General features: G+C 51.2%; 2 protein-coding genes across 3 annotated transcripts in view; one reads left to right on the forward strand and one right to left on the reverse strand.

Moving 5' to 3' along the window:
• The first annotated feature begins 1115 nt into the window (after positions 1-1115).
• NDRG1 (N-myc downstream regulated 1) lies at positions 1116-58112 on the forward strand. Of its 2 annotated transcripts, XM_036830165.1 has the most exons (16): positions 1116-1256; positions 13795-13875; positions 17221-17256; positions 30946-31051; positions 33022-33142; positions 36565-36627; positions 37415-37475; positions 38570-38656; positions 40870-40926; positions 43732-43835; positions 45389-45445; positions 46277-46328; positions 47565-47612; positions 48731-48766; positions 52794-52845; positions 56135-58112. In XM_036830165.1, the coding sequence occupies exons 2-16, from the start codon at positions 13813-13815 to the stop codon at positions 56314-56316; spliced, it is 1125 nt and encodes a 374-aa protein (XP_036686060.1). In that variant the 5' UTR covers positions 1116-1256; positions 13795-13812; the 3' UTR covers positions 56317-58112. The 2 variants fall into 2 exon arrangements, with proteins under 2 accessions (XP_036686060.1, XP_036686061.1); XM_036830166.1 differs by lacking the exon at positions 36565-36627.
• Positions 58113-63464: 5352 nt separating this feature from the next.
• Positions 63465-70381, reverse strand: part of CCN4 (cellular communication network factor 4) — a 15713-nt gene continuing 8796 nt past the window's right edge. The window contains exons 3-4 of the mRNA XM_036830934.1: positions 68948-69145; positions 63465-67216 (exon numbers count right to left, since the gene is read on the reverse strand). Of these exons, the coding sequence (XP_036686829.1) occupies positions 66921-67216; positions 68948-69145 (494 nt within the window). The 3' untranslated portion in view covers positions 63465-66920. The remainder of the gene's footprint in view (positions 67217-68947; positions 69146-70381) is intronic.

The raw sequence follows: 70381 nt of genomic DNA on the forward strand, positions 1-70381 counted from the left end.
GGGCGCAGGTCCCTGCAAACACAAGTCTGGGCAAGGGGCCTGGGGACAACGACAGGATCTTTTCTTCACCCATAAAATGATGCTCTCTCAGTGGAGTGATTCTCACCGGGGCTGCACATTAGAACCATCTGGGAAGCTCTTAAAAGACGTCCGGTCTGCCATCCTTGAGATTCTAATCGAACTGTCCTGGGGTGGAGCCCTGGCACGTACCTGATAAAAAAGAGTTCCGCTGGGCATTCTGACCTGCAGAGCGGCTTGAGAACACGGAGGCAAAAACCAGATAGCAGACAAGGCAGCTAAGCGTGGAAAGGGTGCTCAGTACAAGTTCTGGGATCCAGGAGAGGGAAGAGTGAGAATCCTCCCTTCCAGCCAGGGTCCTGGGGGCGGGGAGAAGGACGCCGGGGCGGGAAAGGGCGGGTGGGCTCAGAACTCGGGAGGCGGATAGGAAGCGGTACGGGGGGCGGGGGCGGGGCGGTGTCCAGGCTGTAGGATGGGCTGAGCAAGACGGACGTGATTAAATGCGAGCGTGCATTTCAGCGGAGAGCTGATGCAACAAGGCAGGGGCGTGGGGTGAGAGTCGCAGGGAGCGGGTCTCCGGGAAGCAAAGGAGGCAGCTAAATGGGGTTCGGGAGCTAAGACCTGGAGGAAGTGGGGAGTCGCCCGTAAGGGATGTCAGGGCGTGGCGCGACGGGACTCGGAAGAAGAAACTCTGAGATGGAGATGGTCACACAGAGACACACGGAAGTCCGCATGCACACGCACGAGCGCGCACAGGCACACGCACCCGCGCACAAACGCATCCCCGGTGCACACACGCCCGCTGCACACGCCGAGGCCCCGGCCTTCCGGACGAAGGAAGGGACAGCAGAGCCTAACGGCCGCCGGGACCGGAGGCCCCTCCCCGCCGCGCCCCTGCTCGGGCTTGCGCAACAGGCGGCGGCTCCGGCGGGCGCCCGCCGCGCGCTGCCCCAGCACGGCCAGGGGCGCCCAAGGGAGCGGGAGGAGCGCCCGCTAGGAGGGAGCGGCGAGGGGTGTGTCCCCGCTGCGAGCTGGACCCGGGAGGGCGGGGGCGGGGCGAGGCGCGGGGGGCGGGGCCGCAGCGCCTATAAAATCGCCCTCCTCCGGGGCATAAACAAACCTCCCCTGGCTCCCAGCTCCGGCTCGGGAGCGCAAGCCTCTCTTCGCCGCTCTCCTCGCTCCCTCTGGGCGCCGCCAGCCTAGCTCCGGCTCTTTTTGCTTTTCTCTCTCAACCTCAGGTAAGCCTGACGCCCTCTTCCCGCCGGGCGGGGAGGGATCGGTCGCCCGTGGGTGCTGCTGCAGCTCCTGGACCGCCCTTTGTGGCCCCGCGGAGCTGCAAGTGCTCGGCTTCCCCGTGGCGCGAGGGCGAGAGCGAGCAGGGACTTTGGGGGCGCGGGCACTGCCGGAGTGAGGGGTTTCGATTCGGCTACAAGAGCAAAAAAAAGGTCCCCGTTCACCTTTCCCCTAGCTGAGGAAGTGGGATCCTGGGGGTCGGGGTCGGGGGTGGAGAGGCTCGGGGCACACCTTGCCCGCGCTCCCGGGGCCCTCCCAGATCACAGCTGGCGCCGCGGGCCGGGGGGCGAGCTGGAGCTGGGAGCAGGAGGAGGGACCAAGAGTGCGTGTGTCGGGGGCGGGGTGGCGTTTGTCCCTGCAGTGGGGTGTCTGGGGAAGGAGGGGTTGAGTGCGCGTGTGTAGAAAGGCGGTGGGCAGGGGTGAGCGGCGATGGGTTTGAGGCGGGAGAAGTGGGCGTGGGTGTGCCCAGAGTCAGGGTGCGTCCAAGGGGCGGGGGCCCATTCAGCCTGGGAGCCGGGGTGGGGCGCGCTTGTGTGTGTGTGTGTGTGTGTGTGTGTGTGTGTGCGGTGGGGTGGGTCCGAGGTGTGTCACAGCGCGTGTGACACGCGCGGGAGCGAGGGTGGCAGGGTGCGCCCCCCGAGGTGGCCCGGGGTGGGCACTGTGGCGTCGCGGAAGAGGTGGCCTGGGCCGGAGGGGTCGCGTGGGCATCTGGCGGCCCTGCGCCGGCCGGGGCTTCGAGTGGCGTCATTTTCGCCTCCGCCCACCCTCCCCCGCTTCGCCTCTCTCCCCTGCCTCCCGGGCCCGCCTCTCCTGCCCCCCAGGAGAAGAGCAGCTGGAGTCGCTCGGACGTTCCTCGGCCATCCGCCGCGGTCTCTGGTTCAGCCGCGGGCAGGGCGTGTGCAAAGCGGTCGGCTCCGGGGCAAACGCGCGGTCACCGCTTGGGCCACGTTAGTGGCTCTTTTCCTTACCCCTCCCCCCCCACCCCAACCCACCAGTCCCACTCGCCCGTCTGTCGCCTCTGCTGTCAGACGTCCCTGTGGGTCCGGGGCAGCACCGATTTGTGGCTTGGAAGGGGGAGGTGCCTGGCAGCTGGTGGGGGAGGGAAATCTGGTGGTGGAGGGCCCGGTTGTCTTGTGCCCGAGACCAACTCTTCTTCGCAGATGTCCTGGGCGCTTCAGTTTGAAGTTTGTTTGGTTCCTTTGAGTTACTGGGAGAGATTAAAGATTCAAAGAGAGTTCAGCCAGTGGCCACGCAGGAGGGCTGTAGCCTCCTCCTAATGGCCATTAGCCACACTTCACCTTCTCCTAAAGAGCAAAGTATCTAAACACAAACCGAGTTCTTACTATGAAAAGTGCAGTTTCAAGGCACACCTTCCAGCACAGCCTCCTCCTGTATAGAAATTCTGGAATCGTTACTGAGTTTCACAAACGTGAACTGAAATAAGCAAGGTACAGAGAGTGTCAGCCCCGGCACCTGCCTTCAAGGGGCTCACCAAGTAGGGGAGAAATGCAGGTGCGGGTGCAGCCCCTAGCCCTCTGTGGCGGTAACTGCTGGAGCGGAGTGGCACAGGGTGGGAGTCAGGGGGGGAGGCGAGGTAGAGGTGGTCCGGAAGTGCTGGGAAACCTCCAAAGGGACAGTGCTCTGGTGTAAGGATCCAAGCCTGGGATGTCCCTTCTTAGCTTTTAGGGACCTTGTCTCTCATTAGAGAGGGAGAAGGAAGGCGTTGCCTGCCTCGCCCCATCACTTGGCACCTGGCCCAGGGCCAGGCCCTTGGGCGGGGATCAAATACAGACGCTGAATGAATTGAATGGCTCCTTCCCTTCTGCCCCACACCCCGATGATCCCACCGGTAACCAGCATCCCAAGGAGGCAGTAGACCTTTTGGTGGTAGCATGTGCCTGGGCTTTCCAAGGAGGCCTTGGAGCATCTCTTGGGGTCTCCTCTGCTGAGAAGCAAATCCAGGATTACTATCCATTGGTTTGATCATTTGGACTGGAATTAAAAACTCACACAAGTTACTGGTCCAACTTCTACCCATTTTACAGATGGAAACTGAGACAGGGAACGACTTACCAAGGATGAGCCGAAACTGGGAATCGGCTCTCCAAGACCCTTTCCAGGGGTCTCCTGGCTGGGATTGAAGGTGGTGAAAGGGGGTCTCAGTCTTCAGAGATTTATTTTCTGCTGTCAGAGGGGCAAAAATAAATTGGATCTTCACTGAGTTTCTGGTGAGGAAGCTTTCCAGACAGAATGTGGGTGATTGATTGATTGATTTTCAGTGTGAATTGTGTGTTCTTGAGAGATTAGCAGACTCAGTCTAGTGAGAAAGGGCTGCAGCCCCGCTAAGCAGTGGTTGATGGGTTTTGGGCTGCCTCCTCCAGCTTGGACCCCAGATCTAAACAGAGCTGGACCCCCCTTTCCCTCCCCTCAGTGCATTGAAATCTGGCTTGAGCTGCCTCAGCAAGGATGGGGAAGAAAGATCGCATTGTGTTTTTCTGATGGCCTGAAGCTGCAGTTCTTCCTTGGGACCCAACTCCAGAGAATCCCATCCAAGGCGTGACTCAGAAGGCCCTGTGCTTCAGAAAGGAAGCCAAGATGATGACTCAGCATCTGAGATTCTAGCAAGGAGGGGGCCTGACTCAGGCGGAGGGGGCCGGGGAGGGACAAGACCTCTCTCTCTTCAGATCAGTGGCTGTATCCTCGCATCCCCTCTCGTCCTTGCAAGAGCTCTGCTTGGGCTGTCTTGGCTCCATTGAATGGATGAGAAAACCAAGGCCGAGAATGTTTAAGGGACTTGCTTGTGGGCCACGTGACTGAAAGTGGGAGAGCCAGACTTAGAACCCAGAGAGTCAGACTTGAAAGCCTTTGTTCTTTTTCATGATAGCATGTTGGGGTGATTGCATAAGGGCTTGAATGAAAAGTACAGAGAGGCAATCAGGAGCTCTGGGCCTCAGTTTCCTCCCCTGAAAAATGAGAATAACAGACACTGTCTCACTAGGATGTGCAAATATTAACTGAGTTAATCCATGGAAGGAACTGAGAACAGTACTCGCCTGTGAGGACACCATGAGGGACTTTGCTGTCAATCAATTCCACAAATGACAAGGCATTTCCTTGGCAATCAGTGGCAGGAACCTTTGTTCTAAACTTACCCAGACCAGTGGGAGCGCCTGCAAATGCTGGACTCATGTTTTGCTTCTTGAGGTTTTTCCAAAAAGCTAGGCTTGGGCTTCCCTGGTGGTGCAGTGGTTAAGAATCCACCTGCCAATGCAGGCGACACGGGTTCAAGCCCTGGTCCGGGAAGATCCCACATTGCCGCGGAGCAGCTAAGCCCGTGTGCCACAACTACTGAGCCTGCGCTCTGGAGCCTGCGAGCCACAACTACTGAGCCCACGTGCCATAAGCACTGAAGCCCGCGCGCCTAGAGCCCGTGCTCCGCAACAAGAGAAGCTGCCGCAATGAGAGGCCCGCGCACCGCAACAAAGAGTGGCCACTGCTCGTTGCAGCTAGAGAAAGCCTGCGCACAGCAACGAAGACCCAACGCAGCCAAAAATAAATAAATAAATAAAATAAATAAATTTATTTAAAAAAAAAAGCTGGGCTTATGCTGAACGCATAAAAATGTAATGGGAACCTTGTCTGAAATGCAGATTTCCAGGCCTAGTAGGTCTGGGATATGCCAGGAATCTGCATTGTTTCAAAGCTCCCTGGGCTGGGCTGGGGGTAGGGTGTACTGAAGGCAGCCAGAGTTGAGGATACCTGCTCCAGAATAATGGGTAGGGGGAGAGAAAAAGAAAAGGGTGGCCACATTTCTCATACTCCAGGGTCTGGGGACACAGTACTCAGTAAGTAGCTCTTATCTGGCTAACGTGACTTGTGATTTCAGGGCATCGCCTGGTTCCGTTGAGATAGGAGACATCCTTGCCACTTCTCAGGTCAGAAAACCGAGGCTTGCGCAGGTCACTTGCTTGTCCAGAATCAAGTGATGGGGTTCTGTTCCACGTGAGCCGCCCTGGACCTTTCCCTGCCCAGATCCTTCTGGACCTGTCTTTAGAACTTGAACTTTGTTTCTTGGATTCATTTCAGGCGGCCCTTCCTGCCTCCCTGATCTCAGTCTGGTTCCAGCCCTGCCCTTCTACTTGCTCTTTCTCTTTATGTTTGGAGACAGAGACAGGCGGGTTGGCCATTTCTGCTGCAGAGCCTGGGGAGGTTAAATTCCCTGGACACTCACTTGGCCCCCTGCTGCGCCAGCCCAGGCTTGTCGGAGGCGGGTGGGCAGGAGGGGTGGGAGGCTCTGATCAGGTGTGCATGGAGCACAGCTCTCCAGGGTGGGCGCCTTGTGAGAAGACCTGGGTAACCCTGGGAATCTGACTTGGCACTGCAGAACAGACCAGATTACAGAATTCGGGTCCACACATAGGTCTCTCTTTGACCCAATCTTTGACTTCATCATTTACTGAAGACCTGCCAACCCCTGCTCACCCGGGCTCCATCTCCAGGCGTTTCCATTCCAGCAGGGCTGTTCCTCCAACAGGTGGTAGGAAATGGGGCTCGTTAGCAGTCTGGGGGCCTTATCTTTTATAGATTTTTTTTCCTCCTTAAACCTGTGGAAACCTCTGTACATATAAATTTTACGCCCATGTGCAGCGCTGCTTAAAGAGGTGGATGGGGACCAGGGTTCCATCCTGTTCCCCCATCTTGACCCCCGACTCCACCCTGTTGGCTTTGAGAAGGTTCTGGGCAGCCCTCTCTGAATGTGGGTGTGAAAGGCATTCTTAAGAGGCAGGTAATTCTGAGGACTCTCTTAGCTGGGAGCCCTCACCTCCTTTCCCCTCTCCTTATTAATCATTGAACTTGTCTCTTTTCTCCAGAAAGCCCTCCCTGGCCTTCCCCTCCAGGCAGGCAGGCTGGGTTAGGTACCCTTCTTGGATCATTCTGGGCTGTCTCCTTATTCACCCTTTTCCCCATAGACCTGAGAGCCTGGCACTTAGTAGGCACTCAATTAATGTTGGTCCAAAGGAAACCTCCACTTATTAAGGAAATAACTTGGGCCCTCTTGTGTAGGAAAGGTCGGAAGGCCATCCAGAGGGTAGAAGCAGCAAGACCAGTCAGGGAAGGATCCCGTCAGCGTGGCACTCATCCCATCTCGGGGACAAAGGGTTCTGTAGGAAGAAACTACATCCACATCCAATGCGAACACTGGCTCCGTCTGTGTGCTTTCCACAAATTATCTCACAGACCATCCAGTGCTGCCCATGCGTGTCCCACAGATTCTCAGAAAAATCCTCTAACCCACCCAGCATCCTCCTTTGGACTTCCGTTATTCTGCTCGTCCCTGCAGACGGTCTGATCTTCTCTCTGCCAAACACGTAGCTGGGCTGCCAAAACTCCGCTGAGACCTACAGGAAGATCCTGGGTGGTGTTGCAGGGAAGGGGGTGGGCGAGGACCAAGAGCTGGCCCCTCCCTCTTCCTGCTATTGTGTCCCAGACACACTCCCTGACCTTTTTGCTAGTTCTGTGCTCTGGCCGAACACAGACAAGTTCCGTTTCAGCTCTAGCCTGGTACCCGGGGAATGGATGCAGCTGGGGTGTGTCTTCTCTTTAGTGATTCCTTTTTCATTCTTTCAATATCAGACAGTTCGTTGAATGCTGCTGAGGTTCAACCCCCATGCAAAGCACCAGGGGCCTCGAGGAATTCTGATTGTCTGATCTTCTTTTCCACAATTGTGTTGTCACTGTTTTATTGACTTTCGAAAGTCCTATTTTTGACTTCCCTTCCCCTCAACTGGGGAACTTTCTTGAAGGTCCAGTGAGTCCAGCCATGTTTTTTACTAGGTTTATTACTTAAGAAAAACATTGAGAGTTAAGGCCACCAAGTTCCTCACCCTCCCCAGAGCCTTGGATTTCGAAAGGTCCAGAAAACATCAAGAGAACCCACGAACTGCCTGGTAGCTTGGCATCAAAATCTCTTTGGCAAAGAAAGGACCAAAGAACGCATTCACAGCAAGGCAGAGAGAGGCAAGGCATACCCCAAGGCTACTTTCCTTGAGGTTAATGCAGACGGGGGACTGTTCTCTGGAAATTTCTGGGGATCCCTGTATTCGGGGAAGATGTTGTGGCGACAGCAGCACCCATTGATCCCCCTGCCCCCCTTTTAAATTCTGTTCTATAAAGAGCCCAGTGTGCTGGAATAAACACCGCTTTCATGTGGCTTGGAAACCAGGCGTGTTCTGGAGCAGACAAAATCTGGACCACTGGCTGACCATCACAATCGATGCAAACTTATCAACAGTCGCTCCTGGGCCCTCTCTCTCTGCTTCACTGAAGGACTCCAGGAGGCTGTGGTCTGCCCGCCCCTGCCCTGCACACCTGCACCCACGTCGAAGGATGGAGTCTAGGCCTTAAGGGAGTCACATGGGCCTTGGCGTTTGAGCCTCAGGTGACCCATCTGTAAGCTGGGATGATCAGATCCACATTCTCCCAGGGACCTCCTTGAGGAACAGATAGAACAATGCAGTGAACCCTTTTTCAAAGTATTGGGTTTGCCATGTCAGGAAGGCACTCTGGGAAAAAGCTAAACACAGAAGTCCTTCTGGGTATTGTGAAGGGAGAATAGAAAAGTCTAAGACGTGGACTGGCCCTCTCGTGGTGGCTCAGGGGGGCTGAGAACCTACAGGAAGATCCCGGGTGGCATTGCAGGGAAGGGGGCCTCTCGTGGTGGCTCAGGAGGGCTGAGAACCTACAGGAAGATCCCGGGTGGCATTGCAGGGAAGGGGGCCTCTCGTGGTGGCTCAGGGGGGCTGAGAACATACAGGAAGATCCCAGTGGCATTGCAGGGAAGGGGGGCTCTCGTGGTGGCTCTGGGGGGCTGCCCACGGTAGAGGGAGAAACACATGACTCCCCCAGCTGATCCACACAGGAGAAGCCTCCTGGGCACACATATAGCCCATCCTCAGCACATCCTTACCCCGGGGCTGGGTGCACGGTATGTGTGTCTATTTAGAGCAAGCTGGTGTCATGGTCAACTGTCCCCTTTAAGGTTGCTTTAAGCTGTGCTATCTTTTTTTTTTTTTTTAAAGTTACTTGCCTTTTATTTATTTATTTATTTATTTATTTATTTATGGTTGTGTTGGGTCTTAGTTTCTGTGCGAGGGCTTTCTCTAGTTGCGGCGAGCGGGGGCCACTCTTCATCACGGTGCGCGGGCCTCTCACTGTCGCGGCCTCTCTTGTTGCGAAGCATAGGCTCCAGACGCGCAGGCTCAGTAGTTGTGGCTCACCGGCCCAGTTGCTCCGTGGCATGTGGGATCTTCCCAGACCAGGGCTCGAACCCGTGTCCCCTGCATTGGCAGGCAGATTCTCAACCACTGGGCCACCAGGGAAGCCCGCTGTGCTATCTTGATGCTTGGTGACTTGGGGTACATTTCATAATCTCTCTGTGCCTCCGTTTCCCTGTCAGATTGTTCACGATAAGGTCCACCTTCTAGGGTTGCTGGAAAGCTCAAAGGAGGGACAGAGTTTGGAGCCCAGGAGGTGCCATAGAAGTTCCTGTTGCTGTGATCCTGCTGTGTTTGTGCAGGGTTTTGGCCACTCTTGCTGAGATGGGTGCATCTTGGGGCTCCCAGAGCACATCCTGGATGTTTGCTGGACACCCCCGCCCTGCCTCGGGGGAGTTCTAGGGGCCCCGCAGAACTTGCAGATAGGTCCCCCTGTGTGGCTTGCTAGAAGAGTGCCAGATCTGGAGGGAGACTCCAGTTTTACAGACAGGGAGGGGTCGAGGCCGGGAGGAGAGGTTCTTCCAGGTTCCCAGGGCAGATGGATCCAGGCAGAGCCAAGCTGCATGGGGCCCTGGTAGGACCCCAGGGTGCACGGCCCTTTTGTCTGCGTGCAGCACCCTCCGGCCTAGGCTCCCATCCATCCTGAGTTTTGGGGACCATGTGCTGTCCATAGAACACACGCCACATATTTTGTAGAAGGGAAGCCAAGGCCCAGGGAGGGGATGAATGACTTGGGGAAAGTCATGTGGCAGGGTTCCCATGCCCCGACTCCTAAGCAGTGTTCCTGCTGCACTACCAGGGTTTTTGAGAATCCCAGGCTCTGTGTCCCCTCGCTCTCCCGGTGACTGGTTAACAGCTCTCACGTGACCTCATTGCCTGAGATGCCTCTGCCCGCTGCCTTCCCAGTCCCCGAGGTCACCTACTTCCCTCCTCTGGACAGATCTCAGTCTTGGCTTCCCTGGAACCCATGAAGTCCAGCTAATTGCTGACTGACTCCTGGGTCTGTTGAACTGGAAAGGTATTTGCCCGCCCCCCTTGGGCCTTTGTTACTCATTGACCCGCGTGATGGTGCATTGGGTCTGATTGCTGGAAACCGATGTGGCACCTGCTGAAGCTCTTCTCTGTGTCCCCTGCTTGCTGGGCCACTCGGGGACTAAGAATGTAAAAAAACATAGACTATGTCCCCGCAGATGTCCGCGGCCTCTGAGGCAACCAGAAAAGTGCACTGATTAACTAAGCAGCTATTTGCCAGATTCTGTGTGCCATAGTTTCATTTAAGCCCCGCTGCGTCTCGCTGGGAACAGGAGTTGTTATGCCCATTTCATGGATGAGCAGACTGAGGCTCAGAGGTTAGATCACAGAGCCAATCAATGGTGATGCCCAGGTCTGACCCTCAAGTCTCCCCGCCTAGCTCCTGGCTACCTTTCACTTCTGCGATGTTGGTTTTCTCAGAATTCCTTCTGGGCAAGTAGGTGGGAAAGGAAAATGTGGTATAAACCAGTCGGGCAGCTGGCGTTGTGACCTGGAGCCCTGTTTTGGGCACGGCGTGGGGTTCTAGCAGAAGGAGGCCTGTCCCAACCTCATTTCCTGTCTGGAGCGGCTTCCTTCTGTGCTGAGACACAGCTGGCAGGTACGGCCCCATCCCCATGCTACAGGCTGGAGCAGAGGGCCGGGGCTCGGACTCCTGGGCTCCCACCCCTGTGCCCCGTGCGGCCTGGCCCTGGCACCCCCGTCCATTGCATCATTGCCTCAGCCCTTTTCAGTCCGACACTCTGCGCTGGGACTTTTCAGGAGGCCGTGGAGAAGGGGAGAGACGGGCATCCAGCGCTCGGCCTCAAGTGCAGGGAGAGAGCTTGCTGAGCCAAGTGGGGCCTCAGGTCGGCTGCGGGGAGGGACCCTGGGTGTGACCCTCCGAGTGGCCCCTGGAGGGGGCGGGGGCACCAGCCAGAGCACCCAAATCAGGTCACCTCCCATCGGTCCCTGACTTGCCACATAGTAGACTTGTCAACGGAGCTATCAGGGGTCCTCTTTGCTCAGTGCCTGTCGCATGAGAACCTACCGTACGGGAAAGCCGCCTCCGAGTAAATCGCCGTACAGTCCACGCTTCTTGGAACTCAGATGGTCTTTGAGGGCTAGTCTTGCCAGGGGGGCGGTGGCAGATGATGGGAAGGGGGAGCACGAGGGGCTGCTGGGAGATATCCCTGGCTTCACCCAAAGCATGTCAGCTTTCTTCTTAGAAACAATCAATTTTTATGTACTGAACTTCCTTATAAGGTTTCCTTTAGGCAAACAGCTTCTGAACCAAAAGTTGGCGAAGTTTTTGGATTGAGGCAACAGAGACAGGGTAAGGGCTGGCCTCAAGTGGCCTACGTCGGCAGAGCTGGGTGCCAAGCAGGCTGTCTTCTTGCTCCTCCAGTAGCTCAGGGAGGGCGGTGGGGGGCATGGGGAGGGGGAAGGTTCAAGGTGCACCTCCTGCAGCACATTTGGGCAGCCTTGGTTATTGCGGGCAGTGACCTAGATGGAGGTCCTGGCCAGCTCTTCCTGTCGGGACAATTGCAGTTACGGTTATCAGCTATAGGCTGCCCCGGGCCTGCAGGCACGCCCCTGCCCCGGACAAGGAGAACTGGAGCGTCCCTCTGCTTTATCTGGTCTCCCTGCAGACTTCAGGGTCCTGGGGACCTCACTAGCTGCTTCTTGGTCTAGGCCAGGGTGTCTCAGCCTCTTCCCTACTGGGACCAGATAATTCTGCTGCGGGAGCGTCTTGTGCGCTGTGGGATGATTAGCAGCTGCCCTGGCCTCCACCCACTAGATGCCAGTAGCGTTGCCCAGTCATGACGGTCAAGAATGTCTCCAGGCAGCGCCAAATGGGGGGGGGGGGAAGAATCACCCTCGTTTAGACAAACACCGGGATAGCTCTCTGTGGGCTCCGCCCTGAGCCCCCCCAAGGCCCTGAGCACATGGGGGGTGGGGCTCCGGGAGGCCCCCTCACCCAGCCCTCCCAAAGCAGCGATTCTCAGATGCTGATGTTTAAGGGATTCGTGCCAGTTTTCAACCCACTGTCTCTTGGGGTCTGGGAAGCTGGGTTGTCGGAAGGAAAAGAAGGTGTGGAGTAAAGAGATTTCTCTGGGAGCATGTTTGGGAAGCCAGGAAGGCTGGACTTGAACTCTTTCTTGTTCTGAAAGAGGGTGAGGGGGCAGTTGGAGGCCAACACTCTAGTGGAATCATGGCATCTGGCAGCCAAGGAGACCTGAGCACACCGGGCTGAACTGCAGCCTGAGATGAGCCCTTATAAATGTAGACCTGTTTTCAAAGCGGTTCACTCCTGTGGTCTAGTGATCACGTAAGTGTGGATTTACGTACAAACATTGCTCTGAAGCTGCACAAAAGCCGTTCATCTATCTATTCAACAAGCGAGTTGAGGCCCGACTTTGCACCTGGCCGTGATGCTAGGAGCTACAGGTAGGGAAGGGAATGGGCCGGCAAGGCTTCCTGTCCTAAGGAGCCCGCACATGGGGCTGAAGGAGGCCTGCCCGGGCCCGCCCAGGGGGTAGCGGGAGACCCCGACTTCATCCCTGGCTTCTGAAGGAGCCCCCGTGAAATGTAAAGTCCTTTCCCTCTGAGCACGAAGGGTGGCGTTGCCAGAGCCCCGGGCTTCTGGAAGTCTCCCTGGGCTGTGTAGGCGAGGTGTCCCACGGCCAGGGTCTCGGGACCACGAACACGCTGAGTTAGCAAGGCCGACAGACCTTGGCTTTTCATACCTCCTGCTTCCAAGCTGGCAGCTGCCCAGCAATGTTCACAAATATAAAACCGACTTTGTTTTCAGAATGTTCTGGAGCCTGGACTCCAAAGGCTGCATAAAGGCATTCTTGTGGGGCTGGTTATCTACTGGGGAAAATCGTGCCGGGGCCCCAGACCCAAGCGTCCCTGGGGATCTGCCCACGGAATGCCACGTACCGGCGGCGCAGGGCTGGGTGCCGGGCGGCCCCGGCTCTGTCGCCCGCTGACCTCTGAGAGGTGTGTCACAAAGAGGGCTCTTCTGGGTTCGGGGAGCTGGATCTTCAGGAGCCCCGGGCTGGAAGTTCAGAGACTTGCATTCTCTCTCTGGCCGCTAACATCTGTGGGGAGCTTGGGGCGAGGTCCCCATGCTGGAAAGGAGCGGCGTGAGGGCCGAGGTCAGGCGGCTTTTCACCAAGTACCCGATTCGGAAGGTCTGGGTCTGTGACCTGAGGGTCCCTGGCCCCTCCTGTCACTTACTCTTCACCCCGTCTCGTCGGTCTCTGCCTGCAGCACGGAACCCTCATTCTGGGCTCTTTGTGCCTCACCCCGGTACTGGTGGGCGCTTCGTTCTCCCAGTTTGACTATTCATCCGTAACAAGAAACGTTTATGCCACCGGATCCTTGACTAGGCACCCAGGTGTGTGCTCAGTAACTGTCACCACCCAAGCCTCGCTCCCCAGGGGGTCGATTATGGTGGCATTTCCACCGGCCGAACTCTGCTCAGCTTAGCTCTTTTAGTTCTTCTGCACTTGCCTGGGTGTCAGAGCCAAGGAGGACTCTTCTGCCCCACCCCGATCTCTGCCCCCATCCCTGCCCTCCCCACCCCTGCTCTCCCACCTCCGCTCTGGCTCGTGAAGTGCTTTTTGTCTCCAAAGTCCTTTTTCTTTCAAAATCCTCCTGAGTGTTCAGTGTCAGACCCCTTGGCTTGAGGTGTTCCCTGCCCCCTGCCCCGCAGCAAGGAGCAGAGTGCCCTGCACAGGGGTGGACGCGGGGGCATCTGCGTGGCCGCCCCTCTGTCGGGGCCCCTCTAGTTTGAGGAGGAAGCTAGTGCCACGCCTGCCTGTGGCGGCCCTCCGCGGCCTTCTGTCCCCTTTTGGTCGTCAAGCTGGGGCTGCCTGACTTCGGGCTCGGCCATGTGGGTCTCCTTCTAAAATGCAGGGAGAAACGTCCTCGGTGTGGTGGGTGGTCCTGGGCTGGGTGTGAGGGCCTGGTTTTGAGTGTAGACGCGTCCGTAAGCCTCAGTTTCCCATCCTAGGAAATCTACTCCCCTGGGTCCCCAGGGGCGAGACTGGGATGGGATGGGGCGGTGGGGAGGAGGTAGGAGCTGCTGGGCTGTGCAAGAGAAGGCTTGCTCCCTGGCCTCAGATTTGCTCCTTTCCGAAAACATCTGTCAGCAGGAAGCGCTAACCTCCTACTCTCTGTCCCTTTGTAGGCAGGTGACAGCAGGGTCATGTCTCGGGAGCTGCAGGACGTGGACCTCGCTGAGGTGAAGCCTTTGGTGGAGAAAGGGGAGGTGAGTGGAGATGCCTCTGCCTAACCCCATCCCGTGCCCACTCGTACACGGGCATACGTGTGTGCACGCTAGGAACACACATGCATGTACACTGCCACGTGTGTATACATGCACACACGCGCACGTGTCCACTGCTTCCTGGTTTCCACAGGTCATCTTGTCCCGGAATGCAAAGGGACAAGCAGTACCAGTCCAAGTCCCAGCTTGGCTCCCGAGTGCTAAGGCACTGTGGCCAGGCCTCTCGCCCGCCGCTGGCTTTTCTGCCCTCGCCTCACTGATCTCATCTGTGAAGTAAAGACATCGAACCAGAGTTCCTCTAAGCACCTCCACCTCTGGCATCCTGTGATTCTAGAACCTGCAGCATGAAGCCCATTGTCCATCGACTCTGTCTGCCCCATAGTTTAGAGGTTAAGGACACATACACTGGGACCAGACTATCTGGGTTCAGATCCTGCCTGGGACACCCTGCAGCTTTGCGACCACTGGCAAATCCTTCAACCTCTTTGTGCTCCAGGCCCCCAACTTTAAAAAACAGTGACACTAGGACTTATGTCATGGGGCCAGGGTGAGGATAGAGTGGGTTAATTCATGTGGAGCCGTTAGCAACCTGTCCGCCCTGAAGGGGACCTGCTTTGCTCATGAGCTCTTGCTGCTACAACTATTACCATCTTTTTGGCCAAACCTTTCAGGTCTACAAGCCCTCCCTGTTGGAAACAGAAGCCCCTGCCCTACAGCCCAGCCTGGTACGATCCATCCTGGACCGGCTGTGGATGGATGTGAAAAGCCTTTTCATTTACATAGTTGACACTGTATTTTTAAACTATATGTTCATGTCCCAGTTCTCACGGAGCCTCATAACTGCCGGTGATGAGACAGCTTTTTTAAAATGTAAAGCTCAGGTTCAAAAGTACAGTTACTCTAAGGTCAATTAAATGCTTTTGAAAGTAATAATTAGCATGCATGAGCCACGTCCTGTGTGCCTGTCTCTGGGCCAGTCATACTTCGTGGATTTTCTCCTGCTAAACGGAAGGATAAGGCTGTGGTTGATTAGAGACTAGGTTCATTGATTGTTCCCATTTTACAGAAGAGGAAACTGAGTCTCCAGGAGGTTAATTTGTCCTCTTCGGTCGGTCACATGGTTACAAAATATGGGGCATGGGGCCAAGCTCAGGCCAGCTGCCCCTGGAATGGGCTTATTTAATGCCTTTCTGACTCTGCTAGTGGCTGCTCTGTTTTAGGTCCATTATTTCATGGACTTTTCATTATGAAGGTGGGAGGCAACTTTCTATTTCCCATTATATAGATAAAGAAACTGGTCTTGTTGGGAAGGGAATTGCCCAAGTTCATTTGGATAGGTGACACAGCTAGCATTAGAAGCCAGGCCAGGCGAAGCTGCAGAATGCTTGAGATCATTCCCATGCTACGGGTCTGTAAACATCTGCTATAAAGGGCCAGATGGTAATATCTTAGGCTTTCAGGACCACATGGTCTCTGTTGTAACTACTCAGTTTTACAGTTACGGCATGAAAGCAGCCCTAGACAATATGTAAGCAAATGGGCTTGCTGTGTTCCAATAAAACTTTATTTACAAAAAAAAAAAGGTGGAGGAATGGGGAGGGCCATAGTTTGCCAACTATAATACTATTCACTATTCATGCTCCAAATCCATTTCCTCTTCTGTCTGAATCTTTGACACAGTATTGAAAAGCAAACAAACATACAAAAAAAAAAAACCCCTAGGTGATACAAATACATATCAACATATTCTTATCCCTTTTGAAAAACCATATGAAATAGTATACCATGCTTTGCTTTATTTATTTAACCACCTATGTTGGAGACCTTTCCAACATCAGTCCATAGAGCACTTGCTTCTGTCTTTCCAGTGTCACAGTGTTCCACCACGTTTATTTGACCAGTGCCCTGTATGTGGACACTTGGGTCCACGTTACCATTACCAACAGGGCTGCAGGATGTTCATACACTCGTTGGATCTTACATGTATATCACTTCATACACATGCAGGTGCAGCTCTAAGGTAAACTCCCCAAGTGGCATCGCTGAGTGCAAGGGTAAATGCATTTTTAAACACAGCGTTTATATATTTTAGGCAGCATAGTGCTACCCTTGGAAAATTTTACTTCTCAAACAAACATCTAAAAGATTATCAACACCAGGTTACATGTCAGTCTGTCTCTAAGTAGATATGGACCCTTTCTTTCAAGGTTTAGATCGAAGTAAACCTTCCAATTCCTTAGATTGACTCAGCAAAGCGTTTTTAATTAGGTTTGCTATTGGGAAGTTCTTCCTGATGTCTGTCCTCAATCTGGATGACCTCTGCACTCTTGTTAACATATTGAAGGTTAGTGTTGTTCAGAATAGCTTTTCTACTCCCTCCTAGCAACACACACACACACACACACACACACACACACGAAGTATTTTTGGCCACATTTGCTTCCACCTGAATTTATCAAACTCCCTAATGTTCTTAACCCCAGCCCCAGGGGGTGTGAAGCTATTTTAATCTCCCTCAGCAGGCGGCTGTTACAATCTTATCTTCCAACCCCTGGCTGTCCCAAGGGGTCCTCCTTCCCCTTCCGTCACCTCTTTTGCCTTTTGCTCTGCTGGGCTGTTTTCTTTCATGGTGGGTAGTGGTGGGTCTAGCTGGGCCTCCGCTTTCAGGGGGTGTTTGTTTGAACTCCATCTCTGAGCTGAGAGGAAAGCATGCCAGCAACATCTCTTGGAAACTTTGGCCCAGGGTGGCTCCAGCTCCAACTCTGAGCTGTACTTTCACTGCTACCCAGGGGACAAGGGCCCCTTTCCTGTCTTCCTGGGCTTGGCCTGCCAGTGTCAGCTCTGGTGAAAGATGGAATTTGGGCTGGACACTCAGAATTGTTGGATCGAAGGAAATGCTCTCTTCTCCTCTTCCACCCATGAGAGACTGGATTTTAATCTAGATGATGGGCTGTCGTGGAAGAAATTTAAAGGCAGGAACATGGCCAGGTTTGAGCTTTAAAAGTGTAGCACATAGGTGGAGACAGAGAGATCAGTTAATAGGCAATTACAGTCCTGTATCTCTCAAGCTTGTGGTCAGCTTAGACCTTCAGATCTTTTTTCATTAAGGCTGTAGTCAAAAAGGAATCCATCTACTGTGTCTACTTTTCTGCTGGACTGCTATTCTTTGAGATGAAAAGTCTCTCTCTGTAAGGCATTAGAGAGGCCCCACAGAGGACATAGGGTAGATATAACAGACTCAGGGCATGGAAAGGTCCGTGTGTTCTGACATTATTTCTCTGCCCCGGGAAACTGATGAAACTGACCATCTCTCTTGTCTTTCCACAGACCATCACTGGCCTCCTGCAAGAGTTTGATGTTCAGGCAAGTAGAAGACGTGGCTTCCCTTCCCCCTTTCCTACTCTGTCTTCTCTTTTTTCCTCTTTCTCCCATTGGTTAGATCAGTGTTCAGATGTTAGGGGTAAGGGGAGAGAAGGAAGTGGCCTCAGCTGATTCCCCACACTCAGCTTCTCTCCCCGGATAGAAGCGCGTTTGAGTTCTGGCCAAGGGAGTAGGAGCCAGTTACGCCCTGTGAAAGCAGGACAGATATCCAGCCCCCTTCAACCCTGCAGAGCTGGGCAGAGCTGTGGGGCATGTGTGGAGGAAATGGCAAGACACTGAGTGGGCTTGGGACCCTGTGATGGAAGGGAATGGAGGAAGCAGAGGCTTGATGTTCTGGGCTCTGCCTGGGAAAGTGAAACCAGCCTTCTCTGTGGTTTTCTGGCTCCATCTCTGCTCCAGGTTGACATGAGAGCAAGGTGGGAGGCGCATCTAAAGGTTTGTCCAAGAACAAGTTTTGGGGCGAGTGGGTTGGCCTCTTATGGCCCAGGGGTGGGTCAGAACCTCAGGAATTGTAAATCCTGGACTCCTTATCCCAAAGCTGCACGGGCCCCATTCTGTGCCGGGTCCTGGGGGTGGAGCCAGAAGCCTGAGCACATCCGGGTCTTGTGCGCTTCCCGGAGAAGACAGGACCAAAGACAGACAGATGCAGGCCGTTGCGCTCACCTGGAACTCTGCCTGCACATCACACAGGTGCCCCGGCTTCCGGCCCATTCTGAGCCCTGCGTCTCCATCGTACCTTTCACCCCCTTCCTCCCCAAGCTCACTCATCCTCCTGAATCTCGTGTTTCCACGATCGGCCCACCATCCGCCAGAGGCTGGGAATCTTGGCGTTGTCTTTGGAAGGAAGGGGAAAGAGGGAGAGGGGTTGGAAACGTTGGCTGGTGTGAAATCAGGGAGGTGAACGTGCGAAGAGCACACTCAAGGTGTGTGGGCCTTGGTGCACTTATGCGTCATCCTGGCTATACCTGGAGACCACCCTGACCCGCGCCCGTGGAACCCATGGGGTGTGTCCGAGGTGTTGGTTTCCGTCCGGCTGTTTGTTCCCTGAGGCCAACACATCCTACTGTGTAACATTGACTTGTTCAGAGCACACTTATTACACCACCACTGTGCACCAGGCCCTGGGCATCCAGACGTGTGGCACCTGAACTCTGCAGGGGACACCCCACTGAACCCCAGCAGCGCTATGCAATCGGGATTGCTGTCTCCATTCTTAAAGCTGGGGAAACAGGCTCAGAGGTTAAGCGTGCCTGGCCCTCAGTTGCACGGCTCGCACAGTGCCCTGTGTGATTTGACCATGAAACCTGCTTTTACAGCCTCCTAGCACCGTCTGTGTCAGGGCCAAGAGCAGGCAGCCTGAGCAAAGGTTAGCAGCCTTCACGTGCCATGTACTTAAGAGCGGTGCTGGCTTGGCTTGAAGGCGACTCCGTGAGCGGGCAGGGATGCCGCCCGCCCGAGGGAGGTCCTTCCAGCCTGGGGCCCTCTCGCCTCCGTCGCTGTCAGTGGGCGTCTGGGGCAGGCTGCAGGGACAGCTTGGGCTGGGACAGGTCACTTCCACCCCAGGGGTTTGTGATTAAAAGCAGCTGAGCCTGGAGATGCCCTCTCACCCCCCGGGAGCAGCTCTCTGACTCATCAGCCCTGGGTTTATGGCGTCACTCCTGTCCCAGCCTCTCGGTGCATCTGCAGTGGATGAACTCAGATCAGGGCTGCCATCTCCCCATTTTATGAATGAAGAAACTGAGCCACCCAGACGGTGAAACTTGCCACAGTCAGGCCACAGCTGAGATGTCATGGCATCTTGAACAAAAGCATCTTTTTTTCCCTCGTTTTTGAGTCAGGCCAACCGGATTTAATTCTAGCTGACCCTTTCAAGGTGTGTGCCCTTGAACAAGTTACTCAACTCTTCTGAGCCTCCCTTACCCTCCATCTGTAAAATTATTAAAACAGTAAGAATGACTGATTTTGAGCCCTTACTATGTGCCAGGCACTGTTCTAAGCATGCCGCCTTTAATTTAATTTAATTTAATTTAATTAAGTGCGCTCATTTACTCTTTGCAAGAGCCCTGGGTGTGGTTTCTGGTATCATCTTATTACAGATGAGTGGTGCCTCCAGGTCATGCAGCCAGGGAGGTCCCCCCAGACTTCAGGGCGCCCTCCCTGTCTCTCCCGGCTGTAACTCAGACACCAGTGCTGTTCACAGTGGCGCTTACTGCTCAGAAAGCAGAGGCCACACTCTCTGCAAGAATGCAGGTTATAGGCATGGATGGACATGTGGAAGTGACTCTTAGACTCTGGGGTCTGGGAACCCCCTGAGCCACCAGCTCCCCCCTGCACATGTCCCCGGGGGTGGGAAGAAACGTGGTCAGACCTCCAGGCACACTTTCTCCTCTGGGGTCACTGCTGGTGGGCGGTCAGCGGGGTGATCTTGACTGAGTCTGCAGAGCTGGAAGCCAGGCCACCCGGTGGGCTCAGCCCACCTTTGTGCAGAGGAACAGAGAGGGACCTGGGATGGGTAGGACGGCTCCCTGGGTCTAAGACTGAGCCAGGAGTGGGGGTTATGAGTAGCTCAGGCCCCAGGACAATGGCTCAGCCCCACCCATCAACGGACCGTGTCCGGTTCGTTTGTCCGACTGTGACTCAGACTGTCAGCTCCCTGCACCTTCTAGGCCATCAAAGAATGGGGGGACCCGAACCCATCACTTCACTGGCTGCATGGGCACCCAGAACACAGACCTTGGTCTTCAAGGAGCGCTTGGTCTCATGGGACATGGCCTCTGGTTCTACTCTTTGCTATACTTGTTTAAGAAGAAGAGAGTCAGGGTTCGGAAGTCGCTTGCCTGCGGTCCCCTGCAGTGACAGGAAGGTAGCACCAGACCCCGGGCCTTCCCTCTTCCAGCCCTGAGAGCTTCCCGTTCCGCCCGCGCCCGATGAGGCTGGTTTAACGGTGCTTCCTGCGAGCCAGGCCCTGTGCTAAGGGCTTCCCAGCCAATATCTCATTTAACTCCTCAACAACAGCATAAGCAGAGGTACCGTTATCTTCATCGTTCAGATGGGGAAACTGAGGCCGGAGGCTGGGACTGGACATCCCACCCAGGTCTGTGTGAGCGGGAAGGAAGCCCGTGCTCTCACTGTGCCGTTCACGGGCCGAGGTCTCTGCCTCTCCTGTCCCCGGGCCAGAGCTCCGCCCGCTGGTCTCTTGTCTCACAGGACACTGGGCACATGGGGGTGCTCCGGGAAAGTGGGAGGTGAATAGGTTGTCTCCAGGGGTCCCAGGTTTGGCTCACCCAACCCCACAGTTTACAGCTGGGGAAACTGAAGGGCAGAGAAAGAGGGGAATCGTTTGTCCAGGGTTGTGAGGTGCGGGGAGCTGAGGGTGACGGCATCTGATCCTCTGTCTGACCGTTTCCCACCCTCGTGAGAACAGGGAGAGACGAGCGACAGGGCAGTAGAGCTGCAAAGATGCAGCAGCTGTGGCAGGGGCGGCCCTGGCTGTGTGATGGGCTCTGGGGGCTGTGAAGCTTGAGTGGCAGCCCCAGGGCCTGGCTGATCATTCGGGGCTGGGCTGGGCGGGGCTCCGGGCAGGGAGACTAACGTACTTTCTCTGTCACTGAAATGTCAGCTCTTGGTCCTCCCGCCACCGAAGCAGCTGTCACCTCTGTGGTTTTGTCTTCCCACAGCAGCCTTGTGATGTCCCTCCTCCCCAGGGTCAAGGCCACAGATTCACCCAGACTCGAGAGCCGGCTTTGCCCTTTCTTGGCTATTTGACCCAGAGCAAGATGCTTCACCTCCCTTCAGCCTCAGTTTCCTCATCTGTGAAATGGGGAAAGTCGCTCCAGCCTTGTGTAGAGAGGACAGTGACGGAGGGGAGCCCTGATGTGATGTTTCCCAATCAGTATTTGTCCAATAACACACCCGGTCTACCAACTGTGTCATGAAGTTTTTCCAATTTTTTTTTGTGTGTGTGTGGTGAAACACATACAACATAAAATTTACCATCCTAACCATTTTTAAGTGTCCACACTTCAGTGGCATGAAGTACATTCATAATATAGTGCAACCATTACTTCCATCCATCTCAGAACTCTTTCTTTTTTAAAAAAAATTTTAAAATTAATTTTGTTATTGAAGTATAGTTGATTTACAAAATTGCATTAATTTCTGCTGCACAGCAAAGAGACTCAGTTATACAAGTTTATACACTCCTTTATTATATTCTTCTCCATTATGGTTTATCCCGGGATACTGAAGAGAGTTCCCTGTGCTGTACAGTAGGACCTTGTTGTTTATCCATTCTACATGTAATAGTTTGCATCTACTAACCCCAAACTCCCAGTCCCTCCCTCCCCCACCCCCTTCCCCTTGGCAACCTCCAGAACTCTTTCCATCTTGCAAAACTGTAACTCTGTCCCCATGAAACACTAATTCCCCATTCCCCTCCCCCCAGCCTCTGGCAACCACCATTCTACTTTCCGTTTGTAAGAATTTAATGACTCTAAGTGGCTCACGTAAGTGGCATCACACAGTGTTCGTCCTTTTGTGATTGGCTTATTTCACCTAATGTCATGTGAGATAAGTTTCATCCACGCTGTAGCCTGTGTCAGAATGTCTTTCCTTTTTAAGGCTGAATAGTACTCCTCTATATGTCTAGACCGAGTTTTAATTATCCTTTCGTCCACCAGTGGACACTTGGGTTGCTTCCGCCCTTCTGCTGCTGTGACTAGTGCTGCTGTGATCACAGGTGTGCAACATCTGTCCAAGACCCTGCTTTCAGTCCTTTTGGGTACGTACCCAGAAGCGGAGTTGTTGGGTCCTGTGGTTATTGTAGATTTCTAAAATTTTGGTCATTCAAGAAACCTGGAAAACGTAGTTTAGCTCTTCTCTGTGAAGGTAATTCCTCGCTTTTGTGTCACTCTTGACAGTTTGCCAAGCACTGTTATGCGCTCCCTTCTCCGGGCACGGGTAGTAGGAAGAGCAGGGAACAGGGGTTTGGGCCCTGCGCAGGCGAACTTGAGGTTGGCCAAGGCTGGGGTGGGCGGGCTACCACATCAGCAGAGCGGCAACCTGAAGACCACAGAGGTTAGGCTCGGCGAGGGGCTGGGGAGGCAGGATACGACTCATCAACATCGTGCCCCAGCCTGGGCTGAGCCCTCCCAGTGAATCCCAGAGCTGTCCTGGGAGGTGGATGCATTTTCCCAATTGTGCATTCCTTTGTTCCTTGAACCAGTGCCTGCTCTGTGCCTGGCATTGTCTTAGGTGCTGGGGATACTGGAGTGAGCCTGACGGTCAGTGAGCCCTCTTTCCAGGGGCTTCAGTTCTAAACGAATAGCTCAGCACCATTCCCAGTGTGTTGCCCGGTTTCGCTTTCCTACTGCTCACAACGAACTCTGTCTTCAGCTGACAGATGGAGAGCCTGAGCGCAGAGAGTTTCAGTCGCTTGCCTGAGGTCACGGGGTGGGAGGTGGGTAGGGCTGGGATTGCACCCAGCCTCCTGACTCCCTAGAAGGGGGAGGCAACGCACATGAAGCATTCAGCAAAATGACAACCCCAGCCACTGTCGGGGCTTGGAAGACGATGGTGCAGGTTGATGAGATGGGGCAGGTCTTCGGTTAAGGGGTCGGGAAAGGCTTTTGGAGGAGGTGACATTGGACTGAGACCTGAGTGATTTGTGAAGTCATATGACAGGAGAAGATTAGGGACCGATCACCCATGCAGAGGCATTGGCACATGCAGAGGTCCCTCTGGCTTGGATTCTGAGTCCTCCAAGGGCGAAATGAATTCTTCCTGTAAGCTGTTAATAGGATCCATCTTACAATTGAATCACAATATTTGGGCTGCATCCGAGTGCCGAGTGACACTTTGTCAAGGTTGTTTCCAAAAAGATCTTTGGATAAAACTATATTCATTTGGATTTGGCTATTAGATCTGGTTGACTCATGATATCTATGAAGGTTTCCTCCAGATTTCCAGCAGTCTCTCAAATCGTGGGCGTGGGTCGCTGAAGTACGTCCTTCAGAAGACGCAGTGCACCGTGATGGTTGATGTTCTCTGGGCCACAGGGCCGGGAGCAGAGACTGACAGCACCTTGGTCAAGGGTGGCTGCAGAGCGTACCAGCCCAGGGACCCGCCCACACACCCTGACCTTGGATTCACGCGGGAGCTCCTGCAAAATGACGGTCTCCTGCCTGCTGTGTGCTTCAGCTTCTCTGATCAGCCAGGCGAGGGCCCAGGCCTTCCCAGGGGCTTTTGTTGAATCTTTTGGGACTTTGTACGCTCATGCCTGCTTGACAGATGAGGAAACTGAGGCTTTCGCCTGGCCAGCGACAGGGGCCCCATCGAACCCAACTCTGCCCCAGATCAGCTCTCTCAACCACGATATGTACTGCAGTGCTAGATTCTAGGTCACCTTTGCAATTTCTATCAGAAAAGATCTGGCCAGGTAGATAATCTGAACAGTGCTATGGTGGGTTTATATTCAAGCCCTTGGGGGGGAGCTGCTGTAAGGACCCGAGAACTGACATGCCTCAACGGCAGCCCACTTTCATCTGTTCATTTAGTTGGTCCTTACGGCTCATGGAATCAGGGCCCTGTCTGGGCAGCGCTTTGGGAGTTGAGTTTAAGGAGGCTGAGCTGCCTCACTGTGTGTGTCCAAAAGCAGCCAATGTTATTTTTCGAGGAGTATTTGGTGCTTCAGCATTTTGACTAAATCGGGCAGACTCGTTTCCTTTCCCAAAGTGGTCAAGAATTTTTTTTTTTTTTTTTTTTTGTTGCATGAATCAAAATACACACTGTTAGCCCAGAGCTCCTCAGTGAGAAGCAGCTCCAGAGCTGCTGTCTTAGGAGACAGCTTAGCTGCCAGAGCAGATGGCATCTCGGCCTTATCTCTTCCGGCCTGACGTCACCTTAGGATGGGCAGCTCTCGAGACCCTACTTTGTCCCCTCTTGGAGAGGCTCTGGGGCCCTCAGAGCATGGAGCTGGGTGGGCGGCTGGCCTGAGGTGCTGGGGCTGCAGGAAGGAAGTGGTTTGATCTGACTCTGCAGAGAAGGTTCTGGCATCAGACTAGGCAGTTGTGTTTGCAAATCTGATGAGTGGGGAAAGTGGGAGTATTTTGGGTTCTGGTTTATTTTCTTTGGCTAGAGTTCTAGAATCCAAGACTATCAGAGCTGGCAGATTCTTTATTATCCAGCCCTACCCCTTCTGCTCCAGGTGGGGAGGCTTTGTGGAAGGCCACCGAGGGGAGGGAAGAGGTGGGAAGGGAGCAAATGGGTACTTGCTTGCCCACCCATTGTCTCAGGGCTTCCCTGCCAAGGTGGGAAATGATACTCTCCTTAGCAGATGAGAGACCAGTTTGGGGATGTTAAGAAACTCATCAAAGGGTACTATTGAGAAAGCCCTAAATTTGGTCCATCTGACTGTTAGATACATACTAACCGTGGGAGTCGTAAGAGCTGACGTATCTTGAGCGTTAGCTGTGTGTCAGAAACTGTGCTGCCCTCTCTTCCTGCATCATCTCATTTAATCCTCAAAACAACCCTTTAAAAGAGGTTTTGTTGCCAACCGTGCTGAAGAGACGAGGGTTTAAGGGACTTGCCCATTGTCACACGATGATGAGATAGATGGCAACACTTGACTCAGTGTGGAGCCAAAGGCTATATAACTGGGGGGGGGGGGTAGGGCAGCGTGGGGACAGCAGAGTTGAGTCCACTGCTTGTCACTCCCTGCTCAGGGGCTGGGTAACTTCCTTTGGCCCCAAATCTCCTCTCCTGGTGCTATTTCTAATTCCTTCCACCTGGATCTTTAGTTATTTGGATGGTTTGATTTGATTCGGTTTCCATGGGAATCTGTGTTTGTGTGCTCACCAGGGATCTCCGGGCAATGAGCTGATGTTACCCACAGGGCCTCCGGGTGGAGGGGATAGAGGGGCCGGAGCAGGAGGGGCAGTGGGCTGGAGGGTCTCCTGGGGTCTGGCTCCTGCTCTGGAGCTCCCAGTCTGGTGGAACTGGGCCAGAGGCGTACGTCTGATTCCCATTGTGTGGGTGCTGATTTTTTTTTTCCCATCTCTTGGAAGCAGATCAGCTCACAGGGAAAATGGAAATGGTGACCTTTTACGAATTTCTTTCTTTGCACACGATTGCTTCTTGTTTTCCTGCCCCCTGACTGAAGGTGGGCAGACCTCGGGGGCTTGGAAATCCTCAACCCACCATTTCCCATCCCCGCCTGCCCCCAGCCTCACTTCTGAGAAAGCCGTGGGGACTTAGAGCAAACTCCGAGTGACAGATGGCAGTGGCACGCATCTGGGTCAGTGCCAAGGGAGGCTTTGCCTCTTCTGCCCTCCTCTGTGGGCTTCCTGGGAATGCCCTCCTGGTGGAGGGGACGGAGCACTTCGCCCGACAGCATCCCCGTGATGGGGCTCCGATGGGCTTCCCAGGTCGGTCCAGCCCAGGCCATCAGGCTGACCTAGTGTAGACGCCCATCTCCTGGTGTTGCAAAATAGATACAGTGGACAGAAGCGGGTTCAGATCTGCTTTCCCTCTGCTAGCCCTGCGTTCTTGGCTAGTCACCTGACTTCCTAGGGGCTTAGTCTTCTACTCTGTAAAAATGGCGGTAGTAGCACTGTCCCCAGGGTGTCACGATTGTGCCACAAACACAGCATCAGACTCAGCATACAGGCCTCCTTTGCCTCCCTCCGCTCCGTGGATGGCCCTGCTTCCACTCTTCCTCTTTTCCCTAATCCAAGAGAGACTTTCCTCCTGATTCTTTCTTGCTTGGAGAATCGCCGTCCTCACGTGGGTTCCAGCTTCCCGCTGTAATCCCAGGCTGGCACCCTTTCCCCCGCTACAGATCATTTCCTGACTATAACTTTTCTGTTTCTCGATGTGATGACAACATTAAAGAAAGCTGAGAAACGGAGGGAGCTTGACCTCTTTGAGATCTTCTTCTCTTCTAGGTGTCCCAGTGGGCCAGGTATCAGGACTCAGAGGCCCAAGGGCCTGTCCGGAATCTTAACTCTGTTACCTGCAGCTGTGTACCTTTGGGTGCTAGGCTTCAGCCCTGGAGGCTGGCTTTTGCCATCTGTGAAATGGCTGTCCTGAGAGCACGGGGGCCAGACCTGGCCTTATGGTGTTTGTCCGGTAAGGGGATGGCTGCCCTTCTATGCAAATACGATCGTGCTCCTTCCACACACGTACCCTCCCCTGTCAGTCTTCATAATGCATGTGCTCCTTACTGAATGGTCAGGACAAGATCAGTGGCTCAGCCAGGCCTCCCCTCCCCCACTGCGGGCACAGGCGATGGACCAGGAAGATACGGGGAGGGGTTATTTCACATAAAGCTGGTGGTGGGGCAAGCCCCTGGCATTTTCTCTGGAGCCTGTGTTCTCATGATTTGCCTTGCTTGCCTCAGCAAGCCTTGACTTAATGCTACGTCTGATGAGCCTAAATCAGCTTTCTTTGCCTGCTGTTCCAAAGGGTGTCCTCCGCCCTCAGGCTGTGCCTTGACCAAGGCTTGCTAGACTGAAGGGAGGGGCGGCCCAGCGCGCCAGCTGACTTAGAGCCCGGGTAAGTGTGTCATCCTCTTAGAGTCCAAAGCGTTCAGCATCTCCCTAGGGCCTGCTGGGCAGGCGGATTATGGAGGGAGGTGCAGCAGCTGGTCTCAGAGCTCTTCTAGATCATCCAACCAGTGGACTTAAACCCTGGGGACTGGTCCCTGTGGCTTCACAGTAATCATCTCTGGGGTGGGCATCTGGAACAGCCAGCATGGAGGGAAACGCTGCAATTTCCAAAACACTTTCCGGTCCCTTCTAAAAGTCTTGGGAGCACCTCCACAAGCAGAAGGGTTTGTTACTGACCTCAGTTTACAGCTGAGGGAAGGAATTCTCAGAGAAGTCTGGTAACTTGGCCAAGGTCCCATGGTGGGTGTATCGTTAGAATTAATATCACCCAACAAACAGTGCCCTAAACAAGGAAATGGTTGATATTTTCGCTGACCCAGAAGGCCTAGTACAGCAGGCTGTGAATGTCACCCAGTCTCAGACTCCTTTCAGCTTGCTGCTCTGCCACCTTGAGCATGTAGCTTTTGTCCTCATGCTTGTAAGATGGCTGCTGAATCCCTGGGCATCTCACCCATGTTCCAGGTAGTAAGCAGGTGGAAGGGTGAAAAAGAAAAATTAAAAGGCCAAGTCTGAGTCTTTAAAAGAATTCTCCTCAAAGCTGCAGCAAATTCTGCTGACATCTCATTGGCCCGAACTGAATCTTCTGACCATCCTTGGCTACAAGGGAGACGAGGAAGGAGAGAATTTCATCAGGCACATTGCTGGGAATTTTGTCATAAAGAAGAGGACAACGAATGTCTGGGAGGCCCACCGACATAGTCTGCCGTAGCTCACAAAGCTCCCAAGCCAGAATTGGCAGCCGAAGAGCTGAAATCTTTGAGGACTACTTAGTGGTAGGTTCTGTTTTCACCACCTGCCAGCTTACAGGCAGTGCAGACAGTAGGCGATATCGGTGCCGTTTCACAACTTACCAGCTTACAGGTGGTGTAGACTGCGTAAATCTCTACGCACCTTCTCCAGGGCAGAGCAAGCCTTTCTCCCTGGGAATCTGCAGTCAGGTTGGGGAGATGGATAAGAAACAGATATGTGCCATTGTGGTAGATGCTACAAGGAAGAGGACAGGAGCCATGTGTCCTGTGTACAGTGGGTGGCAGGAAGGGCCACCCCGAGGAAGTGACATTTGTGCCGAGGCTGTTCCAAGTCGGACACACCTGCTGTACATTCCTGCAGTTTGGGGGCAGATGTGCATTTGGGGAGGGTGGGAGGAGCAGATGTTATTTCTCTGTTCTGTGTACCAGTGTATCGCAGCACCTGCCCCGTGGATTACTGGGTTTTGGAGACGCTGGGGAGATAAAAAGCAATCTACAGTCACATCCATGGGGACCTGACTTCCTGCGTCCCTCTTTAGAGGGTCACCGTGCACGTTGCCTATTAAAGGTTTTCTTTCTTCACGGGGCACCTGGCACAGAGTGTTAAAACGGAGACAGCAAAGAGCACAGGCTTTGGACTTGGACGGTCTCGGGTTCAGATCCTGCTGCACTGTTCCAGCTGTGTGACCTCGAGCTAATTCCCCTCAGTCTCCTCATTTGTGAAATGTGGGCAGTTGTTACTCAGTGGAGCTGTTGTGTGGATTCAATGGGAGAGCGGATGTAAAATCCTCAGAGCAGGGCCAGATGCAATGATTATTGCCGTCATACTGCCCTCCCCTTTGCACCCTGAGAGAGTGGCTTTCTAGACTCTTCCAGAGGAGGTGAGAGGAAAATCCAGGCAGCCTGGCCTTCTCTTTCTTGCATGCCCCTGGCTGGATCAGACCCCTGTGAGCCCAGACTTTTGAGATCTGGCTCTGAACTTGGAAGAGCCCAGGATGGCGGTCTGGATGGTGGAGGGGTTCTGTGAGTGTTTCCAGCCACTGTTCTAGCCAGACGGGGGACCCCTGAGGAGCCCTGAGACAGAGCTTTCCCCTCTCAGGACAGGGAGTGGACCATGCAGTTCTGGGTCCCTCGGTGCCCTCTCTTTGGGAGAACGTGGGGGACACGGGTGGGTTCCTCCCTCCAGGACACTGGGTGATTCATCCCCACGGAGACAGAAGGGCAGAATGTTCCTTTGGGACTGCAGAGGACAAAGGGACGTGTCTGTGAGAGTTTTAATTCCTCCATGCAATCTCAGACCCAGCCTTCTTGGTTTGGGCCAGCGGAGAGAGAGCCCCAGGGTCGGCTGAGAACCTTGTGCGTGTGCGCGGGTGACTTAAGGAGTGGGTCTCAGGCACGGGGAAGGTCACTCTTGCCTTCCCTCCTCCTCCCCGTGTGGGCAGGTGGACACAGAACTCAGGAGGGCTGATGGGGGCCAACACCTGCATGAGGGCCCAGCAGACGTGGGTTGTAATCCTGGTTCACACTACAAGCTGTGTGCTCTTGGGGGTGGTCACCTCGATTTCTTCATCTGGAAAATGGGTTCTCTCAGCTCACCTGGCTCTTGGTGGGCACTTAACGAATGTTATCCCTGCCTCTCGGCGACCTTGCCACACCTGTACACCTACACCAGGCCACTTCCAGCTTCTGAGGCTGGGTTCTTTATCCTTCCAAATAAGGATAACCACAGCTGATGGCTCTTCTGCAGCACAGGCTGAAGTCTGCAGTGGTGTGAGGCCGCGGGCCACGGTCACAGCACTTCCGTGGTGCCTCGTGGGGGTGAAGCGTTAGTGCTCCGTGGGGCTCGTGCCAATCCTGGGAGACTTCACACCCGTCCTGGGAATTCTGTGGGGAGAGCTTGCCGAAAGGGGCAGAGTGGAGCCTGAACCCAAAATAGGTCAATGGACTCCCTAGAGAAGCTATGTTCACCATGATCATGCGAGTGTCAGGTCTTTATCCAGCAGATCCTGAGCTGTGCCAGGGCCTGAGGATGTCACAGTAAACAGGACAGAGGCAGTCTCTTCCTTCTTGGACAAATTTAGCTCTGGTCCCACAGCTTTATAATTTTAAGGCCTTCAAAGAGATCGATCAGCATCTGTTACCCATTCACACCCCTGGGGGCTGCTAGACACATCCTGGGTGCCAGCCAGGGCTGGACGTCCCACACCTTGCCACCAAGGTGGTGCTCAGGCACCTCATTAACCCCTCTGCCCCCGCGTCCCGAGCAGCCCCATCTCGCCGGGGACTGTATTCCTCACCAGGCTTATCTCCTCTGCTGAGGAACCCGGGGAGGTCAGCTCCCTCCCGTCTTACGGATGGGGCTCTGGGGGCTCAGAGGGCTTGGGGAAGGCAGAGCTTGGATTTGAACCCTGATGCCCCAGGCCGGTGGGGACATTGCCCAGCCTGGCCTATTTTTAGAGGGCGCCTTGTGGGTCAGCTGAGGAGACAATGGAGAATGCGGTCCCCACAATGTACCATTGTTCCCACGGTGGCTTCAGGGCCAGGGCTCAGCCCAGCAGATGATCTGTGGTCCCCCCTGGGGGCTGGACCATTGCCCCACCGTCTGCGGATTTTTCCAGCGTTTGTATAGGCAGGAGTGAACAGGCACTCAGAGGAAGAGAGAGAGGGCTGGGGAGATGGGAGCTCTGTGTTCAGGGCACTCATTTTGTTGGGGGGTATAAGGCAGGTGGCCCAGGGGGACCCCTGTACTGGGGATGGGCCTGGGCACTAAGCACTCACCCTTCCCCCTGAGGTTCCATTATTCTTCCCATGTCACAGAAGCACAACGGCCGCCTGGGAGATGCTTCAGGGGTCTTCAAAGCGGATGCCTGGAAGCCCCAGCATCTCTCAGCCTGGGATGGAGAAGGGAGAGGGTTTTTGTTCAAAGCGCAGATACTGAGTTTTCCCGCTCTCAAGGTGGAACCTGAAAATTGGGGTGTATTTATTTTTGAGCCAATTTCTTCAGATTGGCAACCATTGACCTCAACGGATGGCGGGGTGCTTCCTTGGTCCCCCTTCCCCTTTCGTCTCTGCTTCTCGGAGCGGCTTCTCTGGCCAGAGAGAGCTGCCCCCCGAAGCCCAGTGCTCCCACGACCAAATTAGGAGCTTTCCTCCAACCGCAGTGAGACGCGCGCTGGGTGTCTGCAGGCTGTAATTCCAGCCACACCGTGACTGCGGGTCCCACGTGACAGGCCCGTCTGTCTTTCTCTCCCCAGGAGCAGGACATCGAGACTTTGCATGGCTCCATTCACGTCACACTGTGTGGGACCCCCAAGGGGAACCGACCCGTCATCCTCACCTACCACGACATTGGCATGAACCGTAAGTTCCGAGGAGCCGCGTGTCCTGGGCGAGCCGGTTCCTGCCGGGGTTGGAGGAGAGGAGAGCTAGGAAGGGCGGGTGGCTGGGAGTCCGCCTCATCCTCTTTTGCCGGGACTTCCTGGAGCTGTTCTGGGGAGAACTCTTGCCACAGACTGGACGAGCCTGGAATGCACTGCCTGGGGGCTGGGAAATGCTGGGGACTCAGGAGTCCTCCACCATCAGGCTGTGTGACAGTGACTGCCTTTAATGAAGGCCTACAGTGGTTTTTAGTGTTTTCACAGGATTGTGCAACCTTCAGCACAATCCATTTTAGAACATTTTTATTATTCTGAAAAGAAGTTCTGTCCTCTTATCTATCACCCCCCAATCTCCCATACCCCCCAGCCCCGGGCCACCACTAGTCTACTTTCTGTCTCTAAGATCTGCCCATTCTGGACATCTTTTATCAATGGAATCACACAACGTGTGGTCTTTCGTGACTGGCTTCTTTCGTAATGTTTTCAAGGTACGTCCGCATTGTGCCATATATCAGTACTTTATTCTCTTTTGCCGAATGATATTCCATTGTACGGATACACCGCATTTTATTTGTCTATCCTCGTTTAATGGGCATTTGGATTTCCCACCTCTCAACTATTCTGAATACTGCTGCTATGGATGTTTAGATTGCGAATTCTTAAGATTACCAGGAAGTGTTCCCAAATGTGGGTTTTTCACAGATGGGACTGGAATAAGATCTACTTAGCATTACAATTACACAGAACAGAAATGCTTCTGTGATGACTCAGAAGGCGCTTATGGCCCTTCCTGGTCCAGTGCGTATTGCAAGCTGGATGCTTGCTTGATTTTTGATTAACAGATGGACTGAATGACATTGTTTTTCCAACAGCTTATTAATACTTCGAGGCTGCGAATGATGTCAGTCACTGAAAACCATTTTTCTCCTTCACTCTCACTTCTCTTTTCTCTCTCTTTTCCCCCCATATGCCCCCTTGTAACCATTATGTACCAGATCCGATGCTAGGTACTTTGATATATACCACCTTATTCCACTGACTCTGATGAGGACATGGGATTGCATTTGGTGGTGTTACTCCTCCATTGTTAGAGTACAGTAAGTGCTGTAACAAAAGACCCAAGGCCTCTGTGGCTTAACATGATATATGTTTAGTTCTCACTCATGTAACAACTCAGTGGACATTTTGTGGGACACCTTCCATGTGGTGATTCAGGGACCCAGGCTCTTTCTAGCTGTGACTCCACCATCCCCTGGAGCCTCCGAGGCTTCTGTTGGCTCCTCCACACCTGGCAGTGATGAAAGAAAGAGGAGAGAAACCTAGAGGATTGGGTGGCAGGTGTTATGAGGAAATGGGGAGCCTCACATGCTATTGGCTAGAATCTGATCACGTGACTGCCTCTGTTTGCAAGGCAGGCTGGGAAATGTAGTCCAGAAGTGTGTCCTGGAAGAAAAAGGAAGTGTTTTGGCGACCAGCTGGCCATCTTTGCCTCAGCAATTAGGAGGCTCATCCAAGCCCACATAAGAGTGGTCCCCCTTGTTTGAAAATCCTGTGTGCCCTGGCCAGTATCCCTGAGGTGAGGGTCTAGGAGACCTAGAGAGAAAGAGAGTGTCAGTGGGGCAACCCCACCTCATACGAGGACCATCACGGCCACGACTGTTGGGGAAGAAGCAGGAGCTGGAATGGGATCCCCTCCCAGCGCTGCCTGGAAGTTTATGTCATCCACCAGCATAGGCAGGAGAGTTTACTGACCGTCTCCACTTCCACACCCACTCCCTTGCCCCGTGACTTATTCTTGCCTTTTATCACCAGAGGAAAGTGGGAAAGAAAATGTAGCCATTCTTTCTTGAAAGTTCCTTCCCCCTGCTGTGTAGGCATGAAACCAACAGAATGAATACAGACTTTATTCTCTCCTAACTTCTTCCTCTTCTCTCTCCCCTGCCTGTTCTCCAGACAAAACCTGCTATAACCCCCTCTTCAACTCCGAGGACATGCAGGAGATCACCCAGCACTTTGCTGTCTGCCACGTGGACGCCCCCGGCCAGCAGGACAGTGCTGCATCCTTCCCCACGGGGTAAGAGGAGGGAGCCTCGGGCCCCAGGACAGGGAAAGGAGAGCCATGCAGGGTGGGAACAGGTGGTGGGAGGAGGCATTAGTCAGGCTTTTAATGTTTCTTTTTTAATTGTGATAAAATATATATAACCTAAATTTTACCGTTTTTAACCATTTGTAAGTGTGTGGTTCACTGACATTAAGTACATTCACATTGTGGCGCAGCCATCACCACCATTATCTCCAGGACCTTTTAATTAGCCTAAACTGAACCCCCATAACCATCAATCAATAGCTCCCCGACCCTCACCCTGCAGACACCCTGTCCCCACCCCACACAGCAGCCCAGCTAGGCTGGCTTTTTATAGGGGTACATGGCCCAGACGGGACTGAAGTGGAAGAGGGTCTTGACAATATGAAATAGTTAGGAGAAAGATCTAGAAAGTTGGGAAGAAAAATAGAGACCATAATTGGAAATGATATTGATGAAGTACGTCCTGTGGGCCAGACTTAATCATCTTTATTTACAAATGTCATTTGTATTTAATCCTTACATGGCTGGTGCTGGTAGCTCCGTTCTCTAGATGGAAAAACGGAGGCGTGGAGGGGTTAACTGCCTTGCTCAAGCTCGCACAGCTGGTTTAATTGGGGTGGGGGGGGGGTGTCGGGTTTGAGCCCAGTCTGCTGGCTCTAAGACTCAAACTCCCTTTGGAACATCAGGCTGCCTTGATCCCGGGTGTCTACACTGCCTGCTCCTCCCCGGTGCGTGGCTGATGTGGGCTTTCAGCTCTCGTTGCGAGGCTGGGGGCAGGCTTACCGAGTGCACTGGACAGTCAGGCTCACATGGGGGAGGCAGACCTCTCGGAGGCCCCTCACCGTGCTGTGACTCAGCCAAGGTGCGACCAGGTTCTTGGGTTTAAAGTCTGCCAAAGAGGCCTTCTTGGAATCACAAAGAGATCTTTTTTGTTAGTGTTCTGAATCATCCTTAATCACTAACCTTTATCAGAGAGGAAGGCAAGGAATGCCCAGACATCTGTTAAAAGAGTCAAAAGCCTCTTAATACAGCAGCAGAGTAAGCGTCTGTCAGTATATCCATCTTTGCTTGGACAAATTGTTTGAAAGACTTGGGGTAACCCAGTGACTCTCAGCTCCCCACGGGGAGATTTTAAAAATATTCTGAAACCTGAGCCCCACTCTCAGGAATTTTTGTTCAGTTGACCCGGAGGCCAAGGCGCAGGGTATGTGTTCCCCTAAGTTACCAGGCGATTCCAGCGTGTGGCTGGTGGGACCCACTGCCTGAGTGGGGTCTGGCGTGGTCAGGGGTCTCCTAGGCCCTCCAGGGTGCACCCCCCTCATCCTGAGGCTGAGACGGCAAAGCAGGGATAGGGGCCCCTGGCCGGGTCACTCCCGGCTCTGGAGTCAGCTTTCTACACATGGGGCCTCGTGAGTAGAATCCTGTTGCCTGCTGGCTGTGTACCCACCCCCCAAGAGCAGTGAGGAAAGAAGCTGTGGAGTTAGGTGTCTCCCCAACTCTCTCCGTTTGGGGGCTGCTAGCTCCAAACCGAGCCGTGGCCATTTCAGAAAGACAGCGGGTTCATTGATGTGTAGCCCCACCAACCGGGATCTTCCTGGCTCTTTCCCTTTTGCACATGCTGGTCCCCCTGCCTAGAATGTTCCCTACACTCTTCAGTCCTCAAGCTCTCCCCAACCCGTGTCCCCTTCAATGGCACTTCTTCCAAGAAGCCCTCCCTGACCACTTGGTCAGAACAGATCTCGCTGTTTCAGCCTCCTGCTCTCAGCACCTTCCCCTCCCCGGTGGTCACCACTGTCATGAGTTATGCATATTGGTTTCTGCTGACTCACCCCCCGGCTCCTGCACGGGACCGTGTCTGCTTTGCTCACGTGGGTTCCCGTTGCCTCGCCAGGAGCCTGGCATGAGAAAGGCCCAACAACTCCTCTGTTGAAGGGACTCCTTCCTGCCTGCTCTGATTCCTGAGCCCCGAAGTCGGCATTGTGGAATGCCTTCTAGTGGGTGACCCCCAGCACCTAGACCGAGTGGGTCTTGTGAGGCATCTTGACGGCTCCCCCAGGGACCTGCCTCCAGGACCATGGGACATTCGGAGGAGCTGGCTCCTAACACAGCGTGCCGTGTGGACTCACTTTCCATAAAACGGGCCAGACTCCCTGATGACAGCCAAGACCATGGAGAAAAGGACAAATCTTTGAGTTCCTTCCAGGAAGATGGGAAAGAAAATGTGTGGAAACTCTGGCTAGGGTTGTAGGCACCTGGCCGGGCAAAGGCTCTAGGGATTCTTTCTGGAAATTCAACGGAGGTGAACATACACTTGCTTCTGGGGAGGCAGAGGGAACAGCATGTGCAAAGGCCAAGAGGAGAGCCAGTCTAGAAATGGTAGATAATCTGGAAGGAGAACCTGCTGGCCGAGAAGAAGGAGCCAGCCTGGGAGGTGGCTTCGTGTGGTGCCAGAGGTTGGCCTCTGGTGTCCCCATTGGAAAGGTGGGCACAGTGGGAACAAGAGACCCTTTCCAGGCCCTGCTAAGGAGTTGATGATGGGAAACTGTTGTTTCCTGCATCCAGCAAAGGGGAAACCCTCGCCTTAATGTACAGACCCAGGCAGCCTACAGGCTCCCTGATCACCCAATGAGAGTCCTCACCGCCGTCACCCTCCTCGGTACCTGCTGTCCTGGGCCAGTTTTGAACAGAGAGGAGCTCCCCCAGCCCTCTGTTAACAGGAGGAGTGGTCCCGGAAGATGTGTGAGTCGAGGCATCCCTGTGCCTTAAAATCGCCCTGGGTGTCCATTTCCCGAAGCCACTGTGTCCAGCCAATCAGGGGTGGCTTGCCTTCTCTGCCTTGTCTCCCAGGCTTCTTCTCAAGCATCTCTTGGGGAGAGGAGAGGAGAGGGAGGGGCTTCCCCAAGGTCAGGAGGGCTTCACGGGAGGGCTGCCAGGAGACCTCCTTTGGGAAGGTAAGTGAGTACATGGGCCTTGAAATCCTGAGAGCTCCAAATCCCTGCTTGTCTGTGAAGCCAAGTCACTTATCTCTTAGCCTTCATGATATTTACAATCCTTATATGAGGGAACTCATAGCAACCTCATAGACTAGTTGTAAAGATTAAATGAGCTTACAATGCTCATCAAAAGTTTGTTGTAGGACCTGGAACATAGGAAGCGGTGTGTAAAGGGTCACTTTACAAAGTAAAAGGTGGGGGAAATAGGATGGAGAGCATCCTTGCGCAGAGGAGCAGGCTGTGTACATGGTGGGGTGCTTGGAGTGGAGGCCGCGGGAGGGGACTAGACTGGGGAGTGTGGGCGTACAGGGCGGTTTGTTGCACGGTCCCTGCCTATCAAGTGTGTTTTCGTTTGCACTGTTCATTTTCGCTGGGGTCCCGGCTCTTGTTAACTGCCTCTGCATGGTCTCTCCCAAGGTACATGTACCCCTCCATGGACCAGCTGGCAGAAATGCTGCCCGGAGTCCTTCACCAGTTTGGGTAAGAGTGAGGGATCCACTCCCCCACCAGCTTGCAGAGAAGGGTGATCTCTACCTTCTGCCTCTCCTGGCGTCTTGATCTGGCCCCAGCACTGAAATCTAGGTTAATGCTTAAAGATCAGGGAAGAAATCAGCTTGTTGTACTCTGCAGACACTGTTTTTCATGCAGTCTCTTTACTCCCATCTGCCTCTTGCAAGTCGGGCTCTTCTCCTTGAGTCAATCCATCACCCGATGACAGCCACCCCACCCATCCTTTCCTCGCCTCTCTTCTTTTATTGCTTTCTCTTTCCCATAGAACATTCTGGAATAGGGTTGCCTGAACCCTTAACATCTCCCTCCAGGCCTTTATTTCTTCAGGGCTCAAGGAAACTTCTTAGTGGAGCCTTTTGTACGATGATAACACCTCCAAGTTCTTGCCCAATTCATTTTCATTCCAAGTTTTAGAATCCAAAATAAAGCTGAAGAGCGGGAAGAAGCAGTTTGGTAAATAGGCCTTCCCGTAAATGACAGCGGGGCTGTCAGAGCCTGGCCGCGGTCGGGAGAGGAGTGAGGGAAAGGCATGAGTCTTTCCAAGGTCAAGGTCTTCTGTCCAGACATAAAGCATGATGCATTGCAGGTCCTGCAGGGCACGTATGGCAGCGTGGTCCCACTTTGTCTAGCCTGCCAGCCGCCCTCAGCAATGCCCACGACACACCCTTGGGGAGATGAGAGGGGCGGGGAAGGTTTTCAAGGGGCGCTTCCCATCGCTCACTCCTTCTGGGACGTGAATGTTTATTTCTCCTTCCAGACTGAAAAGCATCATTGGCATGGGAACCGGAGCGGGCGCCTACATCCTCACTCGATTTGCTGTGAGTTCTTTCATTAAAAAAAAAAAAAAAAACTCTCTCTCTTTCTATATGCACAATATATATGTTTTAAATAAAATTAATTCAAGAGTAAGGAAGAAAATTAGAAAAGCACCAAAAAAAACTCCCCAAAAGGAAAAAGAAATGAGCCATAATTCCATTTCCCAAAGGAGAACCACAGTGCACTTCGGGGTGTGTGGTCCAGAGTTACGTATGCACGTGGGGTGTGCGGGTGTGCAGTCACGTACACACCAGCAGCTCTTTCCCTTCACTGAAATGCCGCACGAGACATGTTCCTTGATCATCATCTTCGCTCGCTTCGCAGTGATTGTGGCCAGGTCCTCATGTCGCTGAGTACTCTGCTCTGCTACTTCTTTGTGATAGCTGCACGGTTTTTGTAGTCAGGGAACTCTTGGACCCTGACTAATTCTAAACTAATCAGAGATATCTGTGTTAACATGACAGATGTCACTTATGTTACTAGGGGTCCAGGTCAGGTGCTGCTGGGTCCTTTGTATCCTTACCAAACAGTTGTTTCAAAATGCAGTGATGCTCATTTTATTCAACCATATGTCATCTGATGGCCTGTTATTTGCTGGACTTTGCTAGAGGTTAGGCATGCTGGCACAAATACAAAATGGTCTGGCTGTCTAGGCTCTGAGCAGATAAAATTAAGTCTCAACTGTGTCTTAGCTCTCTATCTCCATATCTCTGAGAAGTAATAGAATTCTTACTGATTACTGAAGAGCTGATTAGCTTGTCTGATTTATGAGGTCCATGGTATGATGTACCCATTTCACAGCTAGGGAAGCTGAGGGGCAGCAGGGTGAAGTGACTTGTCCCACGTAGGTCTGCCAAGCACACGTGCTCCTACTTCTCCTATGGTTTCCTCTTTCCCTTCTCTCAGGAACCCCATTTAGTGTCTACTAGGCTGGAACCTCAGTTTTGGAAGGGGGGCAGTGTCGAGAGCAGCAGCCTGCTCTGGGGGTCCACACGGGTCCTCTTCTGGTACTTTTCTCAGCCTTTGGTTTGACTTTAAAGTTCACAGTCTCTCAGATGGCTAGGTTGTCTCTCTCACTTCGTGTCTCCGATTGCAGCTGAACAACCCCGAGATGGTGGAGGGCCTCGTCCTCATCAACGTGAACCCTTGTGCGGAAGGCTGGATGGACTGGGCCGCCTCTAAGGTGAGGCTGGGGGCCTGGGTCGGGCAGGGGGTGTCCCAGTCTGCAGAGGGGCAGGTGTGCCTGACTCTGCCTGGAGCACAAAATGCAAGAGACCTCTCCTAGCCCCACCCCTTCACCACCCCCAGCAAAGAAAGCAGCTTTCCTCCGCTTGGCTTTGAATAGTGAACATGACCTCAGCCATGTGCCATTCAGATTTCAATAGGACCCTGCTGTCCGAGCCAGCGATACCAGTGGGACATGGGTCCCGAGCCAGCTTTTATAAGGACAACCTGGGTTAAGAAGTGTTCGCTGGGGACTTAGCATATGTTGGGCTTAGATCAAGATGCTGAGAATAAAAAGATGAACAAGACAAATGCCTGTCACCCCAGTCACCTACATATTATTAATGAAAAAGAAATACATATCTGGTACTGATTCTATGCCACTTAACTTTACAATAATAATAATTAGCTAACAAGTGTTGAATGTTTATCAGGTTCTCTTTATTAGCTAACAAGCGTTGAATGTTTATCAAGTTCTCTTTCTACTCTCCATGGCTATATCTGCATGACCTCATTCCATCCTCAGTCACTCCAGGAGTTGGAATTGTTATAACCATTTTACAGAGGAGGAAACTGAGGGTCGCAGGGGTTAGGAAGCTGTCTAGGGCCGCACAGAGCCAGGCAGTGGGAGAACTGGGGCCGAACAAGATCCCTTGGACTCTGTGGTCCTTGGAATCACCTCTGAGCAGGGCTCACCGCCGGCCCCATCGCTCCATCAGCAGGTGTCAAATGCCCGCCGAGACCCAAGCACCGCAGGTCTGGGAATGCAGAGCTAGCAGGACACATCCCTGCCTGGGGAAAGGGCCCGAGCTGCCTCAGGAAGCTGTGCCCTGGCTGGGTTCCTTGTTTATCTTTTAAAAAGATTATTGTTTTTTTTTCATAAAGGCCCCAGTATTTGCCAAGGAGAGGGGGAAACCATTCCAACTCTAACAGGACAAAGACTTTCAAGCCGGGGTGATCCTGGCCTCTCATTTTGAAAATGTGTTTTTGCCAAGTTTGGGATGGCTGTTGGGGACAGGGGGTTTGAAGGTTTGAAGGAGTCCCCCCTCCCCCTACTTCCCACCCCATCCTGGCCACTGTGATATTTCATTTCTTCCTGGAACATTCCACCAGGATGAGGGGGCCCTTTCCTCCCACCGGCGTGATATTCAGGAGCGGAACAAATTCCCTGTTTTTTATTTTGTTTTCCAGCAAAGGGAATGGCACTGCAGTCGGCCAGTTTGGCTTCTTGGTAGCTGTTCTGAGCCAGACATGGGGGCTGGGAAGTTGACCACTGGCTAGAGTGGAGCCCGAGGGCTGTTTGGGGGGTTTTAGTATTTGCACCATATCCTTCCTTTCCAGCCCCAGCCCTGGAAGAGGAAGACCTCTTCTTCTAGGAAGACCTAGTGTGTGTCAGGCACTGGGGTCTGATCCTGTGACATGTGTAGTTGCCATGTGTAACCCTCACCTTGGCCTTGTGACTCTGAAGCTCCTGGCATCCTGGTTACAGATGAGAGGTCTGAGGTCCAGTGGCTCTGCTACCCTCCCAGGGCCACACAGCTAGGAGGTGGCAGACGGGTCAGCCTAGGTCCCCCAGGTCTAGAGCTTCTCGCCCCTGTGGGTTCCTGCCTGACACTGAAGTTGGTCCACACACATTTATGGAGCTTCTGCTGTATGCCTAGCATTTATGGAGCTCCTGCTGTATACCTAGCATTGTCGGTGGGAGCAGGTAGAGAAGAGAAGGTCAGTATATTTAGAGAGAGGAAACTGGCTTAAGAGGGAAAATCTAGAGGATGATACAGAAAGGATAGTTTGAGGTAAGCAGATCCTGGCGTGTAGACTGGGAGCTCAGTGTGTGTTTAGAAATCATGGACAGGCCCCCTTTACTGAGGACTTGGTGAGCTGAGGCCCGACAAAAGCTGGGAGAACGTGGGGTCTTTGTTCAGACGCATTTTCCCCGCATCTCCTGTGCCCCGGGCTCTGAGAGTAAGGAATTGATGACCCTGCCTTCCAGGGCCCCAGGTCCAGTAAGTCACTGGAGACAGGTAACCGCCTTCCCATCCAGGGGGCGTCCTCAGACCTGAGTGCCAGGGAGCCCACACTGCGGCTCCGCCCCCAGGGCAGTGGGATTGGCCTGACCTTGTCCGACTACTGTGAACGCCGGCTTTCTAATCCCTGTTTCTGTCCTCCCAGATCTCCGGATGGACCCAAGCCCTTCCAGACATGGTGATGTCTCACCTCTTTGGGAAGGTGAGCAGCGTGGCCCGGCGTTGTGTTGTTCAGTCGCGTGCTGCCAGGCATGTAGAGCGCAGAGACGGCCCAGGCACAGCAAGGGGCCGCTCCGCCTGACCCTCCTGAAATAGCCCATTGTTACTCATTCACGATCGTCACGCCATTCCTTCTCTCTTGCTCTCCCTTTAACAGAAGTCTCTTTTTAACAGCTTTGTTGAAGTACAATACACTGCACATATTGAAATTTGACAAATTCGACAAATTTTGACATTCTGAAAACCATCACTGAAGCCATCACAGATGACTAACAAAATACCATAACCCCCAGAACTTCCCCTGTGATGCTTGGTAATCCTTCTCTCCCTCCTCCTCAGGTAACCTCTGATCTGCTTTGGGTCACTGTAGATTCATTTGCATTTCCTAGATTTTTATGTAAACAGTTTCAGTACGTGCTCTTTTATTTTTAAATCTGGCTTCTTTCACTCACCGTTAAATTATTTTGCGATCCATCCATGTCATTGGGCGAATCAAGAGTTCGTCCCTTTTTAGTGCTGAGTGGTGTTCTGTGGTATGGGTGTACCAGAGGTTGCTTCCGCATTCACCTGTTGATTGACATTTGGGTTCTTTCCAGTTCTGGGCTGTAACAAAGCCTACAGCAAACACACCCATGGAATTTGCTGTGTGTCAGCCTTGGTCCTAAGGACTCTATGACCCATATGAGAAGGACCTTTTGTTCCTAGTTATGGATCTATTTTTTTCCCCAGTTTTACATGAGGAAACTGAGACCAGAGAGGTTGAGTGAGCTGTGTGAGGTCTCACAGCCAGAGAGAGGGGCTGGGATTGGAGCCTATGAGTCTGGCTCCAGTGTGGGTCCCGTAACCATCTGTGCCTCTGCTGGTACCTGGCTCTCAGACGGGTTGTGGTGCACTTATCCCCGCTGAGCATGGGCTGAGCCAAGCCCCTGGCAGCATGCGAGTGGTGTGTGGTTCTACCCTGTCACCCGGCCAGCGTGGCCCCTGACTCTGGCTTTGTACCTCCTGCTGGGCTGGAGGATGTACTGCTCTGATGCAGGGGTCTGACGTGGCCGTCAAGTTGCCCAGCTTGAGGTGACTTGCTCTGCTCACTGTGTGTGGCCCACACACCACTGTTTGCTCCTTAGCTGAAGAGTGTGACCGTCTGGCGTGTGACCATATGACACCCAGGGAAGCAGAGGTTTTGCTGGGTTGCTGAAGTGTGCACTGTTTGGTCCTTGTGTTAGTTTCCTGTGGCTGCTCTAACAAAGTACCACAAACTGGGTGGCTTAAAACAACCGAAATATATCCCCTCTCAGTTCTGGGGGCCAGAAGTCTGAAACCGGGTGTTGGCCGGGCCATACTCCTCCAGTGGTACTAGGGGAGGATCCTTCCTTGCTTCTCCCGGCTTCTGGTAGCCTCAGCCTTCCTCGGCTTGTGGTTTCTCACTCCAGTCTATGCCTCCATCTTTGCACGGCTTTCTCTGTGTCTGTTTCAAATCTCCCTCTGCCTTTCTCTTACAAGGACACTTGTCACTGGATTTAGAACCTACTGGCATAAGGCAGGATGACCTCATCTCTGGATCCTTAACTTAAATTACGTCTGCAAAGACCTTTTTTCCAAATAACATTCGCAGAGTCCAGGAATTTGATGTGAAACATGTCCTTGGGGCCACCTTGTAGCCCACTAGAGTCCTCTTTCCCTTTTCATGCTTCCTTTCACGGTTTGCAATACATTTTCTCCACCCTGAGTGTATAATCTGAATCTGATAGTAATATGGGAAAGATCAGAGCCAGCATCTGTATTTTCTTGGAAGAGGGATGTCAAGCATAGAGTGAGAACTTTGCCTGACTGTACCCCAAATTACCTGGGGTATCTGTTGGCACCCCCGAGTTGCTGCAGTTGTGTTTCAATCTGTAACCCCAGCACAATTCCTCGGACTATTTTTTTCCTGACGTTCTTTGGGGTAAAGCTGGTCTCTTTGTTGCTTCAGTGACCGTGGACTGTCTTGATGCAGCTCGGGGAGACACTGGGCCCCCTTTTCTCCCTCTCGCTCCTGATCTGGTCGTTGTCAATCACATCAGGCCCTTTCGTGAAACCTGTAGCATCCGCTGTTGCACAAATGAGAAACAGAGCAAGCTCATAACTTGTTTGTTTGTCCCAAATCACATTCCAAAAGGGACCAGGGAGAGGGAAGGCTGAGGCTAGCCTTCTGCAGGGGTCTGGTTGGCCCTCCTGGGAATCAAGATTGCCCTTCATTCCGGCAACTTCCTGTTGCATGAGTTGGTTTTGTTTTGCAATCATGAAAAACTTCTTTTCACCTCTCCCCATTAAAAAGAAAATAATAGTAATTGCTAACAGTCGCCTCGATGTTTACTGTTTACAGTGAGCTTTCCAGAGTGGCCAACCTCTGATAAATCCTACAATTTGATGAAGTGGGTAATGTCATCCCCACTCTTTTTTTTTAAAAGGGAGCTGAGGCTCAGGGAGGTGAAGCACTCGCCCAATTAAGGGGCAGTGACGGAGCCAAGAGGACTGACCTCAGATCAAAACTCCTGAAGTCTGAGCCCAGAAGGGCGTGCTTGCCCCTCCAGCTTTGCGTTCCCTCTGCTGCCAGCTGATGTTCAGACATCAGTCTGCATCTGGGTGCGGCTTCCGCTTTCCTGAAGGTTCCCTCAGGCTCCATAGCAGGCTCATGGAATAGGCATTGCTGCCTTCACTACGTAGCTGAATAACCTGAAGACTGGTGAGGGTAGTGACCGGCCCGTGGCCGCAGTTCCCACGAACGACATTCTCCCCTCTGTCGATGCAGGAGGAAATGCAGAATAACGTGGAGGTCGTCCACACCTGCCGCCAGCACATCGTGAACGACATGAACCCCGGCAACCTGCACCTGTTCATCAACGTCTACAACAGGTACCAGGATGCTGCTGGGCCACACGATGGCCACTTGTCAGGCTCCTTTTGTAGATCTGGAACAAACATGGGGCAAGAGAGGAGGGATTATAAAATTAATATAAGATGCAGCCCCTGAGCAAATAGATGAACAGAACAAGCGTGCCCAGTAAGGGCCCCTGGGAAGTCAGGTGCCTCCTGGAGTTTTGAGTGCTTTGCAAGGAGCTGAACTTCTACTCTAGACCACCAGGGGCGCACGCAGGAGTGGGAACAGTCATATCACAAAGGGTTTGCGTCCACACCTGTGCCAGCACTGACCCTAAGGAAGGTCCAGATGTGGGGAGAGCTGAGAGAGAGGGCGGCAGAGCACTGGGGGAGGACGGGAAGAATCCAGGGAGGCTGCTGGGAGGCGAAGGAGTCACTCCAAGGATAAGGACACCTGAGCATGGCCTTTGGCGAGGGCGCAGCCCTCTTAAGGATACCTGAGTGCTGATCTGGGGCTCAGGTAAGGGAGGGGACAGCTCAGGGCCACTCGGAGCAGCCAGGGGTTCTGGAATCTCCAGGGAACTCAGCCTGTCGCTCCCACAGAGGGGGCAGGAATAAGCCTCCTGGGCTCTGTGTCGCTCACATGTTAATAACTTGACTTCATGAAGGGCATTCGTGTCCCTTTCCTCTTACCCTCCACCCGGCCTCTCAGTGCAGGGGGGACTGGTAATGGCTCCGGCGTGTAACCAAAGACACGGAGGCTGAGTGCTCATTTATTCAGCAAGCGCTAAGTGAGGACTGGAGTGGGCAGGCTTTCGGCTGGGCAGTGGGCACCCAGAGGAGACGAGCAACAACCCCTCGCAGCCCCACATGCTGCAGGGACAAACTGGTGCCTCTGAAAAACCCTATGACGAGGGTGCTCTCACCGTCATTTCCTGCTGAGGAAGCGAAGGCACAGAGACGTTCGGCCTCCTGCCCAAGGTCACACAGCTAGGAAGCAGAGGCGCGTGATTTGAATGCAGCCGGGCTGGCTCCGGGCTGTGAGCTGGGAAAGGGTGTCTCATGGTGGGAGCTGCCAGGCAGGGAGAGGCTGGTGTCCGTCTGCAGGGGAGAGTAATGGAGCCACACTGGGTACAGTGGGAGACCATGGGAGGGTTTAAAATGAGGGAGTGAAAGGATCAGGTCTGAGTTCTAAAGAGTTGGTTTGGTTACTATGTAGAGGACTCAGAGTTGGGGGTGAGAGTGAGAGTGAGGCTAAGAGAACAGGCTGGACACCGTTTGGGAGGTAGAGGCTCCTACTAGGGGAGAACGGGGAGCAGGGACCCTCTGTAGAGGAGGATGCGATTTGTACATAAAAGGAAAAAAGCACATGGGGGACAATGAGGGGGGGTCCATGAGTCCCGCTGTCTCTGAAGCCACTTCCATGGACCCAGAGAGGCTGGGGTGGGACCTCACACAGCTTGGGATGTAGGTGGCTGTTTTCCAGAGCGGCCAGTGCAGGAGCTCCTGGGATTGGCTTGGTGGGAGGGGCTTCCTCCAGGGGAGGGTCTGCTGATGTAAAGGTATGTTTGTTTGTTGTTTGTCTGTAGCCGGCGGGACCTGGAGATTGAACGGCCGATGCCCGGAACCCACACGGTCACCCTGCAGTGAGTTGCCCTTCTCTCCTGCACCGTCTCTTTAGCTGTGCTCACCGTTGCCGGCAGCGCCTTAGTTCTGAGTTTGGCAGGACTGCCCCCCTTGTGCTAGGACAGCCCAGTCAGCGAGAACTGCGTGGATTCTGCCCAGGGATTGGGCACGGCCCAGCCTCACTCGCCTTCTCCTTGTGCAGGAATTTGGTTTGTAGGGTGTCCCCGAGCGCTCGGGGGGGAGCCTTGGATCTCAAACAAGGAATGCTAATAACCACAACTGGACAGAATTTATGAAGCACCTACTCTGTGCCCAATACTGTGTGAGGCTTTGCTTCACAGAGCCTGGAGATGACTAAGACATAGGACCCACCCTGAAGTGCCCTATAAAGCTAGAAGGAAAAGACAGTTGTGGGTACAGCCACCTGGATTCCAGCAGTAACAACCATGTCTTTTTATAGTTCCTTAAGTGAACCATATTGTTTGACACCTGAACTTGGCACATGCCATTTTCTTCGTCAGGCATGTCGTTTTCATCTCTGTTTTTGATTGCTGGCAAAGTCCTACTCATCCTTCCTTGAGGAGAGGGTGCTTGAAAATAAAACATCAGGGCATAGAAATTCTCTGGCTGAAATTCATACTAAGGTGTAAATGACTACTAACCCGTTTTTTCCTAAGAATAAAGCAGAGGATAGATAATGAAGGTAGTAAAAAGAGCCAAAGGTACTGGGGAAAACAAAGTAGATTTTTTTTTTTTTTTTTTAGAATTCTGGCCCCAGCCTGGCAGGGCTGGGAGCATGAGAATCTTTCAGTGAACCTTATGTTAACTCCCCCTTGTCTCCCTGCCCCCAGGTGTCCTGCTTTGTTGGTGGTTGGGGACAGTTCTCCTGCTGTGGACGCTGTGGTATGTAGAAATCAACCACTGGTTTCTGTGCTTAACTCAACGGTCCGATTCTGGTTACCTTGGTGTGAAGTCTCCCTGCCCACCCACCCTCTTCCCCTCCTCTGCTCCCATCAGGGCAAGTGACATCTTCTAGATGCCATATTGGCCTTTGGTCAGAGGGCCCAGCCACCATCCTCCTTCCCTGGTGACTGCCAGCCCTAGTTGCTTGGCAGTGGGGCCTCTGTCTCCTCTCCCAGGCCCCCTCACCTGCCGATCTGCCTCCCACTGGCTTGTTTATATGGGCGTGTTTCCGCTTGGCTTCCTGGCCAGGAGACTGTCTGCGCGTTTGGGAATCAGGTGGAGCTTTCAGACCTGGTTGGAGCCTGACCATCTGGTGGGGCAGACAGGCATCTGTGGAGCGGGGCTTAGGAAAGGTTTTCTGGCTCATTTCACCCCTTAATTCCCACCTGTGATGTGGTGGAGGCAAAACAGGACTCCATGTTTCCAACACCCCCATAGCCGAGGACACGGGAGACTTGGGGGCTAGTGGGCGGAGTCCTAGAGTAGCGACATGCCTTGTGCAGTAGGCTAGAGCAGGGTCAGCAAATGTTCATTTAGTAAAGACCTGGGGTATCCAAAGGAACCATGAATTTCTTGCAATCTAGTCCACTGGACATAATCATAAGATGCATCAATAAAGATATATTGTTTACATTAAGGGAGGTGATAATTCTACCGTAGGCATTTTGAACATCACAGGTTACGGGTGGGTATTTTGCCCACTTCTGGATGCACTTTTAAGAGGGTCATTGACAAATTGAAGAAAGAAACCATCTTGGTGGATATGATTTCATTTGAAGAATGGGTGTCGGGACTGGGGATGTTGAATCTAAAGAATTACTGGCAGCAGCTGGTTAAACAAGGCCATTCACTTAGCAGCTGTTTCTGGAGCACCTTCTACATTTTAGCTAATCTTCACAACAGCCCTTTGAAAAAGATATTATCCCCATTTTATTGATGAGGAAACTGAGGCTCAAAGAAGTTAAATAACTTGTCCAAGGTCACACAGCTAGTGATGGTAGGGCTGGAATTTAAAGCCACCTCTGTTGAATCCCAAAGCCCACATTCTTTCTTCCCTGACAGTAGGAATACTGGAGCTCCTGATGATGGTGGCAGAGTGGCAGGGTGGGGGGGAAAATTTATGACTTTGGCTCCAGGTTGACAATTTGCAAATTTCTTCTCCCTCTTCTTGTCTAGGTGGAGTGCAACTCGAAACTGGACCCAACGAAGACCACTCTTCTCAAGGTACAGGGAAAATGATGGAGGGTTACATTTGTTCTTTCTCAGAAATCCCTAAGTTTCCTGCAGAATTGAGTTGTGCCTGATTATGGCAAAGCTGGTGGTCAGAAATCACAGAAATGGTGAATTAATGTGTCTGTTCACAAACATCTATTGGGCGCTGGCTGGTAACCCAAGGCTGCAAAGATGAGGGGATCCCTCTCCGGCACCCCAGGAGTTTACGGGCTGCCGGCCATGGTGCTCTGAAGAGGGATGGATAGGAATTGTGTGGGCGGGGCCTGATTCTGGACAGACTGTCCCCACTGCACCACCCTGCCCTGCTGAATGGGCCCCTGGAGTTCTGTCGCTGCGTTCCCATTGGGCTGAAGGCTGCCCCAAGTTAGCTGACCTTGAGGCTAGCCCTTGGGATTTAGTCTTGAGACTCTGGGCTATAGGCTGGCCACAGCCCCACTCACTCTCACCAAGACCTTCCAGTCCTATTTCCCTATCCTCACCTCGCTGCCCAAGTGCTTCAGAGCCCTGGGCTTTGGATAAATATTCACACGTGCCTGGAATGGCTTTACGCAGTGATGGCTTTGGGTTTGGTGATTTACTAGCAACTCTGGAAATTATAGCATTTACCAAGGGTGGCCAACCAGGAGCCCCATCAGGCCTGAAGCCTTGAATCTTGCAGTTTCCTTCTGAGGGGTCTTTAAAGAGATTGTGTGTCCAGGGCCTCGTGCAGTGAATTCTTTCTGGTCAGACAGACCCTGGCCAGAACTTTGCAAGTTCCTCGAGTTCTCTGTGGCCCAGTTTCTGCCTCTAAAGTAGGACAGTCGTCCCTTCCAGGGTTTTTGGGGAGCAGAGTGAAATCATCTACAGGGCCTAGCACAGCGCCTGGCCTGTTGTAAGCTGCAAGTAATGGTTGCTAAGAAGGCAGAATTTAATGCCGAGACGGATAGTAACCAAAGCAGGCGTGCCAGGTGAGGTGGGTGTTTCCCCACCTGTAACATGTCCAGGCCGCCCTCAGCCAGGCAGCCCCGGGGCAGCGCAGCGGGCAGAGTGGATGCCCGTTTGGAGCTGGTCCACAGAGCCGGCATCCCCTCCACGAGGCCTTTGGCACTAACCCGCTTTCTTTCTCCCAGATGGCGGATTGTGGCGGCCTCCCACAGATCTCCCAGGTGAGTTACACCTGTCCCCACTCCCCAGGTGGAGGGCGTGTGCCTCTGTGACCTGTTACCCCCCTTTCCTCACTGCCTGCTGGCCGCCCACCTTGCTATTACCTCTGATGACACATTTGGACCTGTTACTGTTTCTAAAAGGCGCTTGCACGTCAGGACTTACTTGGTCCTCCCCCAGAAGCCCCTGTGGAGTAGTTGATGCTGGCGTTCACAGGGGTGAAGGGATTTGTCGAGTGGACACAGCTTGGCAGTCGTGCACCAGAATCTAGGTATGCCTGACCCCAAAGACCACAGGCTTCCGCTGGAGCCACAGGCTCCTGGAGCCCAGGGCCAAAGCAGGGAGCGCAGAGAGGAGATGGACCAAAGGGTGTGTTTCTGTGTTTGTGTCTGTGTGTGTCTGTGTGTGTGCATGCACATGTGTATATGTGTGTATGTATATGTATACATGTATGCATATGTGTGTATGTGAGTATGTATATGTATACACGTTTGCATGTGCGTGTATGTGAGTATGTATATGTATACATGTATGCATATGTGTGTGAGTATGTATATGTATACATGTATGCATATGTGTGTATGTATATGTATACATGTATGCATGTGCGTGTTTGTGAGTATGTATATGTATACATGTATGCATGTGCGTGTATGTGTGTATGTATATGTATACATGTATGCATGTGTGTGTATGTGAGTATGTATATGTATACATGTATGCATATGTGTGTATGTGTGTATGTATATGTATACATGTATGCATGTGCGTGTATGTGAGTATGTATATGTATACATGTATGCATATGTGTGCATGTGAGTATGTATATGTATACATGTATGCATGTGTGTGCATGTGAGTATGTATATGTATACATGTATGCATATGTGTGTGTGAGTATGTATATGTATAATGTATGCATATGTGTATGTGAGTATGTATATGTATACATGTATGCATATGTGTGTGAGTATGTATATGTATACATGTATGCATATGTGTGTATGTATATGTATACATGTATGTGTTTGTGAGTATGTATATGTATACATGTATGCATGTGCGTGTATGTGTGTATGTATATGTATACATGTATGCATGTGTGTGTATGTGAGTATGTATATGTATACATGTATGCATATGTGTGTATGTGTGTATGTATATGTATACATGTATGCATGTGCGTGTATGTGAGTATGTATATGTATACATGTATGCATATGTGTGTATGTGTGTATGTATATGTATAGATGTGTGCATGTGTGTGCATGTGTGTATGTATATGTATACATGTATGCATGTGCATGTATGTGTGTATGTATATGTATACATGTATGCACGTGTGTGTTTGTGAGCATGTATATGTATACATGTATGCATATGTGTGCATGTGAGTGTGTATATGTATACATGTATGCATGTGCGTGTATGTGAGTATGTATACATGTATGCATATGTGTGCATGTGTGTATGTATATGTATTCATGTATGCATATGTGTGTATGTGTGTATGTATATGTATACATGTATGCACGTGTGTGTTTGTGAGCATGTATATGTATACATGTATGCATATGTGTGTATGTGAGCATGTATATGTATACATGTATGCATATGTGTGTGAGTATGTATATGTATACATGTATGCATATGTGTGTATGTGTGTATGTATATGTATGCATGTATGCATATGTGTGCATGTGAGTGTGTATATGTATACATGTATGCATATGTGTGTATGTATATGTATACATGTATGCATATGTGTGTATGCACATATAAACATATCAATCATTGTAGTGCGCTTGCTGCACGATAACTGTCCCCTCCAAGTCTCCACCCATAAATACCACCCCCCAACCTAACAAGTGAATGAATTTTTTATCTCTTCTTATAATTTTCTATCATTACAGTTTTGTACTCTATCTTACAATGAAATATTTTGCGCATTTTGGGTTGTCTTTTCCACCAAACTGTGCCCTGCCCCTCTTTCTCCCTCCAGTCCTGAAAGGGACTTCAGAGCTTCGGTAATCCAGCGATTTCTCAATCGGATGTGTGCCTTTTTCTAGCTCTAGGTGCCCCCCAAGTCCTGACAAGTCCCCCTGAGCTCCCTGGGAACCTCCCTTGCAGAGTGACCAGGCACAGGTGGCCTTGGGTGGCGCTCTTGACTTGTTTCCAGTGTCTCTCTCTGCTCCCACTGGCAAAGAACAAAATATTTTCAACTTTTTAACTGCTGTTGTGTTTTGCCCATTTGATAGCTGGAGTAGCCAGAGCAGGATGGGATGTCTCAGTTTCTGGAGGGAACAGATGGGTTTCCAGTAGAGCCCTGCTTAGATGTAAACAGGAATTAATACCTGCACACTAGTGACGGAGCCGTTTATCCACCCAGCCTGCTTGACACTCCTACTGAGACAGTGCAGCTTAAGTTGGCTGCAGAGAAGGGGCGCCATTTTTCTTTCCACCTATACTCCCTTCCTTCCTCTCTCCTTTCCTTCCTTTATTCCTTTCTCTACTTGAAATGAGAAAAATCTAACTCTATCCATAGTTAAAACACATTTTCTATGTCATGGCAGGAGCTGAGCTAGCCCAGGCTCCCAGGAGAGCAGCCCAGTGGGGACCAATAACTGTGTAATCCCTCCTCCTGCCCTTGCAAGTTGGGTGTGTTTTTACAAAGGGCGTTCCCATCCGTCATTCCATTCAATCCTTGCAACGGTCTTTAGAGGGGGGAAGAACATGCCTTCTATCACAGTCACAGAAGGGGAAATTGAGGCTAAAAGATGGGAGAGATTGCCCTTGGTCACCCAGGGGAGCCGAGTTTGGGCCCAGATATTCTCCTTTGCAAGCCTGTCCTCTTGTTTCTTTCCGCCATGTTGAACACAGATGTTCCTGCAACTCTCGTCCCCGTCTTACAATCATCACGTGACCCCCAGAGGCCAATTGCAGCACAGTCTCTTCTTTAACTGTCATTTGGCTCTTTGAGAACAGTGGCAGGAGTTGGTGGAGGTGGGCAGGGACACTCCCTCCCCGACGACTGCTCACCAGTGAAATGAGAGGGTTTGAGAATAGACCCAGGACATTGCATTTAAGAGTTGGAATTAATTAGCCTGCGAATATGGCCTTCACCTCCCGTTTAGATTAAATTAAATTTTTGAGAATAATTGGTAGAACTGGGTGTGTTCTCAGCATTCCCAACTCATTTTACTTAAAGTAGCCCAGTTGATTGATTGGTCTGTCCACCTATCCATCTGTCCATCCATCCATTCATCCATTCATCTATTCTTCCTTCTTTCCATCTTTTTCTTTCCTTCCATTCATACAGCCTTTCTTCTTTATGTCCATCCATCCTTTCTTTTCATTAATCTATCCATCGTCCTTCCTCCCTCCCTCCCTCCCTTCCTTCCTTCCTTCCTTCCTTCTTTCCATCCATCTTTTTTTGTTTTCATCTATCCATTTATCCACCATCCTTTCATCCAGCCAGCCAGCCAGCCATCCAGCCTGCTATTGAGGCTGAGAGTAAACTGTTATGGGGTTTGGAAAGCCCTGGGTTAATATACAAGACCACTGATTAATCATAAGACCTTGGACGGATTATTTATCTCTCCAAGTCTGCTCAGCTGTGAAATGTATATGAAGATGGTACTAACCTCATAAGGTTGTTGTCGGGAAGATGAGATAATGCTGCAAAGCCCTTAGCACAGTGAGTGGCTATTACGTTCTAGACCCTGAGTTGGACTCATCACTTTATCCAATGACGTCTTCTTTACAGAAGCCCTCAGGAGTAGGTGTGGCACTCTGCCCATATTTTATAGGTGAGAAAACTGGCTCAGACAGGTCACGTAACTTCTGGTCAAAGCTACTTTTGGTCTCCATAATTATCCCATAGTCTTTCCTTTACTTCTGTGTTTTGTCCTATCAACCTGAGGAGGCCTTCCGTCTTGGGCCAAGCTCTTTAATGAAGGTTACCACAGGCACGGCTGCATGATCTGGACCTCTGGTGACTGACCACACTTTCCCTCTTTTCTCTTGCAGCCGGCCAAGCTTGCCGAGGCCTTCAAGTACTTCGTGCAGGGCATGGGATACAGTGAGTATGGCCTTTCCTAGCAAGCGGTGGGTTGAAGGGCAGGTGTGGGAATTGGAACCAGGTTGGGATGAGTACAGTATTCTGTGTCGCCTTGGCCAGCTTCAGCTTTTTTGCAAAGTGGGCAGGTCAGGGAAGAAGTATTTAGGTGTGTGGAGGATGCGCAGCAGGGCAAGGGTTCTAGTATCTCCTCACACCATAGTGCCTCGTTCTCCCTCCATTGTTGAACAGAAGCTGTTTCACACCAGGGAATGTTTTAAGGTTTAGGTGAGGACTGTCCCTCTGAGCACCAAGAAGACAACAAACAATGAGACCATGAAAATCTTTTTAATTTTGATTACATACTTTCTAAGAGACTTGTAGTGATGATGGTGATGCTGGTAATGGCAATGATGATCATGATGATGGTGGTGATGGTGATGGTGGTGATGATGGTGGTGATAATGATGATGGTAATGATGATGGTGATGATGATGGTGATGATGGTGGTGGTGATGACAATAATGGTGGTGGCAGTGATGGTGGTGGCAGTGATGGTGGTGGTGGTGATGATGGTGGTGATAATGATGATGGTGATGATGGTGATGATGGTGGTGGTGATGGTGGTGATGTTGGTGGTAGTGATGGTGGTGATGATGGTGATAGTGATGGTGGTGATGATGGTGGTAATGGTGGTGGTGGTAATGATGATGGTAATGATGATGGTGATGATGGTGGTGGTGATGGTGGTGATGATGGTGGTAGTGATGGTGGTGATGATGGTGGTGGTGATGGTGGTGATGATGGTGGTGATGATGGTGGTGACGATGGTGGTAGTGATGGTGATGATGATGAAAGATTAATAAATCCTTCATTTTTTTCTTATTTAATCATCACAATAATCCTAGGAGATACTCTTATCCTCATTTACAAATGATGAAACTGAGGCTTTGAGAGATTAAGTAAGGAGCAGAGTGGGGATCTGTGAAAGTTCTTTGAAAACTGTAAAGCTCTGAATAAGTGGGTGATAAAGTCACTTACATTCAAGACAGAGCATGTCTTTGCTAAATCATTAGATGTGGGAATTGAAGGATAAATAGAAGCACAATTAAAGAACTTGGAGCTTCTTGCGTTATGATTATCGTTTATTTACGGACATTTATTCACAGACACATTTTCAGAAATGCAGCCCCATGACCGGGACAGACAACACCAAGTGCAAGCACACTGCCGGGCAGCGGCCGCTGTTGGTATATGTTGGTGTGTCGGCCACGGTTCCGGCCCTGATGTGGTTCTTTGGGTTCTTTCTGTCTGCTGCCTGGAATTATAATTCATGTGCCCACCTTAACAAGGAAGTCTGAACGTCTAATCACTTCCCCCCTTTTTTTTTTGCTGAGGCTTAACCTGTTTGCTCATTTAAAATAGTAATGTTATGTTTGGTCAACTGACTGCAGTCTTAAGGTTGGCCTCAGCCGTGTTTAGTTTCTAGAGTGGCCGAGAGTGGCCGAGCCTGATTTACATGCTTCGGACAAGATCCCTGTCCCAACGTGCCCTCTTCCAACAGAAAACATCTGCTTGTGGGTCTCCTGCCTTTCCAGCCTCTCTCCCTCCGAGAAAGTGTGCAGGCAAAGGCAGTAACTAGAGAAGGCCTTCATTTACCTTGCAGCCATGAATTGCAACTCGTTTGTCTTGGACCTGCCCTGGGTTTAGATTTCTGTGTTGAAAGTGCTTTCTGGGGAGAAAGGAAGTGAAAGGCAGGCCTTGTTTTCCCCCCCACATAAGCTTCTATTTCCAGAAAGCCGAAGCATCCTGCAGGTCGTAGGGAAAGACAGCAGAGAGAGCTGGAGGCATCAACCAAAGACAAAGTAATCATTCATTTGCTGAGTGCCTGCTCACGGCACTGGGCCAGTATGATGAGCCCTCAGCGTCCATGACACCATGCTAGGGTCACCAGAGCCCTGCCAGGTCAGTAAGTCCCCAGATCTGGGGTCAAGAAATAAGGGCTCAGAGAAAATATGTGAGCAACAGATGTAGGGTTGATTCCGATTTTTTTCTGGATTCAACAACTAGCTCTGTAAGAAGAGGATTCAGTACAGCAAGAATGAATTCTGTCTGTGGGTGTCTGCCACAGAAAGCCAACACCTATGCCCACTGAGCGAATAATGTAACCCCTACATGCCTGTGTATTTATCAGCTGCCTCAGTGTGTGATATCCATTATTCAATATGGCCTTGGCAATGATGCTTCAGTTGGGTGGTGTAGTAGTTTCCCAGGGCTGCCATAACGAATCCCCACAAACTGTGTGGCTTAAAACAACAGAAATTTATTCTCTCACAGTGCTACAGTTCTAGAGGCTAGAAGGCCAAAGTCAAGATGTAGGCAGGGCCATGCTCCCTCCAAAGATTCTAGGAAGAATCCTTCCTTGCCTGGTCCCAGCTTCTGGTGGTCGCCAGCAGTCCTTGGCTTGCAACTGCATCACTCTGATCTCTGCCCTGTCTTCACATGGCTTCTCCCCGTGTGTACGTGTGTCTCCTCTTCTTAAGAGGAAACCGGCCATGGCATTAGAGTGCACCCCAACCCAGGGTGACCTCATCGTATCTAAATAGATCTGAAAAGACCCTATTTCCAAAGACGGTTACAGTCTGAGGTGCCGGTGGACATGAATTTAGGGGGATGCTATTCCGCCCAGTACAGGGATTTTTTGTCTTCATTCCACCTTATAAGCCACCTGCTGTGTTCAAGGGTATTTTAGATCCTTTGGAATGGACAGTGCCATTGATAGTACCTGGAAACTCACAGGTTTCCTGAAGGAAGAGATGACAGCTGACCCCTCTATGTGGCCTTGGTTTCCAGCCTGTGGCGTACAGGGATTAGCCTGGCCAACCTTGACCGTCCTCCCCACTCTGGCAATTGTTGACCTTACAGTGTGGTGGGCACACACCCCGGCGCTGCTACCAGGGCGTCAGGGGTAGTATTCCCATTTTATAGGGGGGGCCGGGGGCTCGGAGAGGGACACTCCCAAAGTCCCAGAGCTGGGATTCAAGTAGCAGGTAGCAGACAGAGCTGGGATTCAGACCAGCTGTGGGTTCACGCCGCCGTGGGATCGCAGCAAGCCCTCACTCCCCCTGGGTCTTGCGCTCCACCTCTGTGAGCAGACGCAGAAACTCTGGGGAGCCCAGCAGCCGGATGGCTGCGAGGATGGACGGGAGCAAAGGTGCCCAGGCGGGCGGGGCACACGGCAGGCAGCATCCCCGGCGTGCAGGTGCCTCCAGCGCTGGCCCATGCCCTCACGGGTCTCTCTCCTCTCTCCCAGTGCCCTCCGCCAGCATGACACGCCTGATGAGGTCCCGCACGGCCTCGGGCTCCAGCGTCACGTCCCTGGAGGGCGTCCGCAGCCGCTCCCACACCAGCGAGGGCGCCCGGCTGGACATCGTCCCCAACTCCGGCGGCACCGGGAGCAGCGCAGGGCCCAACTCCACGGAGGTGTCCTGCTAGGTGGCCTTGGGGACGGCCGCCCCTGGACTCTGGGATCAATCGCTGTAGCTGCCCCTCCTCCGGCCCCTCCCCGCCCCTGCCTGCCAACCACATGTAGCTCGGTATTAATCCAAAGCTTATTTTGTACGACAAAGTGAGATTGGGTTTGTGGAGGGCTCCCTTTCCGGCGAGGCCGGGGCGGGGTGGACCAAAGGGAAAGAAGCATCTCAGTGTCCTTTCTCCACTAGCGAGCGGCCTAGAGGCCACTCTCATACCCTCCCTCAGAGACACCAAACTGCCAAAAACAAGAAACACAGAGCAAACACTTGATCAATCCAAGGCTAGGCTGACCTGAGCATCCTGCCGCGAAGGGACGTTTTGTTGGAAGCCCAGCCCACCTACTTCCTGTTTCCTTTCCAACTAAAGAAAAAACAGACCCAGTTTCTGGAAACCAAACCCCTTCTGATTTGGAGAGGGGGAGAGCAGGGAATGGTGGCGAGCTCTTTTAACAAAGCCAAACAGGAAGCGGGGAAAGAGGTGGAATTTATGCGGAGGCTCGGAAGTGTTTGGAAGAGCAAATCTCTGTAGTGAACTTGAAGAAGTAGTTTTTTTTTTTTTTAAGCATCTTTATTGGAGTATAATTGCTTTACAATGGTGTGTTAGGTGAATGGAGTTAGAGTCTGTCATACAGAGTGAAGTAAGTCAGAAAGAGAAAAACAAATACAGTATGCTAACACATATATACGGAATCTAAGGGAAAAAAAAAAAAAAAGAAGAAGTAGATTTTTAACGTCTGTGCATATATACACACTTTTTAGTGCCGATGCCAGAAGACTGTTTTTCTGGCATTTTTTTAATGGACAACAGAAGCAGGCGACAAAATCTCCCAGTTTTTCAAAGAAACGGTCTTGGCAAACGTTTGGTGTCGGGGGTTTGAGGCTTTGATTCTGCCACCTGCCTCTTCCTCCACGTCGCCTACTTCCTACCCCAAATACATGGACGAGTGATTATTTCACTCATGGGGAAGATCATGTAGATTTGTAGTTGCTTCTTTGAAATGGAGGGCTGTGCCTGGCTGTGGCCGGGGGAGGGGGGCAGGGGCATTGGGGTGGGGTGGTATTTTTGGTTATTAGATGTAAAGGATTCCTCGTGGTCGTGATGGAATCCAGTGCAGTTGTGATTTCAGTTGATCCCATCTGGTTCCCAGGAATCACGTGTGATTGAGTTAAATCTAGCTTCCAATCTTTGACAACCCGGGTTGAATCTGAACTTGACTGCCAAACATTTCTGACCTGGTGACCTTCCGGGATCTTCAGATAGAACTCTTCGCTCTTGTAGGGAGTGGGGATTCCCTTGGGGAGGGGTGGCCCAGAAGATGCAAGGATTCTGGAATGTGTATTCCATGGGATTTCCTTCCCTCTCCTGCCTTCCCCTCTTCCCTGCCCCTCTAACCTCTCGCTGAACAGGGTGGCACCACTGACATTTCTGGGCAACGTCAGCGTAGCTGTCAAGTTCCTGTACTACTTACTGCCTTTTGATTTTGACTTTGGCTAACCGTGGATCTTCTTATAGGAAGTTTGATCAGAGTGAAAGGAACATTGTGACTCAGCCGCCGGGGCCTAGTGGTTACTGGGAGGAATAGGCAAGCCTTCTAGGTAGCTTGGGGGGATAATGGCTCAGTTTATCTGCGACCTACCCCCTGGGAGGCAGAAATGGCTGAATCAGAACAAGCAACTGTTGTGTACAAGTCTTTCCAGAGGAGTTTCTTAATGAGATATTTGTATTTATTTCCAGACCAATAAATTTGTAACTTTGCAGTGGCTTGTGTCTTTTTCCTCCGCCTGAGAGGTCGTGCATTGGGATGGGTCTTTCCTTACCTGGGGCTTCCTTCCACATGTCCCTCCCCTTTGGAATTCTTTGCTTTAGAGAATCCCTGTCCAGTAAAAATATAACACGAACCACAGATGTAACTTCAAATTTTCCAGTAGCCACATTAAAAAAGGTAGAGACAAGTGAAATTAACTTTAATAATTTAACCCAACATATCCAAAATATTATCATTTCAACATAGGATCAATATAATTATTAAGGTATCATGCATTCTTTTCTTCCTCCTAAGAAATCCAGGGTGTGGTTTACATCACAGCACATCTCAATTCAGACCAGCCCTGTTTCAAGCGCTCAATAGCTGAATAATACAGTGACAAAGGGATCAAGCTTTTCAACCTATAATTAGAAGGAAACATCTTTTTTTACATTTTATTTTTATTATAGAAAAGTATGTGGAAAGACCACCCAGTGACAATCCCTGTAATGCTTCTGGCCCTTGTATTTTTTTTAAAAATGTAGACACAACAGGTTTCAGTACAACCTCCCATTTCTATTTAAAATTAGTTTAAAATTTACAAAACAGTTGCAAAGATAGTACAGAGAGTTTCCATATACCCCACCTCCAGTTTCCCCTATTATTATTAGCATCTTATGTCACTACAGTGCATTGGTCACAACTAAGAAATCAACATTGATAGATTACTATTAACTAAGCTCCATACTTTCTTGGGATTTCACTAGTTTTTCCCTGTTGTCCTTTTTCTGTCCCAGGATCCCGTCCAGATAGCAGGTTACATTTTGTCATCATGCCTGCTTTGCTTCCTCTGGCCTGTAAGAGATTCTCAGACTATCCTTGCTTTTGATGACCTTGATGGTTTTGAGAAGCCCTGGTGGGGCGTTTTGTAGAACGGCCTTCAATTGAGGTTTGCGTATATGGTTTTCTCATGGCTCAGCTGGGGTTCTGAGTTTTTGGAATGAAGACCCCAGAGGCTCAGTGTCATTCTCATCACCTCGTGCTGTCAGCATGATGGGCCAACGTGATTTAACACGGATGAGGTTGACCTTGATCGTCTGGCTGAGGTCGTGTTTGCCAGGTGTCTTCAACTGTTAAGTTACTTTTTCTGCTTTTCCATACTTGTTCTTTTGAAGCAAGTCCCTAAATGCAGCCCACGCTTAACACCCCCCTCCTTTTTAAACAACTATCTTACTGTTTACTATATTGGTCTTTTCTTCACGTACCTTGAAGAGTTTCTTAGCGTAATTAGCTGTAAACACGTTTGCAGCCTGCATCATCGTGCAGCAAGCGCCTGGGCAGGGAAGAATGAGGTGACCGTGTGTGATGTGCACGTCAGGAAGGGAAGCAGGAAGGGTCTTAACGCATAAAATACAGCACATAATATTGCCAAAGAAACCACTGATACTGAAGTGTAATTCTCCAAATGTTCCGATTGTGTGACTTTTCTTTATTAATAAGTTAAATAGCGATGTGGAGGCAGGTCTCAATATAATTTCAAGGTAGTGACGAGCGTAATAGCACTTCGAGAAAACTGCCACAATTGTGGTAAGAAAAATACATGTAATTTCAACTGGTGAGATTAGGGTTGTGGCCCACAATGCCACGTTGCAATTAGAGATTAGTAAAAACAAAGATTCATTTCCCCCCCCGTCCAAGCACACGACCCCTGAATTTAATCCATGGATCCCTGGTCCAAGGACCCGAGGTTAATGAGCCCTCCTTTAGATGCAGGAGGAGAAGCATGTAGGCTCTTCCTTATTCTACATTCACAGTGAAGGCCTTTTCTGTGACGGATCCTGTGTGAGAGTCAGGATCAAAGGAAAGGCAGGCATAGAAGAGCCAGCAAGGAATCCCCGTGGCAGTGGGTGCATATGTGGCACAGAGACCCCCCCCGGACCTGCCACGATCAGCTCCTTGGAGCTCAGGCTTCCATCGAGAGAAATGAGCTGTTGCAGGTGTTTGCATGTATCAGGTGCTATTTAGAGATGGTTTGCCCAGAGGCTGTTTGGCCAGCTGGGGATCTATTTCTGTTTTCCTAGCTGCTTATTTACGTTTCGATCCCCAGACCCTTGGGTGTCAGCAGCAGCTGGGAGACCAAGTGTGCACCAAGATCAACCACGTGCAGGCTCTACAGGGGCAACAGAGGCCCATCTGCCACCTTCCTCATTCCGCTTCTCAGACACAACCTCACTCTTGGTCACTGGATGGGTCCCTAGATACAGCCTAAATCCATCTTGGGCTTCTCAGGCTGCATGGAAACCCTTCAGCTGTGTTCCACATGGAATCCAAGGGCAGAAGGGAGGCGTGGCCTTATGGGTTTGGAGATGGGATTAGGGAGGGGGCTTAGTGAGCAGATGAGCCTCCTTCTTTCTAAGAACAGATTTCCCTGCATCTCTAAAGCATAAAACGATGGGCTCCTTGACCTTCTGGTTCTTGGACCTGGAACCAAACGGGTCTTTGTGTCTTTCAAGGGTAAGAATTGAATGGGACCAGCTTGATTCAAGTGTCCACTCGCTGTCTAATCAACTATGAGCGTAAGAGCATCTGGAGATAACTGCCACCATTGTGATAAGAAAAATATATGTGATTTCAACTGGTGATGTTAGGGTCCGTGGCCCACCTTTAGGTCAGAGGAGACGCTGCATTGCAATCAGAGGTTAGTTCACACTACTCCCGTCCCCTCCTCCACATACACACGGCAGGATTCCGAGTAATTGATGTAGCTGTAGCCGGTGAATTGCTATGTCCTTTGCCATTAAACCCACTGACAGCCAAACTCCCTGTTGCAGGAAAGGCCCTTCCTCATTCCTGCTCTGAGAAATTTCCTGAACACCCCGCCCTCCCCAGGAAGCACTGACCATATGACCTCGTGACAAGGGCACCCTGCAGAGAATGCATCACTAATAACAGTAATATTACAGTTTCTTTTCCCTTTTTATCTTTATCTGTGAGGATGAGTTATCCTTGCTTCACAGATAAGAAAGCCAAGGCTCACAGAGATGAAATGGCTTGTGCAGCCATTTCTAAAATGGATTACGTCCCTCTTGTCTGGAAAACAGTTGGCTGAGAGCATGACTAATGCAACCACCTATTGACGTCTTGGGACTGTAGAACATTGGTTAGTTCCTGGGACTAATAAACTGGAGGACCTTGCGGCTTTTACTGCCCATGGGGACATTTGTCCCTCCATTAAGTAGTCCGACCCAGGCGGTGACCAGCCTTTACCGTATCTTTCATCTGGTTCTTAATTCTTCTGTCTCCTCCTTTGCTGGCAGGCTGACATTTTTCTCATTGCCATCAATAAGCCAGGCTTTAGCAGCTTCCTCTTCCTCTTTATGGGATGGACTAAGAAACACACTTTCGCTAGTGGTGTATGAAAAACAAGATTTATCATGGAGATCTGGAAACATTCTTTACAGCATATAATATATGAAACCATACATGGGCTTGGTGCCAGCTTTTTCATCTCCTTAGAAATCATTTTTGCTCAGTTCTACATTGGAGAGAACCCAGGTTCAGCTGGAACTGGGACCTCTGAATACATAGGATGCTTCTGCATTTTCATTTCATCAGTGGAGGGTGAGAGAGAACACTGACTTCTCTGCTATGTGCTTTTTAACCTTCATAATAAAATGCTCTGGCCATTTTCCCTGAATCCCATTTTCCCAAAACTTCAACCACCTGATATCATCAGAAATTTTTCCCAGAGTCTACACATTCATCTTAATTGGAGGCATCCATTGGACTCCACGATCTGAATTCCAATTTTGAAAAAAGTATGTTTCAGGATAGAAGTGTACTTGGAAATGATTCATGGGGCAATTATTTTTGTACTGGAATGGATTCTCCCCTAGACTTTATTATAATAGCATAACTTGTTTTGGGGGGATTTGGATGAGGGGGATTTAGCTGGAAGGTATCAAATGCATCATTCACTTCATTTACTCAGCCATCTGCACATCTGTTCAAAGAGCTGAGCATGTGCTATGCACTGCACTGGGTTTGGGAGACACAGAAAAGTATGGCACCCTTCCTGCCTTCAAGAAGCTGGGGGCTTAATCAAATTACAGCATAAAATGAAAACATAAAAATAAAAAGTTAAGGGATCGAGAAGCATAGGATTGAAATATTAAAGCATTCAACCGAATATCGGTGACACTTTTTCTTTACCTTTGCGATAGGACTAAATAGGTAAAATATGCAGACACAAACACTGACTTCAATTCTTACCATCGCCTTGCGGGTTATTCCCAGTTCATAAGGAAACCGACTCAGCTAAATAATAGGTGCGTTTGTTAAGTGCTTACCATGTACCAAGCGCTATTCTAAAGCTTTTCATGCATTTTGCATTTTGGTTATCACATCATCACCCCCACAAGGAAGGTACTGTCATATTTTGCATTTCACAGCTGAGGAAGCGGAAGCGCAGATCGGTTAAGTGAGGAATTCCGGTAAAGAATAAAGGATATAAAGATCCACCGGACTCCCAAAGTCAGAACTGGTCCCATTGCGTCATGCAACCTTCCTTATACTTCATTTCACTCCCCTTGGTTCCCAAGGCAGCTGGCAATAGATCTCTATCCACCCATCCCTCCGTCCATCCAACCCCTGCTACCCAGTCCCTGACATGTACAAGGCTCAGAGGATGCAGTCATGGTCTCTGACCTCCAGGTACCCACAGGGCAGTTGGGGATGTAAAAAGGCATTGAATAAATGAGTAAGTGAATGAATGAATGAATGCCAAATGTTCACTTTATATTTACATGAGATGTCTTCCGGCCTGGACACATTTGTACCCCTGGTGTTTTCTACATGCCAGAATTCATATTTCTCAGTGCATTTCCAAACTTTTAGCTATTTTTATTGTCACATATAAAATATCTGGGACCTAATTTCCACCATCTGCACATTTATTGAACGTGTTCAATGTTCCATCATTGCCTCATAATAACTGAATATACAAGAAAACTCACCCAATCCAGTAAGTCACTTTGCTGATGATTTATTGCTTTAAGGCGAAAAGCTATAAACAGGGAATTTGAGCAATGAAAACCCTTCACATTAAATAAACACGTTCCATGCTACACAAATCATGAGAAAAATGAGGACTGTTGTAAAACATGACAGATTGCCCAAGTGCTATTTTTCCTCTATTGGGAAATTCCAAGACATTTCTTCATATGTATTTTTTAGTCACAAAAATGGCAGTAGGAATACTTAAATATTAAGTCATAGTCTGAAAACAGATACACCCACCCCCCCCCCACACATATATATACACATACATACATCACATATGTATATGTGCAGAAATACACAGCTGGCCATTCTGACCATTCATGATTCCCAGCTGTACAGGGTTATCATTGCAGTTACTTTGGATCAAGATAAGTCTTTAAAAATCAGTGACCTAATTCAATATAATAGTCACAGGCTGCATTACCTCCCCACAATCTCTAGGTATACACAGTACTTACAATGTCAATGAGAGTCTAGACAATCATATCACTTGAATCTACCTTCTTTGATAACTCTCTGAATCACTTTCAAAGTTAAAATTGCAGCTATTATCAGTAAAGCACGTCTTGTGCCTTTTGATTCGGGTGTCAGACTAACCTTGGTTTGCAATCCTGGTAATTCATTAGCTGGTAAGACATTGAGCAAATAACTTAACCTCTAATAGCCTCAGCTACCTTATTTCTAAAATGGGTAAATGATAATAATGCCGTATCTCATAGGTTTGCTCTGAGGATTAAATGAGACAGTGCAGTAAAGCACCCAGTATAAGGCCTGGTAAGTGCTCAACAGATGCTAATGATAAGGTTTAGCAAGCATCAGTGGTTTAGTAAATTCAGGTCTCCTCTTTCCCCTACACACCTACACACACAAGAGACGTTCACTCCAAGCACTTACATGAATTTCTTCACCAAAAGTTGACAAATCTTTAGCATACCTTTCCCTTCCCCCAGAACATGGGGTCACAAGGGACTAGAGTGGCAAGCTTCCTGCTCTATTTGATCCCCCCGCCAACGTGACACTCCGATAGGGCTCATTCAGGCTCTCTCCGGAGGCCTCCCCAAGAGCAAGGCAGAGTGGAATAAGCTGGGATTTGGGTTGCTACTTTGGGGGGACAGATTTCCCAGCCTCTTTGAGTCCCAGACTTTCCACTTATAAAACGGGCAAGAGATGCTTACTCAAAATCGCTGTGATGATTAGTACTATAATTCAAAACTTAAGAGTGCTTGGTACCAAGCAAGCACTCTAAATAAAGGGACAGATTTTCATTATGATTATTATTCTTAACTTTTATTGTCTCAGGGCACACCATGGCTGGGCCCATAGCTCCTTCCCCATGACTTCAAAACATGGGGCTGAGACGTTCCCTCTGGGGCCTGCCTAGGACAGATCCATTTCTCAAACCGGAGCATTCCGGCCACGCCATCCCACCCATTCCCAGGATAAAACCCCCAATTCCTCCAACCAGGCTTCCTATGATCTTGGAAGCCATGCTCACTTTCCCAAACTGGGAAGCAAATTCAGTAAGAACCTAGCTCTCGGGTGTCTGCTGAATTTCAAATGGGGTCAGCGTTCACTTAGTCCTTGTAGTTTGTAGGTGGCAGGTGATTTCACTCTACGAAAATCCATGTAGACTTAGAGAAGAGATTATTCATGGGGTAAATTCTCTTCACACAGGAATTCTTGTTTTGTTTTGGTTTTTTTCCGATAAAAATGTACATTTCTTTCAATAGTAAATGTCTTTCTATGGCATTTAAGACTTGGCTGATAAAAATCAGATTGTCATGTACCTTTGGAAGAAAGAGATCTTCTGAATACAAGTAGGAACATGTACACAATTTCCTTTATTCATCAAATACACATTGAGCACCATTGTATGCCTTGCATCGGGCATTCAGGAGGTCACCATAAGGAGGGCACATTCTCAACCCTTTTTCCCTGTCTAGGAATACCTCTGCTCGCCACCCAGAATTCCCTCACGAATAACCGCACCATCTCTCAGTCTGCAGCACTGGGTAACAAAATCATCTTCAGACACATATGAGAGCTGGTTCTGATTTGAAGGAGGAAACGATCTGTAGGGGATTCATGGATTTTGGTTTAGCCCAGATTTTGTTTGATGCTTAGGCATGTAAATAATCTGAAAGTCAGACACTCTCTTCTCTTGTGAAAAGAGCTAGAGACACAACAATAAGAACCAAAAATGATGCAAGAATAGCCTGTCCTGACATGTTTTCCTGCTCTGACACATTTGGAAGCTCTAAAAGTAGAGGGAAAAGATGGGTTATAGAGTCAATTCAACTTGGATTTGCCTTCCGACTCCTCCACTGACCAGCTGGGTGACTTCAGTCAAGCTCCCTTCCCTTCCTGAGCTTCTGTTTCACATTTGTAAGAACAGAAATAATAACGGGCGCTTTTCAACACGACCTCGAAGTTTCCATGAGCTAGTGTTAACGGTTACGTAAAGCACTGAGAACAATGTCTGGCACAGAGAAGGTACTATATAAAAGAATTATAGCAGGAAATATTTATATTTTACTAATAAAATAAATAATAGCCTTATTTCCATTAATAGCAACTTTCTCTTCCTTTTGTTTAATAGCTTCAAGCCCTTTCAGCTTTTCACCCCTGTTAAATACACTTCTGTTTTGAAACAACTGGTTAACCTCTGTCTTTGCACCAGAACTGGGTTTTACGGGTCAGTAGGACCCACAGTCTGTGAAGTGGGTCACTGAGGCAGAAAGAGACATGTCCTGGGCCCAGGGACCCTTGCCACCCTAGGCTGATGCAGACTGGACCTACTTCTTGGTTTGTGAAACCACTTCTTAGTTTGACCCACACTCAACCTGGACCCAAGGCTCCCTAAAGAGCACAGGAATGTCAGAGGGCACCATTCTCAGGGGTCAGAGACATCACCCCAGGGGACTCTACCAACTCCCATGAGCCCCCATGCAGGGAGAGGATCCAGCTGTGAGGAGCCTGGCCAATTGCCCAGCGCCCTGCCCTGTCCACGAGCAGCAGATTCAGGGCTGGGGTCAATCGCTCCTTCTGAAAATTGACTGATCTTGCTCTGACCCTGGAGTATTGACCGGGGACTTCTCCCAGGAACAAGAAGGAAGTTTATCATCTTGCATTTCTGACTGGGATGAACCCAATGTACACCCTTCACAGTGCAGGGGTGAAGAGAAACCTAACCTCAACAATGCCCGGAATAATGGATACAATTGTTCATTAAAAAAACCAAACCCAAACAGCCATTCACCTCACTTGGCAAATGTTGGGTGACCTTGGGAGGCACAAATCTTTGGAATGAGAGATACTTTGGTGTGCGGTGGTCAAAACTGTCGATTAGAGTAGTTCTAAATCCCGTCTATCCTTCTGAATGGACCCAGAGAGTCTTACGATTTGGTATTTAAAGAAGAAATTAGTGACATTGAATGCCTAGCTGATTCTGTTCCTTGAGACTTGGGCAAGATCCAGCAGGACTTCCAGTGACTTGGACAGGCGGATCAGGCTTGGGTATTGACCAGAACAGCTGGAGACAGGCACTTTCCTTGGAGCGTACGTGGAATTGTCAAGGAGAGGACCCATGGTCTGGGCTTGAGCAGCACCACGATGGGTGCTTTGGGTGGTCAGAGACAGGAAAGGGGGCCACGGGTCCGGATTGGGGTAAGGTGGACAAAAGAAGGCTCAGTGTGGGCCTCAGAAGGCAGCCTCCTTTACAAGCATGGGGCCAGGCCTCGAGCTCGTGTTTTGTGCCTGCCTAATTGGCAATTTCTGAGAAGTCAGGGTAGGAATCCAAGTCGGCAAAAATATCGTTGGGATTCCGACAGCTCAGATTGCAGAAGCAAGCATTAATCCACAGGGCCTGGCGGGAGAAGCCAGGCCCGTCGGGACACTGGAAGGAGATGTCGATGGTTTTGGACTTGTAGGGGATGCAGCACCTGTTGTCCGTGCAGACCCCACAGTACTTGGGCCGGTACGAACGTGTGCTGCTGCAGCCGGCCAGCGTAAAGTTCACGGGCGCTTCTGGCTGGTACACGGCCAGACACTTCTTCCCTTCCTGCAGGAAAGGAGGTTTCAGTTGAGACGCTCAGAGGATCAACAGCCACTTTCTTCCCTCCAAGCCCTCAATTCTTCCCTTTTCACTCTCCACGCACTCCGCCTTACTTTCAGATTTGCAGCATCTTCCAACTGGGAAGGACCACCCCAAATACAGCAGGACCCAGTCTTATTACGCAGGAGGAAACGGAGCACAGGAGGGGACTGCCTAGCTGTGGTGGTACCTCTCAACCTGCGATTTCCCTTCCCTCCTGTGTTCCTGCCTTGCCAATGCCCAGTCCCTGGTCACTTTCACTAACACGGGATGCCTTTGCGGCTGCTTTAGCCAATCAAGTACCCCTCGCTGGTTAGGGGCAGAACCATCATGGCCTCCCTGATTGGGGGATGCATTTTACCCTAAACTCCTCCTCCTCTGCCTCTGATGGACTCTCACACACACCCTTTCCATGCAATTTATTCATTCACAATCCATGCAACTGAATTGGCATTATCTAAAGGGAGTTCTGTCTCTCCACAGGGCTGTGGGCCACTCGAGAGTGGGGCTCTTTCTGTGTCCCTGCAGTCTAATTCTGTGCCTGGTGCATAGTAGGCACTTACTAAACTCACTGAATGAATGGTTATTGGGGTCTACTATGTACCGGCACCATGCCAGAAACAGGGGTAGAGCAGATCCAGGCGATGTGGGGTGGGTCTGAGGCTTGTATGATTGATCTGAGAGCTCTCTTAGGCACATAATTATGGAAATGAACTTGGGTGGAAAGCATGAGCCAACAGCAAGGGACGTGAATTAGTTCGGTGGTGAACCCACCTCTACCTCACAAGCACCGTGCATTCACCCAGCTTAGGACTCTGCTCCTCTTTGTCCTGTTGCTGGTAAATTTCCCTTCCATGTTTTCAGTTTAGAGATGTTTGCTGAGTACCAAGCACCAAGAATACAAAGGCTAGTAGGGCAGGGGAGATAATCAGAGAGGAAAAAGAGACAAGGGGAGGAACTGTGGGAAGCTAGGCTGTCTTGTCTGCTGGACAACCCTCTCCTCAGCATTCTCAAGAAACCACCAATGCTCCCCAAATGGAATCAGTGCTGAGTTTTTCTTTCTCTTTATTTTTCATGTGACACCAAGGCAGATGACCAGTCCTAAGGCGTTAGCAAGGAGGTCCTGGGTTAAGCAAATCAGATCCATTTCTACCTCCAAGGACCGGGTCTTAGTCTACTGTGGTCACTACACCCTGATCCTTTATTTTAATTATGTTTGACTCTCAAAGCTGGAAGGGATGTCTGAGACCAGTTCTGGTGTTTTACCAATGAGGGGACTGGGGCTCAGAGATGCAAGGAGATTGGCCATGGTCACACGCAGTCAGCAGCAGATGGGCATTTGACTCCAGCAGTCCTGAGTCCCGCTGTCCCCTACTGCCCCGTGTGGCTGTCACGTGAGTGGGGGCTGGCCCAGGAGCAGTCGGTGAGGGGTCCTTGGAATCACCACAGGAGAGCACTTCTGAGGGACCCTGGGATCTCTCCAGAGTCACCTTGATTGTAATAACATGGTCACCACTTCCACTGAGTGAAATTCACAACCCACCAACCCAGTGACACATGTTATCCCAAGAAACTGCTACAACGTGGGCTTAATTATTATACAAACAGCCCCCCACAAGCAAGCTCAGGATCTGGGCTCAAAGCCAGGCTTGTCTGTTACGTCCGAGACACCTGCCCCACCCTGGGAGGTGGACCCACCTTGATGTGTGGCCAGAGGTCCACGTCACACGGCCGCAGGTTGCAGAGGCGGCTCTCCTGCTCAGGCCAGCACTGGGCATTGACGTTGGAGATGCGGGTGGAGACCCCCAGGCCGCAGCTGGTGGAGCAGGGGCTCCAGGGGCTGGTGTAGGCTATGCAGTTCCTGTGCCATGGCTCTATCTGATCCATGACCGCTGCGGATGGGAACCAGATGCCCTGTGAGTTTCCAGTCTCTGTCAGCCCCCAACTCCTGTCGTCACCGCCCTAAGGGCTGGGGTCCCTGAACCTCAGGCAGGAGAGAGGTGGGCTGTCCCTCAGCACAGGAGGGCAAGTTGGCTTCTAACCAGCACAGTTTCCCAGGGAGAGGAGGACCATTCTGAGCTCCTTATACCTCTCCGGAGGGAGGACCATCTTTAGAGACAGGTGGACCTAAGTTCAATTCCTGCTTGACCACCTAGAGGCTGTGTGATTCTAGACAACTCACTCTGGGCCTCAGGGTCTTCACTAGAACAATAACATCTGCCTTGCAGGGCTGGTACGTCAATAAAAGGGTCCAGATATTGACTGAGTACACATCAGGCATCTGCAAGGTGCTGGGAATAAAAGGTTAAAACACACTGTTCCTGCCCCTGCAGAGATTATGTTATGTGGGGAAGGTCAAAGGGAAGTGCCTGCACTGTAGTACTAGTATTTCATCTGGGCGATGCTGCGGGCATCGTGGTTAAGGGAACACGCAGGTTTCAGAGGCAAATGGCCTGGGTTCAGCTCTGAGCACCACCACTTAGCAGCTGGATAGCTTCCAATAAACTAGCTCCCACCTCCGTGTCCCCACCTGTCAGAGGGGTTGACAGTAGCACCTCTCTCCCTCCTGTCCCAGGCTGGGGACAGAAAAGATGGGTTCAGACACGTGACAGCGCTCAAGCTGTCCCTGGCCCTTAGTAAGCCCTCAGTAAATGTGAACTGAATCCCAACTCTTGGCTGGTTCTATCAATGCGTGTATCCTGGCATCCAGAACATGGAAAATGGAGTGAGCTAGAGATGGAGGCAGGTAAAAAGCCAGTAAGACCAAGGAGAGATCTCACAGAAAGATGGAACAAGATACCCAAGAGAAAGACTGGAAGAGGAAGCCAGTCCAACCTGGCACACACATGCATGGAAACCACAGAGGGGAACGGGCAGAGACGGTAGGTGTGCAGGGGAGACGGATGAATGAATGCAGGAATAAATGAGTAAGAGAAGAGGACGGACAAGACAGAAGAAAGAAAGAGGACAGAAGAGAGGAGAGTCCGGGCTGGGATGAGCTGGGGCTGCAAGCAGGGACGGAGAGGGCAGTGGGGAGGGATTTGCTTAGAAGGATGAAAGGGCTTTGGTTTCTGGGTCAGCCACTCGGCAGGGGCTCTACTTGTGCTCAGTCAGAACGGGGTCACTAG

The sequence above is a fragment of the Balaenoptera musculus genome, chromosome 17 (genome assembly GCF_009873245.2).
Source record: "Balaenoptera musculus isolate JJ_BM4_2016_0621 chromosome 17, mBalMus1.pri.v3, whole genome shotgun sequence".
Lineage (NCBI taxonomy): Eukaryota > Metazoa > Chordata > Mammalia > Artiodactyla > Balaenopteridae > Balaenoptera > Balaenoptera musculus.

Excerpts from the sequence above, each read along its gene's own strand:
- NDRG1 (XM_036830165.1), top strand. The coding sequence starts at position 13,813 with ATGTCTCGGGAGCTGCAGGACGTGGACCTCGCTGAGGTGAAGCCTTTG. Across the intron at positions 17,257-30,945 it reads TGCAAGAGTTTGATGTTCAG|GAGCAGGACATCGAGACTTT; the intron begins GCAAGTAGAAGA and ends TTCTCTCCCCAG. Across the intron at positions 46,329-47,564 it reads CTCCTGCTGTGGACGCTGTG|GTGGAGTGCAACTCGAAACT; the intron begins GTATGTAGAAAT and ends CTTCTTGTCTAG.